The sequence below is a fragment of the Oncorhynchus keta genome, chromosome 4 (assembly GCF_023373465.1).
Source record: "Oncorhynchus keta strain PuntledgeMale-10-30-2019 chromosome 4, Oket_V2, whole genome shotgun sequence".
Classification (NCBI taxonomy): Eukaryota; Metazoa; Chordata; class Actinopteri; order Salmoniformes; family Salmonidae; genus Oncorhynchus; species Oncorhynchus keta.
This window is the reverse complement of record NC_068424.1, coordinates 61,259,831-61,331,919: the sequence shown is the minus strand read 5'-3', so window position 1 is coordinate 61,331,919 and position 72,089 is coordinate 61,259,831. Positions and strand designations below refer to the sequence as shown.

Sequence of the window (72,089 nt, the reverse complement as noted above, 5' to 3'; positions counted from 1 at the left end):
TCTCCTGCATCTATCTGCATCAGAGTAGCGTCTGTCAAGGCTGACAAAGAGCCAAGACTGATTGTACACCCAACCAGCCGGGGCTGCCAGGGCTGATGTGCGATAAGACCATCAAGGCTTGAGGCAGCCAGTCAGGCACATAAGCTCTCCACATGTCGACAATCACAATTCAGCACTTTTGACTCAGCTATAGGGGCCTAGCAGTGATTCCCAAACTGGTCTTACATAACTGTGTACAGTAACCCCTAATACGCCTTATACTCACTGGGGTGGGAATACTGAAAAAGGTTTGTTTGTTAAAGCCCCACTACATCCTTGGCAGTATCTACTAACTCTCCCTGTACTTGAATTCATGTATCATTATCGTGGTGGTGTTGTCTACCAACAAAGGGCTTTGGTGAGACCTCCCTGTTAACAGGAAAACTATATGATACCTCATAAGAGAGGTGCACTAGTCATGGTAGCTTTGACTCTTTGACAAAGCTATTTTGCGTTGTTGTCATGAATGGCACCTCTAAATCTCTTGTTTCTACCAAGGCTATGTATGGGCTCCTTGTTCTACCAAGGCTATGTATGGGCTCCTTGTTTCTACCAAGGCTATGTGTGGGTTCCTTGTTTCTACCAAGGCTATGTGTGGGCTCCTTGTTCTACCAAGGCTATGTGTGGGCTCCTTGTTTCTACCAAGGCTATGTGTGGGTTCCTTGTTTCTACCAAGGCTATGTGTGGGCTCCTTGTTCTACCAAGGCTATGTGTGGGCTCCTTGTTTCTACCAAGGCTATGTGTGGGTTCCTTGTTTCTACCAAGGCTATGTGTGGGCTCCTTGTTCTACCAAGGCTATGTGTGGGCTCCTTGTTTCTACCAAGGCTATGTGTGGGTTCCTTGTTTCTACCAAGGCTATGTGTGGGTTCCTTGTTTCTACCAAGGCTATGTGTGGGCTCCTTGTTCTACCAAGGCTATGTGTGGGTTCCTTGTTTCTACCAAGGCTATGTGTGGGCTCCTTGTTCTACCAAGGCTATGTGTGGGTTCCTTGTTTCTACCAATGCTATGTGTGGGCTCCTTGTTTCTACCAAGGCTATGTGTGGGTTCCTTGTTTCTACCAAGGCTATGTGTGGGTTCCTTGTTTCTACCAAGGCTATGTGTGGGTTCCTTGTTTCTACCAAGGCTATGTGTGGGCTCCTTGTTCTACCAAGGCTATGTGTGGGCTCCTTGTTTCTACCAAGGCTATGTGTGGGCTCCTTGTTTCTACCAAGGCTATGTGTGGGCTCCTTGTTCTACCAAGGCTATGTGTGGGCTCCTTGTTTCTACCAAGGCTATGTGTGGGTTCCTTGTTTCTAACAAGGCTATGTGTGGGCTCCTTGTTCTACCAAGGCTATGTGTGGGCTCCTTGTTTCTACCAAGGCTATGTGTGGGTTCCTTGTTTCTACCAAGGCTATGTGTGGGCTCCTTGTTCTACCAAGGCTATGTGTGGGCTCCTTGTTTCTACCAAGGCTATGTGTGGGTTCCTTGTTTCTACCAAGGCTATGTGTGGGCTCCTTGTTTCTACCAAGGCTATGTGTGGGTTCCTTGTTTCTACCAAGGCTATGTGTGGGTTCCTTGTTTCTACCAAGGCTATGTGTGGGTTCCTTGTTTCTACCAAGGCTATGTGTGGGCTCCTTGTTCTACCAAGGCTATGTGTGGGCTCCTTGTTTCTACCAAGGCTATGTGTGGGTTCCTTGTTTCTACCAAGGCTATGTGTGGGTTCCTTGTTTCTACCAAGGCTATGTGTGGGCTCCTTGTTTCTACCAAGGCTATGTGTGGGCTCCTTGTTTCTACCAAGGCTATGTGTGGGCTCCTTGTTTCTACCAAGGCTATGTGTGGGTTCCTTGTTTCTACCAAGGCTATGTGTGGGCTCCTTGTTTCTACCAAGGCTATGTGTGGGTTCCTTGTTTCTACCAAGGCTATGTGTGGGTTCCTTGTTTCTACCAAGGCTATGTGTGGGCTCCTTGTTTCTACCAAGGCTATGTGTGGGCTCCTTGTTTCTACCAAGGCTATGTGTGGGCTCCTTGTTTCTACCAAGGCTATGTGTGGGCTCCTTGTTCTACCAAGGCTATGTGTGGGCTCCTTGTTCTACCAAGGCTATGTGTGGGCTCCTTGTTCTACCAAGGCTATGTATGGGCTCCTTGTTCTACCAAGGCTATGTGTGGGCTCCTTGTTTCTACCAAGGCTATGTGTGGGCTCCTTGTTTCTACCAAGGCTATGTGTGGGCTCCTTGTTCTACCAAGGCTATGTGTGGGCTCCTTGTTCTACCAAGGCTATGTGTGGGCTCCTTGTTCTACCAAGGCTATGTGTGGGCTCCTTGTTTCTACCAAGGCTATGTGTGGGCTCCTTGTTTCTACCAAGGCTATGTGTGGGTTCCTTGTTTCTACCAAGGCTATGTGTGGGCTCCTTGTTTCTACCAAGGCTATGTGTGGGCTCCTTGTTTCTACCAAGGCTATGTGTGGGCTCCTTGTTTCTACCAAGGCTATGTGTGGGCTCCTTGTTCTACCAAGGCTACTTGGGGGGGTACTCTGTCAAACATACGGCCATCAAAGGAGAACCAGAACTAAGTAATAAGTCTATATACGATCTGAGGAAATGAGGTGAGATAAGGGAGGTAAAGGCAACAAAAAAGGCCATGGTGGCGAAGTAAAGACAATATAGCAAGTAAAACACTGGAATGATAGATTTGCAGTGGAAGAATGTGCAATGTAGAAATAGAAATAATGGGGTGCAAAGGAGAAAAATAAATAAATAAATACAGTAGGGGGAGAAGTAGTTATTTGGGCTAAATTATAGATGGGCTATGTACAGGTGCAGTAATCTGTGAGCTGCTCTGACAGCTGGTGCTTAAAGCTAGTGAGGGAGATAGGTGTTTCCAGTTTCAGAGAATGTTGTAGTTTGTTCCAGTCATTGACAGCAGAGAATTGGAAGGAGAGGCGGCCAAAGGAAGAATTTGTTTTGGGGGTGACCAGAGAGATATTCCTGCTGGAGCGCATGCTATAGGTGGGTGCTGCTATGGTGACCAGCGAGCTGAGATAAGGGGGGACTTTACCTAGCAGGGTCTTGTAGATGACCTGGAGCCAGTGGGTCTGGTGACGAGTATGAAGCGAGGGCCAACCAACGAGAGCATACAGGTTGCAGTGGTGGGTAGTATATGGGGCTTTGGTGACAAAACAGATTGCACTGTGATAGACTGCATCCAATTTGTTGAGTAGGGTATTGGAGGCTATTTTGTAAATGACATCGCCGAAGTCGAGGGTCAGTAGGATGGTCAGTTTTACGAGGGTATGTTTGGCAGCATGAGTGAAGGATGCTTTGTTGTGAAATAGGAAGCAAATTCTAGATTTAACTTTGGATTGGAAATGTTTGATGTGAGTCTGGAAGGAGAGTTTAGAGTCTAACCAGACACCTAGGTATTTGTAGTTGTCCACATATTCAGAACCTGTCACGCGGGACTAGGTGGGTGAGGAAGGAATCAGGCGCAGAGAGTTCCACTGGGAAACAGTGCTCTTTAATATGGCACAAAAATAGACAAGCCCAACAACACAGGGCACTGTGTTGTGACTACCCAAAACACAGGGTGCCAAGTCCAGAAAATTATACACCTCTACCTAAACGCATACACGTAACACAAAGACAATCCCGCACAAAACAAGGGCGGGTACACGTACTTTAAATAAGGAAGCTCATTAAGCACATACAACAGGACACAGGTGAAAATAATAACACAAAACAAACAGACAAACGAAAAAGGTATCGGTGGCGGCTAGTAGGCCGGTGACGACGACCCAGGGGAGCCAACTTCGGCGGAAGTCGTGACAGAACCGCTGGACGGGCGGGCAGGTGCAGGCAGCGATCGGTTGAAGAGCATGCACTTAGTTTCACTTGTAATTTAACTGTACACACTGCTGGGTTTAAGATTCCACCATTACTGAATGAGCCCACTAGAGGGTGCCAGATAATGTAACCTTGCAGCTTGATTGGTTCATTTCAGACCGGGGACCTTAATGCCACAATCCTTAATATGTTTTTCAGCTAAATGGCAGCCCCATCATGCGGTTTGCTATAAAGCTAAAGGATGGGGCAGGAGAATTGTTACCACTCTTCAATCATAGATGGAGAAACTGTATAGTAAAGTAACACATGGTTTGATTATACACTATTATCCCTTATTGATGTTAAATCCACTTCAATCAGTGTAGATGAAGGGTAGGAGAGAGGCTAAAGAATAATTTTTAATTGAGACATGCATTGAGACATGGATTGTGTGTGTGTGCCATGGAGGGTGAATGGGCAAGACATAAATATTTAAGTGCTTTTGAACAGGATATGGTAGTAGGTGCACCGGTTTGTCTCAAGAACTGCAACACTACAGAGTTTTCACACTCAGTTTGTGTATCAAGTGTGTGTCAAGACATCCAGCCAACTTGAAAACTGTGGGAAACATTGGCTTCAACATGGGCCAGCATCCCTGTGGAAAGCTTTCGACACTTTGTAGAGTCCATGCCCTAAAGAATTGAGGCTGCTCTGAGGGAGGTGTTCTTCATGTTTTGTACCTGTATGTTGAAGCTATCTATACATAGTTTGATTACAAAGACATTGTTTACTAATACTGGTGTGAAACATCCTTATTCTATAGCTTGGGTTATGTACTGCAGATAAGACAGTAGCATTAAGCTAATGACGCATTGTAGAGGTGATTTTCCTCAAGAATCAATACATTATTTTTAAATGACAAAAAAACATAGCTGTTAATATCAGATTATCACGGCTGTTGAAAGAACTGGACCAAGGTGCAGCGTGTTGAGCGTACATATTCCTTTATTTCATATGACACCAACAAAAGCAATCCAAAACAACCGTGAAGCTATAGTGCCAACAAACAAAGACACCTTCCCACAAAGACAGGTAGGGGAAAGGGCTACCTAAGTATGGTTCTCAGAGACAACGATAGACAGCTGTCCCTGATTGAGAACCCTACCCGGCCAAACATAGAAATACAAATAATAGAACATCGAATTCCCACCCCAAATCACACTCTGACCAAACCAAATAGAGACATAAAAAGGATCTCTAAGGTCAGGGCGTGACAAAGATTGTACCTTCAAGGATCGATGTCTGATATACAGTGGCTGAATGGGGGTTATTCTGTCAGATTTAGTTTTCTTCATATAAACCAATCATGGAGTTTGCAATCCTTTTAGCTAGCCTTTAGGCAGCATAAGCAACATTTTGTCAGTACATGCATCATACATGATGGACCTGATAAGTGCATGTACAGGTAACTGCCAAAATAAAGGAAACACTTGAGTAAATGAGGGATACAAAGTATATTGAAAGCAGATGCATCCACTCAAGTGTGGTTCCTGAGTTAATTAAGCAATAAACATCCCATCATGCTTAGGATCATGCATAAAAATGCTGGGCAGGCCATTATTTTAGCTATCATGGCTTTTCCCACATAGGATGACTAAACCCCCATCCACAGTGGTCATTTAATGGTTTGATGAGCATGAAATATATGTAAACCAAATGCCATGGCTGTCTGCCACCGGATTTCAACCCATTTGAACACTAATGGGATATTCTGGAGCGGCACCTGATACGCCGTTTGCCACCACCATCAACAAAACACCAAATGATGGAATTTCTCATGGAAGAATGGTGTCACATCCCTCCAATAGAGTTCCAGACACTTGTAGAATCTATGCCACAGTGCATTGAAGCTGTTCTGGCCCGTGGTGACCCAACGCCCTATTAAGACAATTTATGTTGGTGTTTCCTTTATTTTGGCAGTTACCTGCATGCAATGGTAGAATTCCCTCTCAAGAACTTAACACGTTAATGGTATTACTACGTTATCATATCAAAGGTCTTGCGTTGGACAATTTGCATAATTGAATTGAGAACCACCCCTTAGCTTTCAGGCTTATTAAATATGTGACTGGGTGTCTTTGCATCTGTAATGAGGTAGCCGCACACACACAGACGCACATTCAAATATACAAGGCTTCAAACATCTGAGACTGCCCATCTCCCTATCTAACTATCAGCTCTGATTCCGCCAGATAGAGGGATCCGACTTATCAAACTTGACAACACACACTCTAACCAATCAGAGAACATATAGTATTGAACTTGACCCAGGGATATCATTATCTGAAAGTAATATTACCATTACCCAGGCAAATGGAAGTCTGGAGAACCTATTTGCGTGTCCAGAAAGATTTAGCTGGAGCTGTGTGTGTGTGTGTATGAGGTCTTGTGTGTGTGTCTCCAGAACTGGTTAGCTGGATATCTCTGTTCTGTTCTGTGCATGGACTACGCATGATGATGAACTTTCCAGCCCTGTGCTCTCACCACTACCCCCAGTGCGTGAATTTTACCATGACATTCAGGGGATCTCTATTTTTTTCACGGGACGTCCTATTTTTTATGGGTCTACTTTGTTTTATTGGGCCTAATAGTAAAGTCATGTATTTTAATGGTAAACATGTATTACCTTTTAATGTGGCATGAACACAACCAGTCAAAAGTAGTCTACCTGCACACTTTCGTCCACTCCAATAATTCCAGCATCCAAACAGTGCACTGTGCACCTGACATTTGATGAAGGAAAAGAGACATCTGTTACAAAACATTTGGCGATTGTCATTAGGTTTACACTCTTGTCACCTGAATTAATTGATGTGTCTTGCTGACAAATTGGCCATTTTTGTAAATTGAAAAGTCAGGAAACCTGAAAGGGGGCTGAATACTTGATGGAAATAGGTTACAGCTGTGTCTGCCCCGAACTCAGCGGCGTGGGAAACTGTGAGGCTGACTGGACCCACAGGCGTAGTATAGAGATGAATGTGGTTGAAACAACCTGAACCAACTGTCACTGGTTTGAACCATGACAGAGAAGTGGGGGTGTTGGTTTAATTTGGAATAAGCTTCTATTTCCCTATGTACCACTGTAGCAGGACAAAATTGCATTACAAATAGGAGAATGATTATAATATAATAATAATATATGCCATTTAGCTGACGCTTTTATCCAAAGCGACTTACAGTCATGTGTGCATACATTCTACGTATGGGTGGTCCCGGGAATCAAACCCACTACCCTGGCGTTACAAGCGCCATGCTCTACCAACTGAGCCACAGAAGGACCACCCAATTGGAGGGTGTTGGTTTAATTTGGAATAAGCTTTCACGGAAGTCCTGTGAAAAAACTTTATAACAGAACGTTATTTCGAAACTCACCACAAACTATCTATAGTACCCATAGAGTGTAGCTCAGTAACACAAATACTTTAAAATTGACTAGGTTAAATGCAACTGTCATGCCCTGACCTTAGATTCTCTGTTTTTCTATATATTTTGGTTAGGTCAGGGTGTGACTAGGGTGGGTACTCTAGTTGTTGTATGTCTAGAGTTTTTGTCATCTAGGGTTTTTGTATGTCTATGTTGGCCTCATATGGTTCCCAATCAGAGACAGCTGTTTATCATTGTCTCTGATTGGGGATCATACTTAGGTAGCCATTTCATCATTGTTAGTTGTGGGTTCTTGTCTATGTTTAGTTGCCTGTCTGCACTAGTTGTATAACGGTTCGTTAGTTGATCCCCTCCAAATTCAAAAAAGGAATTGACCATGGTGTTAAGCTTAGTCACGTCAGAGCCAATGTGTTGCTTCGCTGACCACCTTGCTATCATAGTATAATATAAGCACTACTCATAGAGTATTGCTCCCAGAGCCTTAGAAGACTGGACTGCAACAGACAGAGGCCAAGCCATTAATAAACCTATTTACATGAATAACACAGCCCACGTGGTATAATCTACAGCTGCGGTCTGAGGCTCTGCCTGCGTACCAAATGTCACCCCTTTCCACTTTATAGTGCACTACTTTTGACAAGACCCCTATGGGGAAGTAGTGTGAGTGTGCGTTCGTCTGTGTGTGTGTGGACAATGTAAAATGCCCACAAGCAGTTACACTGACACTTTCTGACAGTAACAAATGCCATGGGCATAGTTATTGGACCTAGAGATTAGGCCATATGGGGGGGACCTTGAAAAGTCAATACCGTAAACATGTACCAGTTAATAGCTACACCCATTTTTCACTCCCTCCATTCACAGAAAACATAAATGGTTGTCATAACTCACTGTACAGCGACAGGTTTTCAATTTCAAAGGACGGGCGGGGTGGGTGGGTGGGGGGGTGTGTAAGACCTTAGGTGAAAGTCAATGCTGTAAGATTTTACCAGTTTATAATACCACCCATTTCTCACAAACTATTCAGCCGTTATACCACACTCAACACATTGACTTCACAAAACAACAGAAATAAAGGTCAGAACGTGACAGTACCCCCCCGAAAGGTGCGGACTCCAGCCGCAAAACCTTAACCTATAGGGGAGGGTCTGGGTGGGCGTCTGTCTGCGGTGGCGGCTCTGGCGCGGGACGTGGACCCCACTTCACCATAGTCTTAGTCCGCCTCATTGTCCGCCTCCGTGGCTTCCAACCCACGGTGACCCTTCTAAATGACCCCACTGGACAGAGTGGCAGCTCGGGACAGAGGGGCAGCTCGGGGCAGAGGGACGGAAGCTCTGGCACCTCTGGGCTGAGGGGCTCTGGCGCCTCTGGGCTGAGGGACTCTGGCACCTCTGGGCTGAGGGGCTCTGGCGCCTCTGGAGCGGGAGACTCCGGCAGCGCCGGACGGGCGGGAGACTCCGGCAGCACTGGAGATCTAGTGCCTACTACACGCACCTCTCCCTTAGGCTCCACTCCCACATTTGCCCGGCACAAGCGGAGTGCAGGCATAGGATGCACTGCACCCTCCCAGCGCCCGGAGACACAGCACGCAGAGCCGGCGCAGGATACCCTGGACCAAAACTGCGTACCGGCGACCAGACACGCTGAGCAGGCACCGTACGCCCTGGTTCGATGCCCTAACTCGCATGACACTTTCAGGGGGCTGCCCTATAGCGCACCGGGCTATGGGCACGTACTGGCGACACTGTGCGCTGAACTGCATAACACGGTGCCTGACCAGTAACGCGCTGCTTATAATAAGCACGAGGAGTGAGCTCAGATCTGCTACCTGGCTTAGCCCCACATCTCGTGTGCCCCCCCAAAATGTTTGAGGGGGCTGCCTCTCGTACCTGTCGTGCTGCCGTGCTGCCTCCTCATATCGCCGCCGCTCAGCTTTCGCTGCCTCCAGCTCTGCTTTGGGGGCGGCGATATTCCCCAGCCTGTGCCCAGGGTCCCTCTCCGTTCAGTATCTCCTCCCATGTCCAGGAGTCCTGTGATGCTGGCCGCTGTTGCTGCTGCTGCTGTCGTCGCTGTCTTTTACCACGCCGCTTGGTCCTTGGTTGGTGGGTGATTTTGTCTTTGTGTTTGTTACACCAGATAGGGCTGTTTTCGGTTCTTCACGTTTCTTGTTTTTGTATATTGTTCTATTTTCATCTTTATTAAAGATGTATCAAAATAACCACGCTGCATTTTGGTCCGCCTCTCCTTCCCAGGAAGAATCCCGTTACAATATTAGTTTGTAGCCCAAACGGTTCGGATGCTACAGACAGAAGTTGGCACATCGACGGTACCGACGTCAGACAAGTCCCGTGGGGCTCATGGGGTTGTAGGCTATACCATTCGGATGCTACAGACGTTTTCATGAGAAGACCGATTTTAGGGATTTCTCCTGGTCTGACAAACAGCCCTGTAGCTCTGCCTCTTTCCACCTCAGATGCGGAAGGCCGACATAAGCGGATGAGGTGGAATGAGACGCAGCCCATGTAACAACAACAAAAATATCTCTGTCTGTCAATCTACTCTAGGGTGTTAAAATCTTTGTCTTTCTAATGTCTAATTCTCTTTTTGTCCTTGGAAGAGTCATTTTTACTTAAAGCTGCAATCAGCGGTTGAAACGATATCAAAGCCAATCCCACCCCAGTTTCGGTAAAAAGCTGAGGGATGGGGCTGGAGAAATGTAACCACTTTCAAATTCATAGAAAGAGATATGGATGCAAGGACTAACCATCCACGATATCAACATTTGTTTTAACCATGTTTTGAGGCTATAGTGCTTGTTTAAACTTACAAACATTTGACTTTAACAAGCTTATATTTTGGTTTGTGATGGTTTATGACAGTTGAACTAAGTGCATTCTTTGGGAAACAATAGGTCCATATAATTAATTTGTAAGTAAAAAAAAAATGGATGTAGCAACTGCCCCTTTAACTACAGTAGGTAGTCCCACCGAGGTCAGAAGACCTCTTTCCCAAGGGAGGATGACCGACCACTTGAAGAGTGACAGATCTGGTTAATAAAACGGTATAGACACTCAGACACCCAAGTGTACAATACTGTCAGCATGAACTATATTTATCTCTTGAGCTCACAGCTGCTAGGCCATAGAGAGGCTGTCTTCTTCTAACACTGTCAAAGCCTGTCTCGATCATAAGGATACAAATAAATGCTATTAAATGTACTGATATAAATTGAATGCTATAATGCTAAACGCTTATATTGCTAAAATATGATTCCCATGCATTTCTGTGTCTATTGCTTCCTTAACGATCATGTCAGATATTTAGACAGCCCTGAACAAGGTCAATTGATTGCCTTTTTCCCCAACATGTGATAACAATTTTTTATTTTTTATTTCACTAGGCAAGTCAGTTAAGAATAAATTATTGTTTTCAATGGCAGCCTAGGAACAGTGGGTTAACTTACTTGTTCAGGGCAGAATGCCAGATTTTTACCTTGTCAGTGTCACGGCCTGACCATAGAAAGCCTATATTTTCTATGGTAGAGTAGGTCAGGACGTGATAGTTTGTTATTTCTATGTGGGGTTCTAGGTTTATTTTCTATGTTGGTGTTTGTGTATGCTTCCCAATTAGAGGCAGCTGGTAATCGTTGTCTCTAATTGGGGATCATACTTAAGTTACATTTTGTCCACCTGTGGGTTATGGGATATTGTTTGTATGTATGTGTTTTGAGTTAGTGCACATAGTATATCTGTAGTCACGGTTTGTTGTTAGTTTATTGTTTATTTTGTTTTTGTCGTTGCTTAGTTTCACTTTCATTAAAATATGTGGAACTCAACATACGCCTTGGTCCAATCATCATTATTACGAACAACTTGACAGTATATCCCCTCACAACGGTACCAAGCAGAGTGCTCGGGAGGAGATGGTATCCTGGTCTTTGGAGGAGATCAGGGAGAGAATATTCTGGACTTGGGAGGAAATAATGGCAGGACACAAGAGCCTGCCATGGAAGCAGGCGGAAGCAGCGAAGGAGGGACAACGACAAAGTTGGGGAGGAAGGTCACAGAAACCCCAAGAAAAACATTTTTGGGGGGCACATACAGCAGTCAGCGGGGCCGAGGAGTGAACCAGAGCCAGTCTGGGAGAAGAGGGACAATTTGGAGGAGAGAGAAATTGGAGAGTTGTTGAGTTGGTGGAGGATGCACGGTATTTGCCCTAAGGAATGTGTTGTCAGTTTGGTGCCACAGTCAGTTCCCCGTACTCGTCCTGAGAAGTGTGTTCACGTTCCGGAATAATTGATACCGGCTATACACACCAGGTCTCCAGGGCACCTTAACAGCCCAGTATGTCCTGTGCCTGCTCCTCGTACTCTCCCTCAATTGCGTGTCCCCAGTCCGGTACGTCCTGTGTCTGCTCCCAGCACTCGCCCTGAAGTGCGTGTCACCAGTCTGGCGCCACCTGTCCCGGCTCCATGCACTAGGCCTCCAGTGTTCCTCCCCAGTCCAGTACGTTCTGTGCCTGCTCCTCGCGCTCGCCCAGAGGTGTGTGTCACCAGCCCAGAGGTGTGAGCATCAGCATTTGTGGGTTCGATTACAGGCTCAAAAGGGCCAGAAACAAAGTACTTTCTTCTGAAACTCATCAGTCTATTCTTGTTCTGAGAAATGAAGGCTATTCCATGAGAGAAATTGCCAAGAAACTGAAGATCTCGTACAACGCTGTGTACTACTCCCTTCACAGAACAGTGCAAACTGGCTCTAACCAGAATAGAAAGGGGAGTGGGAGGCCCCAGTGCACAACTGAGCAAGACGACAAATACATTAGAGTATCTAGTTTGAGAAACAAACGCCTCATAGATACTCAACTAGTCTAAAGAAGGCCCGTTTTATTGCTTCTTTAATCAGAACAACAGTTTTCTGCTGTGCTAACAACATTGCAAAAGGGTTTTCTAATGATCAAGTAGCCTTTTAAAATGACAAACTTGGATTAGCTAACACAACGTGCCATTGGAACACAGGAGTGATGGTTGCTGATAATGGGCCTCTGTACGCCCATGTAGATATTCCATTAAAAATCTGCCGTTTCCAGCTACAATAGTCATTTACAACATTAACAATGTCTACACTGTATTTCTGATCAATTTGATATTATTGTAATGGACAAAAAACATGCTTTTTCTTTAAAAAACAAGTACATTTCTAAGTGACCCCAATCTTTTGAACGGTAGTGTATATCATAACAGCTTTTCAGAAGTTATCTGTAGGTCAACACCACATGCAGTCAATAGGTTTTCACCAATGGGCAATTTTTTCAAACTCAGCTAGCTACAAGACAACTGGAGAAATCTAATTTGAGCTACACAGTCAGGTCACGCCTCACTCTCTCCAGTTCCGTATGTGTAACACCTCTCAGAGTAGGAAAGTGCTGAGCACTGAGAAAATGTATTCCTACTTTTATGGGTAAGAATAAAAGTTATGCCTAAAACTTCTTAAGACCTTTAGTCCTTTCAATAAACCATTAGGAAGACCTTATTAAGAGCTGTCCTAACCTGTTTGAAGCTGCCAGGTGCAAGCAGATGGCTTTCGTGAATCTGCCTGGGCCATGCCATAGAGTGAATAATGACTTGGAAATTATCAAGTTGTATCGACCAATCGCATCGCCTGTCTGTGTAACAGAGGTGGTTGTGAGCAAAAATACAAATGAGCCTTCTCTGCAAGATAATGGACAGTATTCCTCTTCTTGTTTTTCTTCTTCTTTCGTGAACCAGGCTTGTTTGATGCTTGACCTTGCTTGAGACCTGAAGACTTGCATTAACTAACCAAACGAATGTTTAGGCTTTAGCTCAGCAGGCTAACATAGCCTTGTGGTATAAAGGAGACCAGGGTTAGAAACCCGGTGCGTCACACTGGTTGTATAAAATCTCATCAAGCAATTCCAGCCAATGGTGAAATAGGCACTGCGTTGACTCATCTGAACGGAGGGAGTTGGCAGTTGATTTAGGATTTGTCAGTCTCATTCAAGCTCATTTTGATATCACTCACCACCTTTGAACTTTCTGCTACAAATTTGGCTCCTGCTTTGCACCCCTCTCTACAGTTCACCTGTTCTCCATGATAACTTCTTTTGAGGCCATCAAAACTCCACCAACTCTGTCATATCGAGCACGAGTCTTCAATGGTTGAAGACCAAGCACTCCCACCACGTTGTGGAGCCCCAAATACAGATTGTTCTTTCTGACCAAGACATCTTCCGCACTTCAAGCACAGATGCACAGAGCTTCTTGTGCCATGTGGGCCACACACAGCGATGGGTATTGATAGAGTAGCTGTACCATTCAATTGCCTCGGGTCATCACTCAATAGAGGTCTGGTTATGCTGCAGGCGGTCTCTCTGTTTATTGGCTAACAGCCCCTATTGCTAGAGTGAGCACAGAGGGATGTGTGCTAATCATGTTAATGGTAACTAAAACCCAAAGGACAGCCTGGTAATTGGATGGATGGCAACATCAGTTTTTTAGTGTTCACATGGTCTGGACAAACCTTGAGTTATCACACACACTGGAGACCTAAGGAGCATACATGTACATGTGAGAAGTGATATTTTGATTTAGGCTACGATAGCTCATATGATTGATAGATAATTATTGCTGGTGCATTTTTACCAGCCGCCCCACAGGAAATGAAAGTGAAGTTGAATGAGAATGCCAACTTGGCATTGTGCCAAATGTGTGGCCAGGAATACCCTAAATCATTGTGCAACTCTGTGTTGTTGTATTTGTTGCACTGCTTTGCTGTATCTTGGCCAGGTCGCAGTTGTAAATGAGAACTTGTTCTCAACTGGCCTACCTGGTTAAATAAAGGTGATAGAAATAAATAAAACAATTAAAAATCCTCTCTGCTATGGAGGACAGGATGTCGATCTTCCTATTCCTGCCATGCAACTCCCTGGATTCCTCCGGTGCCCCGTTGAGTTCTTTGTCCTCATCAGAAGACACAACATAGAGGTTGATCTGGGAGTTGGAGCTCTCCAACTGATTACCTGGCATTGGTATATCAATGGGGCATGCGGTTGCATATTTCAAACCCAGTACATTGATTTGAATCCCCGACATCTTTTAGCAGAGATACCATCTGCACTATGCTGCAAAACTGGAAAAGTTGATGTTTCCCAAGACAGACACTTGTTGCCCCTTGGGGCACAATTGGAGTAAAATAAATAGCTATGGTCGATTTGTACCATATGGTCTGAATGGGCAGACAAATTCTGCTCAGGTGTACAGGTGTGCTGAGTGAGCAATGCTGCAGTGCTGTCTTTGGTGAGCATGCTGCTGTGGTGGGCAGAATGTTCTGAAATGACGAAATATGGTGAACAAAGCTGTCCAGGGTTCTGAATTGACCAATGTGGTGAGCGGAGCTGTCCAGGGTTCTTAAATGATCCAATGTGGCATTCGCTGTCCATGGTGCTGAAATGGCCAAGCTGACATTTATTGGGGCTGTCCCCGGATCTGAACAGACCGGCACTGTCATTTAACCCAATCATTTCACACATCCCTGTCATGTTCTACAGTTTTACAGTGCCATATAAAGACTTTTCTTTCACCCTTAATGGTTTAATATACACTGGGTGTACATAACATTAGAATCACCTGCTCTTTCCATGACATAGACTGACCAGGTGAATCCAGGTGAAAGCTATGATCCCTTATTGATGTCACTTGTTAAATCCACTTCAATCAGTGTAGATGAAGGGGAGGAGACTAGTTAAAGAAGGATTTTTAGGCCTTGAGACAATTGAGACATGGATTGTGTATGTGTACCGTTCAGAGGGTGAATGGGCAAGACAAAAGATTGAAGTGCCTTTGAACAGGGTATGGTAGTAGGTGCCAGGCACACCAGTTTGAGTCAAGAACTGCAACGCTGCTGGGTTTTTCACGCTCAACAGTTTCTGTGTGTTTCTAATGTTTTGTACAGTCAATGTATACCGTTGGTGTAAAGGTATGGTCTGATATTCACACAAAAACCTCTCCTATATACGCACAAGCACACATAGACACACACGTACACACACACTTGAGATCAATGTGAGTACGGGTTGGGGCTGGTTGAGAGAGAGAGATGCAAAAGTGGCCAGTAATTGGGTCTTACATCTAGTGTTTACTTTGTGCATATTTCATGTACAGTATGCCAAATGGTTCATTCGTGTAAAGGTACCTTGGGGGATATATGGTGTCATCTCATTTTTGGGAATTCTGTATTCACAACTGCATGGACATTTTGATGTGTTGTAGCACATATTGGCCAGTATACAGTATGTAGCTAGCAATGGCCTAGTAGGTTTAAATGCATTCATACTTTCATAAGCAATTCAAACCACTCTAGATGTTATTCAAGCAGATAAGATTGCTGTAAGAGTGCTGCACTGGTATTCATTCAGCTGTCTCTGTGATTTATAATCCAAATAAAGCAATAATGGAAAGCAAGCAAACATCTTTCAGTTCCAAGGTTTGGGTGATTTCCTCAAGGCAAGCACTTCCTCTCTTATGTAGTCTAGTGGTGGTGGTGGCAGTGGTAATTATAAAGACAGTTCTTGATGAGCTTTCGTTTGACGGGAATGGGCGGGCCACTACAACATCCCTTTCAATTCACATATGCAAACTAGCCCACTGTTGTACACCGGCCCGGGGAAATAGCCAACAGTAGGCTACCTGCGGAGAACGCAAGCGTGCGTCCGGCTCCATTCCTAAACCCAAACGGACGTGCTGACTTCGAAGCTTTGCCGCAAAAAAAAGGAGACAGCAGAAAGAGTGTGCAGAAAGAGTGACTACTGGCCATATGTCAACGAAGGGCAGAAAGTATCACGAGAGAGTATCGTTCTCCGAAGAGGAGGATGAACAGTGTTGGAAAGAGGAAAACGGCTGTGTGGATGTACATTACCTAAAATCCGTCCAAACAATCCGGGATTCGTCTGGATATTATGCTTATAATATGTGAGTAGGCAAACCTATTATCGGCGCCACTTAGGCTGTAGAACTCATTGGAGGCTAAATAAAGTGGGCAGGTGAATTTAGATATGCTACTGAATATTTGTGTGGGTTAAAAACTTTACTTAAAACTGTTGATATTGAATGAATCATTATTTTAAGACACCTGCCACTTAAAGGGACTGTTTTCTTTCTGCCTTTGGTCCGAATAAAAATCTTATCTTCTCATGTATTTTTTGAAAATCACGTTTATTCATATCTGTTGCACTGATATGTCATATAAAGTCATCCAATACGAAGCCTTCAACTGGAAGCCTAGTGCAATGATGTTGTTTTGGGCCATACCAAAATTGGAATTTTATTCATATAAAATGTAGCTGCATCTTTGGACATTGGCAGTGTTTGTGACAATACTTGCGCCACCTTGTGGATAATTCAGTCCGTGGTCATAGAGAGAGAGAGTGCAGACAAGAGACCATGCTACTGTTCACTCTTTTTGGTTGGATAATGCATAAACCTACAGGTAGCCTACATGTCTCCTACTTTTTGTATCATGTTGAGACTCACTCAGCATGTAAAAATGCTGAAACAGCAGACGTTCTAATTAATCTCATGTTCATATGCAGGCTACTACATAACTCGCATGATTCAGATTGTATTATGTGCCTTTCCTGTTTTCAAATCCCATTTACTTAAGAAAATCCATTTACTTAATCCATTCCACACACACAGATCACATTTGAGAAATTACAACAACTCTGAGACAGCATGATTTCTAAGGCCTCATCTATCTATTGTCAACATTGCTGATATCAATGTTTCGCTCATTTGCAGGCATCGCTCATTTGCAGGCACTAGCTCTCAACTCTATTTTGTTATGGCCATACATCAGAGATGATCATCTAGACAGGAGTATGTCAATCTAATACACACTGCTGTGTGTGTAAATCCACTCCAGTCTTCAGAGGTTCTCCATATCGTACCCATTAATTAACACGTTATCATGTGTCACACATGGTGACGTAAAGTGGGCTGATATGGGTGATTGCTCTGCTTTATACTATCTTATCCTGGTGATACTTGCTTTGGGCTAATACATCAAATGTAGCACAGGGCTTATGGTAAGTGGTGCAGTGTTTAACATCCTAACTATGGAACAACATTGTCAGACGAAGCTGAGATGTATATTTAACATTTGAAAAGTCAGTCGAAATACTTTAAAATGAACCCTTCAAACAGTAGGCAGTCCCACTTCCCTGCTGTGTTGGGTAAAGTAATAGCTCAGGTCTTGTGTGATGCCATTTTAATATTTACTTAGATATTCCTTAGGTGTATGTTGAGTTTGTGAATATGAGAAAAGTGGATATCTTGCATTTAAAATACCAATGCCATTTTATGCCTTGCCAATGTTATGCCTTGCCAACATGTGATGTTCTCCCTAGGTGTAGAGACCCTAGACTGGTCCCAGATCTGTGTGTGCTCTTTCCAACTCCATTGCTCATTGTCAAAGCAAACATGTTTGTATGATAATGAATGTGAATGATGGCACAAACAGACTGACACTCAGGCTATGGAGACTCCATAGAATTTGAATGAGTAGAATAGATATATATTTCTTCAGTCCATGGGATCGTTTTAGTGGTCCACCCATTATGGCAACTCAGTAGTGCCTTGCATGTGTAGAATAGTTGGAGAGGCACTGTATTTTCAGCAAAAGATTCCCACTGACAGAGCATAAGAAAGTCTTGTTCCACCTCGACCACCCAGGAAGTAAAGGTCATGAATTCCTCCAGGCAGTGAAATTCGTCCTCTGATTCGTCCTATTTCCCTTCCAAGAGCTAGCTTTATCGTATGTTCTTTAAGAAAGACAAAAACAAGACCTGAAGACCATGTCCTACTGCAAATGTTTTTACACATTGGATTTGGGGTTCTAATTATGGTGCAAAGCAACTGTATTGTCAAACCAAATTGTTTTGGTAGTTTGTTCCATTGCCCTTTCCTTTCAAAATGGTCCAAATTCTGACCTGTCATATTCTTTCTTTTGAAGGCATGTCAGACAAGTTACAGCATCAGTGATTTGCTAATGAATGTAATTAACAGACGTGAGCGAAATGAGTTCCTTGAGTCCTGATCATGTGACCGAATGTCACTCGAAGTCCAATTGCAGATTACCACAATATCCTCTGCACTGTTAATTGTTATTATGACACTTGTACCTGTTTTACCAACATCCTCTGGAGTGGCATGGAAATAGTGTATGGCAGGCATACAATAGTAATCAGTACAATAATAAAGCCCTGCAGTAGACTTTTGTCCTGTCCAGGGGGTGTACATGTCTTGTACATTAAGCTGCCTCACGCTACAGAATCAGGAAACAGGCTCCTGCTCTATGGACCATTCTGGCTTGGACAACAGTACTTCATAGTAATTGAAGCTTTTGTATTGTATAATTAGCAGGGGCTGAAGCTGTGACTCAATGGCTTTTTTCGTGTCCAGGCACTTTCTAAGGCAGTGTGTCCGGCTCTGCCCAGTCAGTGTCTTCACCGGCTGTGGCCAAATCCCTAACTTGACAAAAGTAACATGGCGTATGATGCTCTTCCTCTTTCCTGTCAGTGTACGGCTCGGGTTCAAATGTACTAGATCACTTGTTCTGTTTGGGCTGCTGTACCAGCAGGAGCCAAGACATTTTCATGTTGTTGGATGGTGCTTTCTTTTGCTGTCCTTGATCAGTTGAAATGGCCCGCCATCCTGTTGTCTTGGCAGTATCAGTAGCGGAATGGGTAGAATCCTGACTTTTACCTTTTGACTGTGTGACTGACCGCTCTGGCAGTTTGCTTCTGATTTGATAGTAAACAACTGTTCCCCTGGAGTGCAGCCTGTAACCGAGTGTGGGGGAAAAATGTCTGCAACCACAGTTAGGGCTAAGGTGGAGGAGGAGGATGATGTAGGTTGGTGGATGAGGATGATGTATGGTGGTGGATGAGGAGGAGGATGCATGGTGGTGGAAGAGGAGGATGATGTGTGGTGGTGGATGAAAAGGATGATGTATGGTGGTGGATGAGTAGCTTGTGAAGCTCAGCTATGGTACATAATGGTGTTTCTATTAATATAAGTGGGAATTTTGTATTTTTTGTGGTTTTATTAATCAGATAGGACAGTGAAGGGGAAAAGGAGACAGTGCGAGTTAGAAAGGGAAATGGGGAGAATGCCTTCAATTGAAATGTCTTCCGCATTTAACCCAACCCCTCTGAATCAGAGAGGTGCGGGGTGTTCCCTTAATCGACATCCACATCTTCGGTGCCCGGGGAACAGTGGGTTAACTGCCTTGCTCAGGGGCAAAACGACATATTTTTACCTTGTCAGCTCGGGGAAGGGCAAGGAGGATAAATATTGCTGAGGAGGAGTATGCATGGCTTATAAAGATCAAGGCCTGTATTCACAACGCATCTCAGTGCTGTATCTAGGATGAAGTCCTCCCTGTCCATCCATATCATCTTATTCATTAAGATCTAAATGGCAACACTGATCCTACAGTAGATCAGCACACCTACTATGGGACTCTTTGTCTGTACAGGCCCATCTATAGTATAGAATGGTTATGAGAAGGAGAAGAAGTATTTATATTATCCCCACAGTGCTGTTCCTAACAGCTTAGGTTACTCACAGTCACAGCCCACAGATGTGGTTGTTTTATATAGCCTGTTATTAACCTGCTGAATGGTGTTGCCCTGGGATGAGTGGGCGGAGAGTTTGGGAGGAAGAGGCTTTGGTTGGACAGAGTTTAGAAGTATCATCCATCATTAGACCGATGTTCCAATTCCACATTGGGATGGTCTATTGATTCAACCAGGATAAAAGGGGTTCCTGTCAGTTCATGGTTGTTTTGTGTGGCCTCTCTAATCTAGCATGTGTATCTGAGAAGATACGGTGCGTGGGTTCCAGCACATTTGATTGTAGCGTTGTCCAATCGATACTTTCTATGGAGACGGTGGCATGTTTTGAAGTAGTGAATCGGATAAGAGGTTCGGTGTCTAGCTTCTTTCCTTTCTGAGGACATTAAACATTGAGCAGTTCTCAGTAACTAGCTAAATGAGGAGTGAAGAGTATTGACTGGTGCTCAGGGGCTATTGATAATTAGACATTTTATTTAAGGCCCATTGCAGTCCAAATTCAGTTTTAATTGAACTATTACAGTAAGGTACTTAATTATTACCCAGAAAGGATTTGATATTGAAAAAAATGGCTGAATTGGGCTTTTTAAGCATTATTTTTTTCCAGTTTGGGCTTGAAATTCATTTTGGAAACTATATTTTGTGCAGCTAACCAGGCAGACCAGGAGTCTTTGTGTTGAGAAAATGGATTTAATTTAGATAGCATCTGACTGGCTTCTCGCTAGCTTGTGATGAATAGAGCTGGTCAGTACTTCCCCAAACCCACACTACAGCTTGGAGTAGGATAAAGGAGAATGCGTTTGCTTGCATTATAGCACTACCATCAGACCAAACTGGCATATACCTCTTGGTTGAGCTACTGTCTGCCTTACCCCTTGCATGCCTGCCAAATTTCGGGTCAAGGGTTGTGAACATATGTCTACTATTGCACCATCATTATTGCTAATGGACCAATAACCACCATTAGGACCCAATATGGACCCTATTCACATAGGACTTTTGGACTTACACCCTCAAGTCAATTTTTGCTGCCACTTAGCCTTTGCCTCAAATGGATGCACTGGGAATGCATTCCACACTATTATGTCCTGTGTATTACTAGATTCTTCTCCTCCTCTATTTTGTTAACCAAAAGTCTGGTGTGCTACATGAATACAGTACATTGATTTGGTAATGTCTATAAGAATGAGCCATAAGGGGAATATCTATAAGAGTTAGCCATAAGGGGAATGTCTATAAGAGTTAGCCATAAGGGGAATGTCTATAAGAGTTAGCCATAAGGGGAATGTCTATAAGAGTTAGCCATAAGGGGAATGTCTATAAGAATTAGCCATAAGGGTAATGTCTATAAGGGTTAGCCAACCGGGTAATGTTTATAAGAATTAGCCATAAGGATCATGTCTATAAGCATCAGCCATAAGGGTAATAGGGGTGCCTATATTTGTCCTGTTTCACTGCATGTACATGTGGGTAATCTGTACAAGTGTGAGGTGTGAATTGGAAATGTGTTTTTTGCATATCCCACATCCCAGGAGACACCCGTGGAGAGTGTGGTCACAGCCAGGTGATCAGACATTATTGACGGTGACACGGAGCCATTGGAGTTAAGTGCCTTGCTCACGGGCAGAAGTGACAGATTCTTCTGGGTTTCAAACTAGCAACCTTCTGGTTACTGACCCAACACTCTAACCGCTAGGCTACCTGCCGGCCAAGTACAACCCCTGGATACCCTGCTTCTCTATCGCAGGGCATTATTTGAATGAATGATCCTCCAATATTCTCCAATGTGGAAGAAATGTAATGTCAGAGTGGAAATCTAACCCTATTATTACTCTAATTAAGATGATACGTTAGCCTATTAACCCAATCAATTTCTGGCAGCCGTTGTTCTATCGAGGCAAAGGGGAAATAGTCATGTTAATTCTAGGTTATCCCTTGGGTGTCTGAAGCATTTGGCTATATATGGAGGATGCAGTGTCCCCTCAAGCCTGCCAGCAAGTCATTGGGGTAGCAAGTCCTAAGGGTCTTCAGCTGTTCATGCCTGTAAAATTAATTTCCTGCTCAAGGGCAAATCTCAAGGACCATTATGGGAGGAGAAATGTTGCTCTGAGTGACGTCCCTATGTGATGTTATTTAATTAACACTTTTTATTTTATTTTTGGAATAGAATAGTTAACCAATGAATACATTTTTGTTCACAGTACATTCTCATTGGTAGCCTATTTCATAAGCTGAGTCCATTTTTCTCTTTAATTTACCCAACTAAAAATGTTTCTCCTTTGATGACTTTTCCTTTCCTGGCATTACTCATCAAATAAATATGAACAAATGAGTGTGCGGTTTGATATGGGAAGCGAGGCATTGCATTGATTGCTTTTTCAGGCTATTGACAAAGGTCACCAATGCAAGGTTAACTGAATTCCCATCACTTGTTTCTCTCTATTGATTTACACTTTGTTTGCCCATTTATTGTACAGTATGCTGGCACTTCATTTGATGCTGGGTTGATTATAACGGATAGTCACCCAAATTACAAATAAACTTCCTTTCATGGATAATTATCAAGCCGGACAAGATATAGATCCTGCGTGTCAGCGAACCCACAGTTTGACTGTATTTACTTACCCACAGCAAAACAATGGGCGTTAAGGGACTAAACGTAGCATACTGCAAAGTAGCATGCCACGCCCCCCCCTTACCCTTAGAAAAGCCTCAATTCGTCGGGGCATGGACTCTACTAGGTGTCGAAAGCGTTCCACAGGGATGCTGGCCCATGTTGACTCCAATGCTTCCCACAGTTGTATCAATTTGGCTGAATATCCTTTGGGTGGTCGACCATTCTTGATACCCACGGGAAACTGTTGAGCGTGAAAAACCCAGCAGCTGTGCAGATCTTGACTCAAACCGGTGCGCCTGACACCTACCATACCCCGTTCAAAGGCACAAAACTATTTTGCTTTGCCCATTCACCCTCTGAATGGCACACACACAATCCATGTCTCAATTGTCTCAAGGCTTAAAAATCCTTATTTAACCTGCCTCCTCCCCTTCATCTACACTGATTGAAGTGTATTTAACAAGTGTCATCAATAAGGAATCATAGCTTTCACCTGGATTCACCTGGTCAGTCTATTGTTTGTATTTCCTTCTACTTCCTTCCTTAGAAGATTCATAACAGACCACAGCTTCCGGCGATGGTTCACAGTCCAGAGCTTCCGGCGATGGTTCACAGTCCAGAGCTTCCGGCGACGGTTCAGGCCAGAGCTTCCGGCGACGGTTCTCAGGCCAGAGTTTCCGGCGACGGTTCTCAGGCCAGAGCTTCCGGCGATGGTTCACAGTCCAGAGCTTCCGGCGATGGTTCACAGTCCAGAGCTTCCGGCGATGGTTCACAGTCCAGAGCTTCCGGCGATGGTTCACAGTCCAGAGCTTCCGACGATGGTTCACAGTCCAGAGCTTCCGGCGACTTCACAGTCCAGAGCTTCCGGCGATGGTTCACAGTCCAGAGCTTCCGACGATGGTTCACAGTCCAGAGCTTCCGGCGATGGTTCACAGTCCAAAGCTTCCGGCGACTTCACAGTCCAGAGCTTCCGGCGATGGTTCACAGTCCAGAGCTTCCGGCGACTTCACAGTCCAGAGCTTCCGGCGATGGTTCACAGTCCAGAGCTTCCGGCGATGGTCCCCAGTCCAGATCTTCCGGCCCCCATTCCAGAGCTTCCGGCGACTGTCCCCATTCCAGAGCTTCCGGCGACGGTTCACAGTCCAGAGCTTCCGGCGACAGTCCACAGTCTGGAACCTCCTGCAACGGTCCACAGTCTGGAACCTCCTGCAACGGTCCACAGTCCACATGTGCACCACGTAGTCACGTTCAGTTGTTCGTTTATTGGTATAATTTTGTTTTGCTGAAGTTTCTCTTGGAAATAAATATGTGGTCACGCACTTAAGGGAGAGTGCGAGGAGGAGACACAGGCCGTACCGGACTGGGGAGGCGCACTGGATGCCAGATGCGTGGAGCCGGCCCAGGTTCCACCGGACGGATGACACGCTCCTCCAAACGCCTGCGTTGCCGCATATTCCTAGCCAACTCCATTCTCCGGTATCCCTCCTCACACTGTTCCATCGACTCCCAGGCGGGCTATGGTACTCTCCTTGGGTCAACCAAACACCTCTCTATCACCTCCCAGATGGTCTCTGGCACTTCCCTCTGCTCAGCCGCCAGCTCCATGTGCCTTGATCCATAGCCATGTCATCCCATAAGAATCTTGGGGTTTCTGTGGCCGCGGTCCCCGGTGTCGTCTCCCTCCTTCTTGCGTCCTCTGCAACTCCTGCCAAGGAAGGGTCTACTGTCCTTCAATGATTTCTTTCCAGATCCAACTTATTTTTCCCATCGTTGCACGCTGCTTGGTCGTTGATATTCTGTCACGGTTGTCGTAAGAGTAGGACCAAGGCGCAGCGGATGTTGAGTTCCACATATTTATTTCCAAGAGGAACATCAGCAAAACAAAAATATACCAATAAAAGAACAACTAAACATGACTACGTGGTGCACAAACACAAAACAATATCCCACAAACACAGGTGGGAAAAATAGCTACTTAAATATGATCCCCAATTAGAGACAACAATTACCAGCTGCCTCTAATTGGGAATCATACACAACACCAACATTGAAAATATAAACTAGAACACAACATAGAAATTATAAACTAGAATAGTCACGCCCTGACCTACTACACCATAGAGAAACAAGGGCTCTCAATGGTCAGGGCGTGACATAAGGTGACATACTTTACCTTAATTAAGGTGACACACTAACTTTAAGGTGACATACTTTACCTTCAGGTGACACACTTCTTCAAGGAAAATAAAGTAAAAGTGTAACAGGTCTCGTCGAGACCACGCTCAAATAAAATGCCCTGCTTGAGGAGGATGCTGATGAAGATGAAATCGTTGATACAATGTTTGACATTTCCTTTCTGTGTTTAGAGGGGAAATGGTGGAAATTCGTTTCAGTACTATTCCTTCAGAAGAGGTATGGAGAGGTGGCGATAGGGAGCCTACCTTGTGTGCCAAACTGACTAGCACTACCCATCCGTCAACCAAGGACAGTGGAATGACAGTGCTCTTATCTATAGAGAAGTAGTAATAGCAGCTGTAATTGACTTGAAATTGGGTTTGATGTTTTAAATCAAAACTGGACTTGAGTTGAATTTAATTGGTTGTCTATAAAGGGAGAGGGAATGGAACCGAATTGAATTAGTGGAATTGTCTATTAATTGTCTACTAATTTAATTTGATAAATGTCAAGTTCATTCCAATTTTATGGACCAACTACTATTACTCAATTACCAATTGTTGACAAATACTTCCCAAACACCCTGGGTATTATTAATCCACTATCAGAAATAAGTATTCCAACATGTGCTTAATGACTATGGCTCTCATCTCTGGCAGGAGCACTTGCTTGGTTTGAAACCTGGCACAGAAACCCCTGATATGTTAGTGCAACCTGTAGTTGTATCACCCAGGCATCTGTTGTGTTTCATTAAAATGCTATTAACGCCAGAAGGATTTCTTCCACAGTCTGTGGGGCACTCTGTCACTGCACTTTTCACTGAGACTGTTGGGGTGGCTTGGTGCTGGGCTCTAATGAATACACTGCTGCCGCTCTCCACTCTGTTGTGAACGTAGGGAAGGCATGGGCTGGTGGGATGACATGGCTATGGATCAAGGAACAACAAACTGTGCAGACACCAAACATGATGCTCTAGATACGCCCTTATGCCAAAACGCAACATAATTCAAAATGCAAGCATGCCTTCAAATCTCTGCTCTTATAGCACTGGTCTCTTTGAATGTTGAAGGGTGGTTTTGTAAACTTTGTAAAACAGGTCTACAACTGAAGTTGAGTCCATTTAAAGTTGACTGTTTTGACTGGTAGAGTAGGTCATCTTTATTATGGGTAATGTTCTTTATAGCTGGTATTCAATACAACTTGGTGGTAAGTATGTTTGCAAAAGTCAGAGCTCTTCACAGAGGAAGTAACCATAATGTCGTTTTCTCCATCTCTGCAAGGAAAGCGGCAGCGGAACTTGAGCTCCCCGCCCACCGGCGGATGATAGCGGCGCGGGAGAAGGGTCGTCGACCACAGATGCGCGGGCCGGCCTTCATGTTCAACGACCGCACCACAAGCATGACCGCTGAGGAAGAGCGCTTTCTGGACTCGGCAGAGTACGGCAACATCCCTGTGGTCCGCAAGATGCTGGAGGACTCTACCACGCTCAATGTCAACTGCGTGGACTACATGGGCCAGAACGCATTGCAGCTGGCGGTGGGCAACGAGCACCTGGAGGTGACGGAACTGCTCCTGCGGAGGGATAACCTGGCGCGCATCGGTGACGCCCTGCTCTTGGCTATCTCGAAAGGCTACGTCAGGATAGTGGAAACCATCTTGGCCCATCCATCCTTCCAGGCTAGCGAGCGACTGACACGGAGTCCGTGCGAGCTGCAGGACGACGACTTCTACTCATACGATGAGGATGGCACGCGCTTCTCGCCCGACATCACCCCCATCATTCTGTCTGCGCACTGCCAGAAGTACGAGGTGGTGCACATGCTGCTGCTGAAGGGTGCGCGCATCGAGCGGCCGCATGACTACTTCTGCAAGTGTGTAGAATGTGCCGAGAAACAGGGCAAAGACGCGTTCAGCCACTCACGCTCACGCATCAATGCCTACCGGGGCCTGGCCAGCCCGGCTTACCTGTCACTGTCTAGCGAGGACCCAGTGCTCACCGCATTGGAGCTCAGCAACGAACTGACCAAGTTGGCCAACATCGAGAAAGAGTTCAAGGTAGGACACTACTGCACTCAGGGTTGCAAACTTTCTGAAACTTTCCCAAATGCGTAGGTTTTTCAGAAATCTATTTCTGAATTCTTAGGTTTTACAGAAATCCTAGGAATTTGGGGAAATTTCACAGAATTTTGCTGACCTTCTACTCAGAAGCTAACTGCTTGCTGACTGTTGTTGTTTCTGCATTTAGTTTCAAGGCGTAACCATGTTTGTTTTCCTTTATTTAGCTTGAAGATGTAATGTTTGATCGTTTTGAATGCTTTGGAATTCTGACATGGAATAGTACTAACTAAATTGAGGATTGTTATCAGGTAAAGTCGTGTGCAATAGCGATGTGTTGAATCTGCTTAATTAACAACTCCATTAATTTCAGCCTCATGTTTTTATTTAAAACCGATGTTGTGTAATGTAATGAATCTTCAACCTGTATGTGTGTTATGCTGATGTCGCCACCAGGATAAAAAGAGCCATAAAAAAGAGACCACGCAGCACAATTGCTTCTCCCTGGTAAATATGTTTAACTACATAAATTCATTGAGATTGATTAAAAATGTGCCTAGCTGCACACTGGCTAATTACTTGCTGTTACTTCAAGGGTAATCTGTCTTTTAGCATATCTGGCTGACTGTCAGATTGTGCATTATTTTTATTTTTTATTTAACCAGGCAAGTCAGTTAAGAACAAATTCTTATTTACATAGGTGACCTACCCCAGTCAAACCTGGACAACGCTGGGCCAATTGTGCACCGCCCTATGGGACTCTCAATCACAGCTGGCTGTGATACAGCCAGGATTCAAACCAGGGACTGTAGTGATAGCTCTTGCACTGAGATGCAGTGCCTTAGACCACTGTGCCACTTGGGACTACAGTTGCATTTTAGCCACAGCCTGCAGATAAACATTGTGACAGATGTGATTTCCAGAGCTGTTAATGGGAAAGAGAGAAACCAGTGGTGTTTCAAAACACAAACCTGCCCTCTCCTTTAAGAATACATTTTTTAATTATTTGCCTAATTTAAATTGATTGTAAAAATGAGTTCACTGAACTATATTGCCGCAAAAGCTTGTTATTAAGTTACCCACATTTACTAGAGTGCTTCATGCTGTTAAACATATGACACATTAACAACAATTTCAAGCTTGGTATGATGCAACAAGCTACACTGAATGTGTTTGTAAATGAACATTTTAGAAGAGGACGCTTGTTTGACCCTGTCTCATAAATCAAAACTTTCTCCTGTTGGGATTTTCAGGTTTGTCTGATACAACACTTAACACAGAATAAACTGAAAAGCAATTTCTGTAGAGAACACATCACATAGCTCTCAATATGGGCCCTCATACAGGACTTATTATGTTTTGTCCTTATACCTGTTTTCTTCAATCTGTTCTCTGAGTTGTCCTTTTGCCTCCCTCTGAGAGATGCAGTGAGATGATAGAAGTATATCGGAACATGTTGTAGTGAATGAAAGGCAGTAAATTGCTCACACGGTGCAATACTTCACTTGAGAGTTGGATCACAATGTTCAGTTATGAGTGACTGAAAATGTAGGGTTTGGGCTTGTCAAACACAGTATTTGACAGTATCTTTGAACAGATGGTTTATGACAATCCATCACAATTAGAAAGAATAAAGCACTAGACATGAACAAAGTGACAGACACATGCTGAGCAAAGTCTAGTTGTTCCTTGGAAATGAAATCCAGACTAAATGCTCTCTGCATAAAGGACAAACAACACATTTAAAAGCTAAAGATAAGCCGTTAGCTTAATGCGCCTTTAATTGTGTTCTTAGAGCAAGGTTTAAACAACAATGTGAATAAAAGTGGTGACTCTGGAATGATTCACTATGGAAGTATGACCATAGGTAAAAGGGACAGGCAACAGCTTGGCAGTGTGCTATAAGGACAAAGTCAGCTGTACCAAAAGCATTTCAGACTACTGTTTCATCATGAGACTGCATGCATTTCAAATGCATTGCCAATATGTATAACTGTTTATGTATCGTCTGTGTAAACATATCGTCTGTGTAAACATATCGTCTGTAAACATATCGTCTGTGTAAACATATCGTCTGTGTAAACATGTCGTCTGTGTAAACATATCGTCTGTGTAAACATATCGTCTGTGTAAACATGTCGTCTGTGTAAACATATCGTCTGTGTAAACATATCGTCTGTGTAAACATATCGTCTGTGTAAACATGTCGTCTGTGTAAACATGTCGTCTGTGTAAACATGTCATCTGTGTAAACATATCGTCTGTGTAAACATATCATTAGTGTAAACATATCATCTGTGTAAACATATCATTTGTGTCCCCTAATTTGCAAAACTGTTTCTTCTTAATATTTGAATTATACCAATGAAACATGCATGGCCTCTTCCTCCCTTGTAGACAAAGTATTTATTACATTAATGTTGGATTGCTTTTCAACAAGTAGAGTGATCTAAGCTAGGGATGGTTGACCAGAAGTTCAATTAACAGCTTAAATATGATACGAAGTAATACTGAGGCCAGTATCATCAATATCGACTGTATACTTTCTATAAAGAGGGAGAAAATTATATTAAATACTTTGACTGTACTCAGCACAGTATTATAAATCTTGTCACCTGGCAAGCACGTTCATTTTATCAAAACACAGATGTCTTTTCGCAAAGGACTAGACTAGTATTATGTAGGCCTATTTAAGGAATGCTGAAATGACCAATTTAACTGCTTCCACGAGAATAAAATTGCGGATGCATTCAGATAACAATTCCATTACCTTACCTCCTCCTATAGTGACAGTAATCCTGTGAAAATAGAGGTTAAAATACATTTCACATTGTAGCATTAACAACACATTTCTATGAACGTTTTATTTTTTGGAGATTCATTTCCGAGCTATTGTAATCCTTATTATTCATTTTATTATCCTGCACAAGTATTAAGATGTAAATGTATTTCAGATTTTCCTACTTAATAATACAATTCTATGTCATGTGGATATACAACCCTTTCTTGACTTCAGCTAATGTCGAGATCATTACACACAGATATCCCCATTGGGTCACCACTATTGGACCCATTACTTATTCAGAAATGCTAAAAGTGTTTTCAGAGAAGCATAAGTATTTTTTTTGTCACTATTACTGTATATCTTTCTATAACATAATGTTTGCTGGAAAAATATTACTAAGTTTATATTCTGTTCGTGTCACGTTACCTTTGTAATTGAGATTTACGCCAACGAGTTTGCCTTTCCCTGTCTCCAGTAGCTGACTTGACTCTAACCTGTTTTTCTCTCTGTCCAGAATGACTATCGCAAGCTGTCTATGCAGTGTAAGGACTTTGTAGTGGGAGTGCTGGACCTCTGTCGGGACACAGAGGAAGTGGAAGCCATTTTGAATGGAGATGTTACTGCTGAGAAGGAGTCGGGGCAGGGCCTTCGCTCTCTCCTGAGCAGGGTCAAACTGGCCATCAAGTACGAGGTGAAAAAGGTAAGTAGCTAACAGTTTCCTTTATCTATCCTCAGATCCTAGACCTGTAGTTGACTTCTCAATACTTCAACAGGCATTAACTCTTCCCATGTAAACTCTCTCTGACCGGTGATCTCTTATTGGTTGAATGCTGAACATATCCAGTATGTCCTGTAGAAGTGAAGCAAACAAAAACTATCCATTTGGTTGGACTCACATCACACCTTATTTTCTAGCTGCAAAACAGCACTGCAACGCTCTCTTATCTCTCGATCGTGTAAGTTATTTCTAGAATTTAGAATATACTGTACTCATTCAAAATGATTCACAGGACACGCCACTTTACATCAAAGTGCCTCCATTGCTACTTGCCTGTGTACCAGACCTGCATCCATACCTCTTCTACCCCTCTTCACTGGCCCTGCCTACAAAATTCACTTTCAACTCAACAGGGCTTCTTTTATGACACTATCTACAGTATCCATCCATTTAGCATCAACATTTTGGTACTACACTTTTTGCAACAGTCAGACATTTTCATTGATTCAATGCTGCTTGCTTTAGTTTTTTTTGCCAGAACGACTTTATGTTGTAGGGAAACCACTGTGCTGTATCTCAAAGTTCAACTAATGACTAAACATAACCTTCCTGTTCAGAGTGTCTAGAAGTAACACAGCAATATGTCAACCAAGTCAAAATCAACGTATTGAATGTATACAACTTTATTTAACCAGGTAGGCTAGTTGAGAACAAGTTCAACTGGAACGAAAGGCGGCCAAATGAGGTGTTGGCTTTAGGGATGATCAGTGGGATACACCTGCTGGAGCGCGTGCTACGGTTGGGTGTTGCCATCGTGACCAGTGAACTGAGATAAGGCGGAGCTTTACCTAGCATGGACTTGTAGATGACCTGGAGCCAGTGAGTCTGGCGACGAATATGTAGCGAGGGCCAGCCGACTAGAGCATACAGGTCGCAGTGGTGGGTGGTATAAGGTGCTTTAGTAACAAAACGGATGGCACTGTGATAAACTGCATCCAGTTGCTGAGTAGAGTATTGGAAGCTATTTTGTAGATGACATCGCCGAAGTCGAGGATTGGTAGGATAGTCAGTTTTACTAGGGTAAGTTTGGCGGCGTGAGTGAAGGAGGCTTTGTTGCGAAATAGAAAGCCAATTCTAGATTTGATTTTAGATTGGAGATGTTTGATATGAGTCTGGAAGGAGAGTTTACAGTCTAGCCAGACACCTAGGTACTTATAGATGTCCACATATTCTAGGTCGGAACCATCCAGGGTGGTGATGCTAGTCGGGCGGGCGGGTGCAGGCAGCGAACGGTTGAAAAGCATGCATTTGGTTTTACTAGCATTTAAGAGCAGTTGGAGGCCACGGAAGGAGTGTTGTATGGCATTGAAGCTCGTTTGGAGGTTAGATAGCACAGTGTCCAAGGACGGGCCGGAAGTATACAGAATGGTGTCATCTGTGTAGAGGTGGATCAGGGAATCGCCCGCAGCAAGAGCAACATCATTGATATATACAGAGAAGAGTCAGCCCGAGAATTGAACCCTGTGGCACCCCCATAGAGACTGCCAGAGGGCCGGACAGCATGCCCTCCGATTTGACACACTGAACTCTGTCTGCAAAGTAGTTGGTGAACCAGGCAAGGCAGTCATCAGAAAAACCGAGGCTACTGAGTCTGCCGATAAGAATATGGTGATTGACACGAGTCGAAAGCCTTGGCAAGGTCGATGAAGACGGCTGCACAGTACTGTCTTTTATCGATGGCGGTTATGATATCGTTTAGTACCTTGAGCGTGGCTGAGGTGCACCCGTGACCGGCTCAGAAACCAGATTGCACAGCAGAGAAGGTACGGTGGGATTCGAGATGGTCAGTGACCTGTTTGTTGACTTGGCTTTTGAAGACCTTAGGGGCAGGGGGCAGGGCAGGATGGATATAGGCCCATAGGGGCAGGGCAGGATGGATATAGGTCTGTAACAGTTTGGGTCTAGGGTGTCTCCCCCTTTGAAGAGGGGGATGACTGCGGCAGCTTTCCAATCCTTGGGGATCTCAGACTATATGAAAGAGAGGTTGAACAGGCTGGTAATAGGGGCTGCGACAATGGCGGCGGATAGTTTCAGAAATAGAGGGTCCAGATTGTCAGCGCCCAGCTGATTTGTACGGGTCCAGGTTTTGCAGCTCTTTCAGAACATCTGCTATCTGGATTTGGGTAAAGGAGAACCTGGAGAGGCTTGGGCGAGTAGCTGCGGGGGGAGCTGTTGGCCGAGGTTGGAGTAGCCAGGAGGAAGGCATGGCCAGCCGTTGAGAAATGCTTGTTGTAGTTTTCGATAATCATGGATTTATCGGTGGTGACCGTGTTACCTAGCCTCAGTGCAGTGGGCAGCTGGGAGGAGGTGCTCTTGTTCTCCATGGACTTCACAGTGTCCCAGAACTTTTTGGAGTTAGAGCTACAGGATGCAAATTTCTGCCTGAAGAAGCTGGCCTTCGCTTTCCTGACTGACTGCGTGTATTGGTTCCTGACTTCCTTGAACAGTTGCATATCGCGGGGACTATTCGATGCTATTGCAGTCCGCCACAGGATGTTTTTGTGCTGGTCGAGGGCAGTCAGGTCTGGAGTGAACCAAGGGCTATATCTGTTCTTAGTTCTGCATTTTTTGAACAGAGCATGCTTATCTAAAATGGTGAGGAAGTTACTTTTAAAGAATGACCAGGCATCCTCAACTGACGGGATGAGGTCAATATCCTTCCAGGATACTCGGGCCAGGTCGATTAGAAAGGCCTGCTCACAGAAGTGTTTTAGGGAGCGTTTGACAGTGATGAGGGGTGGTCGTTTGACTGCGGCTCCGTAGCGGATACAGGCAATGAGGCAGTGATCGCTGAGATCCTGGTTGAAGACAGCAGAGGTGTATTTGGAGGGCCAGTTGGTCAGGATGACGTCTATGAGGGTGCCCTTGTTTACAGATTTAGGGTTGTACCTGGTGGGTTCCTTGATGATTTGTGTGAAATTGAGGGCATCTAGCTTAGATTGTAGGACTGCCGGGGTGTTAAGCATATCCCAGTTTAGGTCACCTAACAGAACAAACTCTGAAGCTAGATGGGGGGCGATCAATTCACAAATGGTGTCCAGGGCACAGCTGGGAGCTGAGGGGGGTCGGTAGCAGGCGGCAACAGTGAGAGACTTATTTCTGGAGAGAGTAAATTTTTTTAATTAGTAGTTCGAACTGTTTGGCTATGGACCTGGAAAGTATGACATTACTTTGCAGGCTATCTCTGCAGTAGACTGCAACTCCTCCCCCTTTGGCAGTTCTATTTTGACGGAAAATGTTATAGGTGGGTATGGAAATCTCAGAATTTTTGGTGGCCTTCCTGAGCCAGGATTCAGACACGGCAAGGACATCAGGGTTAGCAGAGTGTGCTAAAGCAGTGAGTAAAACAAACCGATGGAGGAGGCTTCTGATGTTGACATGCATGAAACCAAGTTTTTTCGATCACAGAAGTGAACAAATGAGGGTGCCTGGGGACATGCAGGGCCTGCGTTTACCTCCACATCACCCGCGGAACAGAAGAAGAGTAGTATGAGTGTGTGGCTAAAGGCTATCAAAACTGGTCGCCTAGAGCGTTGGGGACAAAGAATAAAAGGAGCAGATTTCTGGGCATGGTAGAATATATTCAGGGCATAATGCGCAGACAGGGTATGATGGGGTGCGGGTACAGCGGAGGTAAGCCCAGACACTGGGTGATGATAAGAGAGATTGCATCTCTGGACATGCTGATTATGATTATAGTGCTGTCACATGATTATAGTTACAAGTAAATCCAGTGTATGACAGCACCACTTATCCAAAATATAAAAAATATAAAATAAAAATGAAGTCATAAAGAACCAACACAAAAATACAAGTAAAGCACCAGCCAGCCAGCCAGTCACATGTATGTTATGTGCCAGTCAGCCAGCCAGCCAGTCACATGTATGTTATGTGCCAGTCAGCCAGCCAGCCAGTCACATGTATGTTATGTGCCAGTCAGCCAGTCACATGTATGTTATGTGCCAGTCAGCCAGCCAGTCACATGTATGTTATGTGCCAGTCAGCCAGCCAGTCACATGTATGATATGTGCCAGCCAGCCAGTCACATGTATGTTATGTGCCAGTCAGCCAGCCAGTCATGTGTATGTTATGTGCCAGTCAGCCAGCCAGTCATGTGTATGATATGTGCCAGTCAGCCAGCCAGCCAGTCACATGTATTTTATGTGCCAGTCAATGAGCCAGCCAGTCACATGTATGTTATGTGCCAGTCAGCCAGCCAGCCAGTCACATGTATGATATGTGCCAGTCAGCCAGCCAGCCAGCCAGTCACATGTATCTTATGTGCCAGTCAGCCAGTCACATGCATGTTATGTGCCAGTCAACAAGCCAGCCAGTCACATGTATGTTATGTGCCAGTCAGCCAGCCAGTCACATGTATGTTATGTGCCAGTCAGCCAGCCAGTCACATGTATGTTATGTGCCAGTCAGCCAGCCAGTCACATGTATGTTATGTGCCAGTCAGCCAGCCAGCCAGTCACATGTATGTTATGTGTCAGTCAGCCAGCCAGCCAGTCACATGTATGATATGTGCCAGTCAGCCAGCCAGCCAGTCACATGTATGTTATGTGCCAGTCAACAAGCCAGCCAGTCACATGTATGTTATGTGCCAGTCAGCCAGCCAGTCACATGTATGTTATGTGCCAGTCAGCCAGCCAGTCACATGTATGTTTTGTGCCAGTTATCCAGCCAGTCACATGTATGTTATGTGCCAGCCAGCCAGCCAGCCAGTCACATGTATGTTATGTGCCAGCCAGCCAGTCACATGTATGTTATGTGCCAGCCAGCCAGTCACATGTATGTTATGTGCCAGCCAGCCAGCCAGTCACATGTATGTTATGTGCCAGCCAGCCAGTCACATGTATGTTATGTGCCAGCCAGCCAGCCAGTCACATGTATGTTATGTGCCAGTCAACGAGCCAGCCAGTCACATGTATGTTATGTGCCAGTCAACGAGCCAGCCAGTCACATGTATGTTATGTGCCAGTCAGCCAGCCAGTCACATGTATGTTATGTGCCAGTCAACGAGCCAGACAGTCACATGTATGTTATGTGCCAGTCAACGAGCCAGCCAGTCACATGTATGTTATGTGCCAGTCAACCAGAGCCAGCCAGTCACATGTATGTTATGTGCCAGTCAGCCAGCCAGTCAGTCACATGTATGTTATGTGCCAGTCAGCCAGGCAGTCAGTCACATGTATGTTATGTGCCAGTCAGCCAGGCAGTCACATGTATGTTATATGCCAGTCAGCCAGCCAGTCACATGTATATTATGTGCCAGTCAACCAGCCAGTCAGTCACATGTATGAACCAGTCAGCCATCCAGCCAGTCACATGTATGTTATGTGCCAGTTAGCCAACCAGCAAGCCAGTCACTTGTATGTTATGTGCTAGTCAGCCAGCCAATCACATGGATGTTATGTGCCAGTCAGACAGCCAGCCAGCCAGCCAATCACATGTGTGTTATGTCCCAGTCAGACAGCCAACCAGTCAATCACGTGTGTTATGTGCCAGTCAGCCAGCCAGCCAATCACATGTGTGTTATGTGCCAGTCAGCCAGCCAGCCAATCACATGTGTGTTATGTGCCAGTCAGCCAGCCAGCCAGTCAATCACATGTGTGTTATGTGCCAGTCAGACAGCCAGCCAGTCAATCACATGTGTGTTATGTGCCAGTCAGACAGCCAGCCAGTCAATCACATGTGTGTTATGTGCCAGTCAGTCAGCCAGCCAGTAACATGTATGTTATATGCCAGCAAGCCAGTCACATGTATGGTATATGCCAGTCAGCCAGTCACATGTATGGTATGTGCCAGTTAGCCAGCCAGCTAGTCACATGTATGTTATATGCCAGCCAGACAGCCAGTCACATGTATGTTATATGCCAGCCAGCCAATCATGTGTAGGATATGTGCCAGCCAACTGAGCCAGTCACATATATGTTATATGCCAGCCAGCCAGTCAGTCAGATTTTTAGTGCAGCAAAATTACCCTGAATTGGAGGCAGCCAGGCACATGTATGCTGCCAGCCAGCCAGCAAACTTCTTAGTACAGTATTATTAATCATAGGACTGGGTGAGCTTTGCCTACTCTGTGGGATTTCCTGCGCTCAAGGTCGTCCGGTGATGTGATGTTAATCAAGCTAACAGTTAAATGGCATGGATAAAAGTGCTGCACTCCCTGCATAAAGGGGCCATCATACACTGCAATTTTAAAAGATTAGATTTTGACAATAACTAATACCTCACTAAGGCCTTCTTCTTGCCATAATGTGTGAGGTTCATTGATATAAATGCATGATGGAATTGAAACCGACATTAACGTGATTGATTAATTAGCAGCCGTGGCCACAATGGTAAAGGGTGTTGTCTCCTCTTCCATGGTAAAGGATGTTGTCTCCTCCTCCACCATGGTAAAGGATGTTGTCTTCTCCTCCACCATGGTAAAGGACGTTGTCTCCTCCTCCACCATGGTAAAGGACGTTGTCTCCTCCTCCACCATGGTAAAGGACGTTGTCTCCTCCTCCACCATGGTAAAGGACGTTGTCTCCTCCTCCACCATGGTAAAGGACGTTGTCTCCTCCTCCACCATGGTAAAGGACGTTGTCTCCTCCTCCACCATGGTAAAGGACGTTGTCTCCTTCTCCACCATGGTAAAGGACATTGTCTCCTCCTCCACCATGGTAAAGGACGTTGTCTCCTCCTCCACCATGGTAAAGGACGTTGTCTCCTCCTCCACCATGGTAAAGGACGTTGTCTCCTCCTCCACCTTGTTAAAGGGCATTGTCTACTCCTCCACCATGGTAAAGGACGTTGTCTCCTTCTCCACCATGGTAAGGACGTTATCTCCTCCACCACCATGATTGTTCAGATGTCATGGTATGAAACTCAGATGCGGCCTCAATCTGATTTGGCTCTATACTGTTGTTTTATGAAGAAGAAAAGGATAATAACATATTAATATGATTGAGGGATTTTTTATATTATTGTTTTGTATCCTTTATTAAACCAGGGAAGTCCCATTGAGATTGACATTTCCTTTTCAAGTAAGCCTAGGGCCATATGGTTTAAGTGTCTCAGAGTAAGAGTGCTGATCTAGGATCAGGCCCCCCTGTCCATGTGTCACGTCTACTCCTGCTCCTCCCCTCCGGCATTGACGTTGCCACAGTACTAACCACCGGTCCTGGGATTCATCAGTACGCACACCTGGCATCCATCATTACGCGCACCTACAGATCATTATGATTCACACCTGGATTCCATTACCTTCATCATTATCTCCCCCTTATCTGTCCCTCCCTTACGTTCATTCCTCAGTCGGTATCATTCCTGTGTTCATGCTATATCGCCACTGTTACGCTGTCTCGTTTCATGTTTGTTGATTTATTAAACGTTGCACCTGCTTCTTGACTCACAGCGTCATTGTTACACCATGTAATCTTATTCAAAACTGACCGTGAATCAGCACTCCTTTTCTGAAATGCTTGGTACATAAGGGCCCTGGCCAAGAAAGCACCATTTATTAAAGACTTGCTCCAGAACTTTGGCAACTACTAAGTATTTATAAACCTCACACTTTGAGCAGGATGTGTCAATGTGTAGTTCATACATGCATAATATATGAGCAGAATTAATGTCTTCCCTAAATTAGCCACAAAATCCCTAGTTTAAAAGTGAGTCTTTTTCTGGAAGCTGTGCTAAGCCATTTTCCCTACATTTTCCCCCACGTGAGCCAGCCCCGTAGCAATTTGAGTTCTAGCCAATGAGCTTCAGCCCCTTGCCATTTGAGTGACAGCTAGCAAGATGCACACACAGCCGAGCGAGTGAGCGCAATCACGTGGTGCACATATCTGCACATACTCTACATGACCAAAAGTATGTAGACACGTGCTCGTCGAACATCTCATTCCAAAATCATGGGCATTACTATGGAGGTGGTCCCCCCTTTGCTGCTAGAACAGCCTCCACTCTTCTGGGAAGGCTTTCCACTAGATGTTGGAACATTGCTCTGGGGACTTGCATCTATTTAGCCACCAGAATTAGCGAGGTCGAGCACTGATGTTGGGTGATTAGGCCTGGCTCGCAGTCGGCGTTCCAATTCATCCCAATTCATCCCAAAGGTGTTTGATGGGGTCGAGGTCAGGGCTCCCTGCAGGCCAGTCAAGTTCTTCCACACTGATCTCAACAAACCATTTCTGTATGGACCTCGCTTTGTGCAAGGGTCATTGTCATGCTGAAACAGGAAAGGGCCTTTCCCAACTGTTGCCACAAAGTTGGAAGCACAGAATCGTCTAAAATGTAATTCTATACTGGAGCGTTAATATTTCTCTTTACTGGAACTAAGGAGCCTATCCCGAACCATGAATAACAGCCCCAGACCATTAACTTTACGGGTTAACTTAGCTTTAACATGAACTTTATAGGCACTATGCATTGGGGCAGGTAGGGTTCTCCCGGGATCCGCCAAACCCAGATTTGTCCATTGGACTGCTAGTTGGTGAAGCATGATTCATCACTCTAGAGAATGTGTTTCCACTGCTCTAGAGTCCAATGGTGGTGAGCTTTAGTCCTAGACATTGCTCGGCAATGGAAACCCATGTCATGAAGCTCCCGACGCACACTTTCTGTGTTGACGTTGCTTCCAGTGGCAGTTTGGAACTTCGTAGTGAGTGTTTCAACTGAGGACTGAGGATTTTTACGGGGCACACACATCAGCACTCAACGGGTCCCTTTCTGTGAGTTTGTGTGGCCTACAACTTCACGACTGAGCCGTTGCTGCTCCTAGACGTTTCCACTTCACAATAACAGCACTTACAGTTGACCGGGGCAGCTCTAGCAGTCCATAAATTTGATGAACTGACTTGTTAGAATGGTGGCAACCTATGACGGTGCCACATTGAAAGTTATTGAGCTCTTCAGTAAAGCCATTCTACTGCCAATGTTTGTCTGTGGAGATTGGATGGCTGTGTGCTCGATTTTATACACATGACAGCAACGGGTGTGGCTGAAATAGCCGAATCCACTAATTTGAAGGGGTGTCTACATACTTTTGTGTACATAGTGGATGTGACATAGTATGCTACTTTAAGAACTACTGTCTAAAAAGCATGCAGAAGTACCAGATAATCTCTTTAAGCAACCAGGTGGAATTCTTAACACCACAACAGAATGACAAGGAGGCATTTGAGGTAGTGCCAAATCCCATAAGCAGTGTAGTGCGTTTACAGTGTTTCTCAGCCTCAGGCTCCCACTTGAGAAATACATCTGCAAGCAACATCCTCTCTCCCTATTGTCAATGGATCCAGCCTGAGGGAGCACTTTGCTATTTCGCAAGGCCCCAAATTACATTTTCCTAATCTGCAGCAGAGATGCAAACTGGAGCTGGCGCTCTTCACACTCTAACACATGGACACATGGAGGGGAATCCTGATTGTGTGTGCCACGTTTCCCCTCAGGAACATTGAGTCATCTGGATCCAGCTCCCCAGAATGTGACTTAGCTGTGCCATGAACACAGATAGAATGCCCTGATTGACTGAACACATAAAGATCTATTTTATCCAGCAAAATGTTGTTGCAGACTACAGATGATGTAATACAAATCTCTGTGACAGATGCCTTGGCACCACCACTGTGATTTTGGGCTTAATCAAATGAAATTATATTTGTATTTGTCACATATTTGTCACACCAAATACAACAGTTCTACAACAATCTTTTGTGTCAGTGTAGTGTGTGTGTAAAGTGAGTGTATATACAGTCTTATGAGTTTGCATAGTCAGTGTAACATAGTGTCAATGCAGATAGTCCGGGTAACCATTCAGTTAACTATTTAGCTGTCTTATGGCATGGAGGTAGAAGCTATCTCTGAGCCAGTTGGTCCGAGAGCCAATGCCATACCGTTTGCTGGACAGTAGCAAAGTGAACAGTCTATTGCTTGGGTGGTTGAAGTCTTTGGCAATTTTTGGGCCTTCCTCTGATGCCTGATATAGAGGTCCTGGATGGCAGGGAGCTCGGCCCTAGTGATGTTCTGGGCCGTCCGCACCACCCTCTGTAGTGCTTTGCGGTTGAGGGCAGTGCAATTGCCATAGCAAGCAGTGATGCAGCCAGTCGAGATGCTCTCGAAGGTGCTGCTGTAGAACATTTTGAGGGTCCGAGGGGCCATGACAAATTTTTCAGCCTCTTGAGAGGGAAGGGACGCTGCTTTCTTCACGACTGTGCGTGTGTGTGTGGACCATGTTAAGTCCTTAGAGATGTAGACGCAAATGAACTTGAAGCTCTCGACCCGCTCCACAACAACCCTGTCGATGTGGATGGGGGCTTGCTCTCCTCTCTTTCTCCTATAGTCCACAATCACCTCCTTACTGATGTTAAGGTGAAGCTGTTTTTTGACAAGTCAGTCTGTTTATTTGCCAAATGACCATTTGCTCCATATGTTAAAAGCCCATAAGTGTAAATTCACTGTTTTGCAACTTAAATCAAAATCAAATCAAATCAAATGTATTTATATAGCCCTTCGTACATCAGCTGATATCTCAAAGTGCTGTACAGAAACCCAGCCTAAAACCCCAAACAGCAAACAATGCAGGTGTAGAAGCACGGCCTCAAATGAACTTGAAGCTTAAAGACGATGCACAGAGCTTACCCATGAGGGTGCACAACAATTGAAGTCAATAAATCATTGTTTTAGTCAAAGTAGGATCAGTGGTGTATAGTATTTACAGTGCCTTCGGGAAGTATTAAGAACGTTGACTTTTTCCACATTTTGTTACAGCCTTATTCTAAAATGGATTACATTTTTAAAAATTCTGAGCAGTCTACACACAATACCCCATAATGACAAAGCAAAACACGTTTTTAGAGATTTTTGCAGATTTATTTATTAAAACAGAAATTGACATAAGTATTTAGACAATATTGCTATGAGACTCAAAATTGAGCTCAGGTGTATCCTGTTTCTATTGATCATACTTGATGTTTCTACAACTTAATTGGTGTCCACCTGTAGTAAATTCAATTGATTGGACAAGCACAAACCTGTCTATATAAGGTCCCACAATTGACAGTGCATGTCAGAGCAAAAACCAAGCCATGATGTTGAAGGAATTGTCCATAGAGCTCCGAGACAGGATTGTGACGAGGCACAGATCTGGGGAAGGTTACCAAAACATTTCTGCAGCATTGAAGGTCCCCAAGAACAGTGGCCACCTTCATCATTCTTAAATGGAAGAAGTTTGGAAACACCAAGACTCTTCCTAGAACTGGCCGCCTGGACAATCGGGGGAGAAGGGTCATGACCAGGGAGGTGGGTGTATCTGTACTATACTTTACTATTTATACTGTATTTTTGACAACTCTTACTTTTACTCCACTACATTCCTATAGAAAATAATGTTATTTTTACTCCATTCATTTCCCCTGACACCCAAAAGGACTCCACGGGGCCAGGGCCGGCTGATATCCCAGGACGCACTAGAAGGGAGTCTGCCAAGTGGAGTGACAAAGTGAGTTCTGGGCGTACCCAGCCCAGGGAAGGAACCAGGCCCACTCCCCCTGCCGCTCCTGGCAGTGACTCCTAAGGAACCTCCCCTTCCTCTGGTTGGTCCTCTCCACCTGCCCGTTGGACTGAAGCCGGTTCCCGGATGTGTGGCTGGCCACGGCCCCCATCTTCTCCAAGAAAGCTCTTCATAACCGCGACGTGAATTGGGGGCCACGGTCGTAGACTATGTCCTCTGGAAGGCCATAGTGCCTGAAGACCTGCTGGAAGTTTGCCTCAGCAACCTGGAGGGTGGGTAGGAAGACCAGAGAGAGGGATGAAATGGTAGGATTTAGAGAATCTGTCCACAGCAACCATAATAGTGGTGAAACCATCAGACGGAGGGAGATCAGTCAAAGAATCTATGGACAGATTGGACCAAAGCCGCTGAGGCATGGGAAGGAGTTTCCCTGCTGTAGCGTGTCCCGGGGATATTTGGTTTGGGCACATACGAGGCAGGAGTTGACAAAGCGGGCGACGTCCTGCGCAAAGGTGGACCATCAGTACTTTGCAGAGATGGATTTAACGGTGCAGGTGTTACCTGGGTGTCCAGCGGTGAGGGATGTGTGCGCCCAGGTCAACAGTCAGTCTCTTACCCCTGTGGGGACGTAGATGTGCTCAAGAGGGCAGGTAGCATGCAAGGGTTCCCTCTCCAGAGCCTGGCGGATGTCCACATATACGTCCCAAAACACGGGGCCAATGATACAGGGGGACGGAATGATAGGTTGGAGGGCACTTACAAGACTCTCAACTGACATGGAACCTAGGAAGGGTTTGGCAGAAAACTATGATGATGGAACACTCATGCCTACCTTGGGAGATGGGTGATCACGGGGCCGCCTCTCCGCTCCAGTGGACCCTGTGTTGGAAGGCACCAGACACAGCTGAAGTTGGTGCCCCTTCTGGCCGCCATCTGGACACAGCCCCAGCTGTCTCCGGTGACGCTACTCTGCCACAGAGAGGTGTGTGGCCCCTACCTCCATGGGTTCAGGATCTGCCTCAGAACGAACAAAGGAGGAGGGCGAGGAGAGTGAGGTGCCGGCGCTCCTGAAGAAGGTTGTCCAGATGGATGGCCATGGCGATGAGCATGTCTAAGGAAAGGTTGTTTTCCCGGCACGTCGATTGCATTAGGACCTCCTCGCGCAGTCATCTACTGAATAGGGTGCAGAAGACCGACGTCGAGCGCCGGAGAGAGGGAGTGGGAGTAGGCGTGACAGGAATGTGAAATGATTTATACTTTTACTTTTGATACTTAAGTATATTTTAGCAATTACATTTACTTTTGATACTTAAGTACATTTAAAACCTTTTTTTATTTTTTTTATTTACTCAAGTAGAATTTTACTGGTGACTTTCACTTTTACTTCAGTCATTTTCAATTAAGTTATCTTTACTTTGACTGAAGTATGACAATTGGGTACTTTTTCCACCACTGAGTATGATCTATTTGAGCTTGAAGTGGGGACTTTTTTCTGTGGCAATGCCGTAGGTTTCCCATATGATATGACGGCTAATACTTTTCAGTCTACGTTTCTTTCCAGGGCTGGGTTTTATTTGAATGTTACCACCCACCAGCATGGCACTGTTTATGAATCAGAAACACTTGCAAAGTCCTTCCTCTTTGCAAGTCTCAACTGAACCAAACAGCTTTTCGCCGTAGCCAACACTTGGCCGCCTGAGCCGTGGAGCAAATTAAAATAGGGGGTACAAACGTATGTTTTTTTTTTTCACCTCTACTTTTTTTTTACAGAAATTTAACATGGATCATTTATACATTTCAACCTACTTTTTTAGCTAGTCTGTATTAAAATATATATATATAAATATATACATTTCATAAATGGCACTTTGCATCCATGCTCCCCCATCGCCCCAACATGAATTCTTCACTACATGCTTCATTGCTTTGATTGGTGCAGCCAGCGTCTATCCTATATTATAAACTGGTTAGTTTGAGCCCTGAATGCTGATTGGCTGACAGCCGTGGTATATCCGACCATGTACCACGGGTTTGAACTGCTGATTTTTACTGCTCTAATTACGTTGATAACCTGTTTATAAAATATCAATAAGGCACCTCAGGGTTTGTGGTATATGGCCAATATACAACCAATATACCAAGGCTAAGGGCTGTGTCCAGGCACTCCGTGTTGCATTGTGCGTAAGAACACTTCTTACCTGTGGTATATTGGCCATATACCACCCCCCCTCGTGCCTTATTGCTTAAATGAACAGGCACCTGCAAAATAACATTCAAGGAACTTGTTTATCTATTTTTGTTCTGTTGTAACATTTTGTATTGGTGTTTTGTGTCTGATGCACTCAGGGTGTTGTTACATGTCATTTGCGAAATGCATCATGAGCAAAGTAATTGTAGCCTATCATTTCACTTCCCCTGTGAGAACCATGAGCACGGCTGACTTGGCTTTGCTGTACCACAGCTGAAAGCCTGCCAGTTTCACCGTGTCCATTATAATGTAGAAAAACAGTCTCTTATGGAAGATGCCAAAACTTTGGAGATAACAATAGATGGTGAATTCAAAGATACTGGTTTCCATCTGTGGTGAAGTTTTCCCTATTATGCTAATGAAAACTCCAGTAGAACCAGTTTAGCCAGCTGGCTAATCCTTTGAATACAGAGTAGTTTGGAAAAAGACTGCAACAACAGATAACGTTAGCTAGTCAGATAAGGTTAATAAGATGGCTAGCTAAGGTTAGCATGCTACCTAGCTACACTGACAGCTGTCAATTGCCTATTTGTTGATGTTTCTCGATCACTCGAGGTGGAAGTCATTACAACATTATTTCCCTTCCCCAATTTGTGAATATGTATATTCTTCGGAGGTGGAACCTAAACAAAAATTATATCGAAATAGGGGCGGCATTGCCCTCTGGTGGGCGCATTTAAAATCAAACGATGTGTATAAACCCTGGACTGCTTATGCTATGTATTGGCCAGTGAAAGGCTTTGAAGCCACCGGTCAGCCATATTGGTACTCCTCAGAAGGAGCAGTCCTCCATAGGAATTAATGGAATTCTACAATCTTTCAATATTATCTTTCAAGGACAAAATGGTATGTATTACAGTAACATTATTACTCTCTAAAAGTATATATTTTAAGGAATATAAGGAAAACAAATGTAGACATTAATAAATGAATTTCTATATCGTCCAAAATATTATTTTTTACACTGGAGTAGGAGTACCAAGATGGCTGCGCGGTGGCTTCAAACAAATAGATATCTAGGGTTAATGCATATAATTGGTTAAAGTGGAAAGACCAGTGCCAATTTTTGTTAATTGCAACTTTTCCAACTTTTCCAGTCAATATATCATCTGGCTCTGTGTGCACTTGCTATGTTAATGATGCTGAGTGTTTGGTGTCATCACTGTGACTTGCGGTTTTATGGTTTTTGTTGTCAGGCTTGGGTAGGTTACTTTCTAAATGTAATCCATTACAGTTACTAGTTACCTGTCCAAAATTGTAATCCATAACGTAATTTTTGGATTACCCAAACGCTTTCTACTACATATAATAATATGGTTAATAATGTAATCTGATTACAATATTTTTGCTGGTAACGTAACGGATTACATTAACTGTTTAAAAAAAAATCCCTTATATGTAACTGATTACATGTAATCCGTTACTCCCCAACCCTGTTATATTGTCATTATAGTTTATTTGTACGTGTGTTTATGTTGCTGCCTGTTGCCCAGGGCGCCCTTGAAAAACAGATTTGCATGTCAGTGTGACTCACAAGGTTAAATGAATCATAAAAAAATAAAAGGATTAACTGGAAAATAAGTTGTACAGCAAGTTGAATCTTTAGTTGGTACTTCAGACAACTGAAACAAAAAACATGCCATTACAGTTAGCTTGTAAAATGGGATTTGAAAGGTTAGATAATTTTATGCATTAAGTAAATCATAAGGAAGTTGCATAGCAAGTTGAATCATTAGTTGGCACCGTATAAAATTGTATAAAATAACATTCCATCAGGATAAATAGCTTTAAAAAGCTTTTGAAAAACTGTAAGGCAAAGTGACATCTTTCAGGATGACTCAAACCACCATTAGAGCTTTTGAACACCTATTGTAGCTTGCTACCCCTGACAGACATTGAGTTTCTACCTATTGATTTTTGCCCAGGTTTTCTCACATGAAGTGTTTTAAAATGTCCTTATCCTGTTACTGGCAGGTTAATGTTCACCTCAACTCTTCTGCATCTCGTTCTTGTCCCATGATTTTTGTACACTGACAAATTCCAATGCTTCACGGCTCTCCCTCTCCAAAGAATCGATAATAATAGACTCACTGCTCCTTATTCATAGCTGTTCTGGCTTTGCCTCGATTCCTCATTCAACAGCATAATTAACTGGCCATATTTTCCAATTCAGTCATTGCTAGCCTTGCAGCAAAAAGGGGGAGCCGATGTAGCACAACCATGACATTAAAAACCCAAAGGCACAGATGGGCTCCATTTAGAACACATTGCACACTTTGAGGATGGAGCTTGTTTCTTGCTACAGGTGGCAATGCACCTCTCTCTGACCCAGAATTAATTTTGTCTGTATCTCAAAGTTTTTCTCGAAGTACCTGGGAGCAACCGTTTGAGGGTGAATCCCATATAAATCCCAAGAAATGGCCACCACTCCCGTCCATGATTTCTTTCTTCCATTGGAATTGCATGTCTGTTTGTACCCATATTAGAATGAACATGGGAACCCAAACTTTTTACATCCCCTTGATACTGGTTAATGTTCTTATCTTGTAGTATTAGGTCTTTACAAAGCAAATAACAAAACGTTTGCTATTATAAAATGGTTATGGATTGACTGGGCTGGCAGACGGTGTCAAGAAAACCCACAAAGAGAACTGTTCAGTTCATTAATGGCTCAGTAGCTTTTGATTGAAAACGTCCATTACTCAGACAGGGAACACCACCTACCCAAATCTTCCCAGAGCAGCCACCGCTGACGAGGGCGTAATGTATTTCCCCAGATTTGATCAAGCCTGTTAATGTGATTAAATGAGACCCCCCCACACACACACGCACACACATAGACACACACTATAGGCCCACTTAAAATGCAAATGACCAAGCAATGACTGGTGTCCACCTGGTGCCTACAGAATAGATTCAGAACTGGGTTTTCATCCTCATTGTCCAGACTAAACGGAGTGGCAGTGTAGAGGATGAACCAGGTCTGCCACTCAGCCTCTTTGTTTCCCTAGACTGCTTTCCCATTTTATTAGCTCTATTATAAAGACAGTATATAGCTCATCCCTGCTTCCCCAGGCTGCTTCCCGATTGCGTTAACTTAAACATTACATCTCATTTCCTGTTTTCTCTCTCCTCCCCCACAGTTCGTGGCACACCCCAACTGCCAGCAGCAGCTGCTGACGATCTGGTATGAGAACCTGTCGGGCCTGAGGGAGCAGACTATCGCTGTAAAGTGCCTGGTGGTGGTGGCTGTGGCCCTGGGTCTGCCCCTGCTGGCTGTGGGTTACTGGTTCGCCCCTTGCAGTCGGGTAAGAGTACCACGTCCACTGACATACCGCTGACTCTCGCTTACCATTTGTTGTCGTAGTCAGAGCAATGTTGATGGAGTATGTTTGTTTACAAAACTGCACAAACGCTCGTATGCACATGCACGCTGAGATGTTGAACTGCTGTACCCTCTTTAACCACTCTGGTTATTATTTGACCCTGCTGGTCATCTATGAACGTTTGGACGTCTTGAAGAACGATCTGGCCTTGTAGTTGGAATCCAAAATTGGCAGATTTGTTATTGTTTTTATTTTGAGAAAATGCGCCTCCAGCATCGTGGAGAAAAAACTCGACATGCTCTGCTGTTCTATCTTGCGTGAAATTATGTACAATGATGTCAGAGGTGTTCGTTGTTTAACGTCTTTGTTGTAATATCGCAAACGGACCTGGCAGTTTCCCTGCTATAATCTCCACAGAACACAGCCAGGAGAGGACTGGCCACCCCTCAGAGCCTGGTTCCACTCTAGGTTTCTTCCTTGGTTCATTCCTTTCTAGGGAGTTTTTCACTGCCACTGTGCCTCTGCACAGTGCTCTTTGGGGTTATAGGCTGGGAATCTGTATTGCACTTTGTGACAACTGCTGATATAAAAAGGCTTTAGAAAATAAATGTGATAGCTTTATTTTGATTGATTGATGATTGTTTTGCAATGTGAAATTTAATGTCTGCCAAGAGAGTATAGATAAAAATCTGGCATGCAAGGCCACCCACCGCCATCATTCCTGCCACTAAGAACCTCTCAGGTAGATCAACTGGTGCATAACCAGGCTGTAGAGTTCAAGTGAAATAAATAGAGGCAGTGTTGGGACAAATAAAATGTGTTCCCTTCATTTATCTCAACTCAAACCAGAGTATATGAAGAGTATTGTTTCTAGCCCATATAATTACATATATATGGTTCCATTAGGAGTGTTGAAAAGTAAAACAGACATTTATAGCCAGCTGTGATTAAAGTAAATAAGTATAGGAGTGTGAGGGTAAATAGTCTAGTGGTGTGAGGGTAAATAAAAAGTCTAGGAATGTGTTGGTAAATAAATAGTCTAGGAGTATGAAGGTAAATAAATGGTCTAGGAGTGTGAAGGTAAATAAATAGTCTAGGAGTGTGAAGGTAAATAAATAGTCTAGGAGTGTGAGGGTAAATAAATAGTCTAGGGGTGTGAGGGTAAATAAATAATCTAGGGGTGTGAGGGTAAATAAATAATCTAGGGGTGTGAGGGTAAATAAATAGTCTAGGAGTGTGAGGGTAAATAAATAGTCTAGGAGTGTGAGGGTAAATAAATAGTCTAGGAGTGAGGGTAAATAAATAGTCTAGGAGTGAGGGTAAATAAATAGTCTAGGAGTGTGAGGGTAAATAAATAGTCTAGGAGTGTGAGGGTAAATAAATAGTCTAGGAGTGTGAGGGTAAATAAATAGTCTCGGGTGTGAGGGTAAATAAATAGTCTAGGAGTGTGAAGGTAAATAAATAGTCTAGGAGTGTGAGGGTAAATAAATAGTCTCGGGGTGTGAGGGTAAATAAATAGTCTCGGGGTGTGAGGGTAAATAAATAGTTTAGGAGTGTGAAGGTAAATAAATAGTCTAGGAGTGTGAAGGTAAATAAATAGTCTAGGAGTGTGAAGGTAAATAAATAGTCTAGGAGTGTGAAGGTAAATAAATAGTCTAGGAGTGTGAGGGTAAATAAATAGTCTCGGGGTGTGAGGGTAAATAAATAGTCTCAGGGTATGAGGTCTAAATAGTCTCGGGGTGTGAGGGTAAATAAATAGTCTTTAGGGGTGTGTGGGTAAATAAATAGTCTAACAATGTGTGTTTTAAATAAATAGTCTCGGGGTGTGAGGGTAAATAAATAGTCTCGGGGTGTGAGGTTAAATAAATAGTCTCGGGGTGTGAGGGTAAATAAATAGTCTCGGGGTGTGAGGGTAAATAAATTGTCTAGGAGTGTGAGGGTAAATAAATAGTCTTGAAGTGTGAGGGTAAATAAATAGGGTGTAGTGTGCTTGTTTGTTTATATTCACTTACCCTGCCCTACCCAGGTGGTTTATGGATAGGTCTTAAGTTTCAGTAGTATAACGAGAGTCTCTCACAACACTCCAATTAAATGTAAGTGTTACATTTTCTATCTTTAGGGACGTTGTTTACCCTCTCATAAAGCCAAGACTAACAATGTGTGTTTTGGTCATTTATATTCAAGCTACCCTGCCCTATAGGTGGTTTTTGGATAGGTCTTAAAATTCAGTAGTATAGCCCATTTCACAACACTTTCAATTAAATGTAAGTGTTACATTTTCTATCTTTAGGGACGTTGTTTACCCTCTCATAAAGCCAAGACTAACAATGTGTGTTTTAATCATTGAGGGCTATAAGATGAATGGAGAAAAGCAGAGCAACAGCTGGGCATGTTAATGGCGCGATGCCAATTTGGGTTGTTGGCATCATTACTATTGCTATGTTTATTTAGAGGTGGCACCTTAAGAACACTTCAATTTGTTTTTCAGGAATGCTTTGGCATAGGATAGGATTAGGACTAGTAGTAGCTTTTCAGTTGTATAGATCATGAACGAAACCAAAGAAAGTCAAAGTCAATTAATTCGACCACCTAAACTGAATTGATTTGTGTTTGTTGTGAAGTTACTCCAGACTTTCAAGCAGGTTGAGGTGGCTGTAGCATAGTTTTCTCCATACTTCACAACCAACTAATTTCATCTGACAGGTATATTACTATGCAGGTTCATGGAGTTAGCCAAATAGCTTTAATAAACAAACAGAAATAACTGTTGATTGTCTGGTTCATTAAGAAAGCTAAACGTACATATATGTGTTTTTTGTTGTTGATAAAATTAGGCCAAGCCCATTTCAAACTTATCTTTCAAAAAAAAAAAAAGGTGTAGGCAAATTAGCTGGCTAACTATCCTGATTTGTAGTATAGGTTGAGGTGGTTGCAGCATAGTTACTCCAGAGACTCCTTATTGACTGAACTCTCCCTGTGCATCCCACCGATCTCACCTGAAGGTTTTACTTGCTATGATGTGGTTATTTAACCTACCTAAGTTGAATGCACTGATTGTAAGTCATTATGGATGAGAGCATCTGCTAAATGACTGAGGTGAAAATGTGATCCTTCTTATTTTCTGCAGCTGGGCAATGTCTTTAGATTCAGCCCACTTTATGGACTTTGTTAGCCCATGCACTGCCTCCTTCATCATCTTCCTGTGGACTGCTGTTGTTCAACGTCATCGGACTGTCCTGGTTAATTCACCATGCCAAAGTGACCGTCACTGACCACCCCATGTCAGATGGACTATCCTGGGTCAAGACCACCGAATTCAGCTGGACTGAGATTCTCATCATGGTCTGGGTCACAGGTGAGAGAGGATTTATTTGTTTAATTAATTAACATGTTATGGTACTGTGGAGGATTGACGGCACCAGAAGGGCTTGGAAAGGTGTGGACATGCGTCAGAGGCAAGGACGTACATCAGAGTTATGTTTCATGTCCTGCTTAGATTCAAGTGTCACTGAGTGGACTGTCCTGGTTAGATTCAAGTGTCACTGAATGGACTATCCTGGTTAGATTCAAGTGTCACTGAGGTGACTGTCCTGGTTAGATTCAAGTGTCACTGAGGGACTGTCCTGGTTAGATTCAAGTGTCACTGAGGACTGTCCTGGTTAGATTCAAGTGTCACTGAGTGGACTGTCCTGGTTAGGTTCAAGTGTCACTGAGTGGACTATCCTGGTTAGATTCAAATTAAATTAAACCTATATTGTTTTGTGTATTGTGCTCTATTTAGAACAGTCATCTCTTTTCAATGTGCTCTGAAGAACCTAGCATTTAAAACACAGCAGCTTTATGGCACAATAGTCAGGAGACTATTTTGTGCTTTTCACATTTTGAACACTGATGTACAGTATATTGTAGAGTTACAGACAGTCATTTGTTTTTTTAAATGGAAAGTGAAAGGTTTAAGTTCAATTTCCATAGCTTCCCTGGTCAGTTTTACTTAATGTTTAGCAGCCATACTGACCTAAACTTGAACGAGCAGTTGACAGTGCGTACTTGCGAGAGAGAGAATAGGGTAACTCTCTGGAGAGGGGGAAATCAGATGAGATTTTAGTGAGGAGCAGTCTTCAGTCCCGCTGCGGCTCCCGCAAGATCGAAATACCAATTACGGTGACACATCTGCAAATGGACCCTCTCCTTCCCCTCCTCTACACAGCAGTCTCCATTCTGTTCTCAGGATAGGGGAGGTTTCCAGGGTTGAGTTCATTTGGCATCAAATGAACCCAGCCCTGGAATCAAATGGAACAAAATAAACGGAAACGGAGAGGAACATTTTCTGCTACAAAATGTTTTAAAATTGGTTTCCGTTGCGTGCCCTAATAAACACGACCGTCATATCGAGCCTGGTCAAGTTTGACGCCATTGCAGATGCATCCCATTTGGTCAGATAGGGCAGAAACCAGGAACCGATTATAATGAGTCACTACCGGCCTTTTGACATGACCCAAGAGGTCCTCTGACCTTCATTCACCAATCATCTAAATGCAGGATCAATGGTCTCTCAGGAGGGAACATTTCATCATTTCTCTCTCCCTCTTTGACAGATTGAGTTAACGAATCGATGTAGAGGCTATAACCATGTTCCATCTTCTGAATTAATTTTTAAAAGCTATGTTAGAGGTTTTAATCTGTAGTGATTCAATAAATGGCTTCAAAAGTACAGCTAGATTCAGACAGTTAATTTAATAAACAAACTAACCAATTTTCGGACCCTGAAGGTGGTTTCATTAGGTAGACATTAGATAGGTTACTGAATCAACACACTTCAGTTTCACTATTGCCAGCCGATTCAATGACACTATGGTCATGTTCATTAGGGCACGACATAGCAAAATGTTTTGCAACAGAAAACAAAAATGTGTGTTTCTTATTGGACAAGTCCCTCTTTACCTTTAGTTTCGTAACTAACAAACACAACCCATGTCCTCTTGTTGCTGTTTCCTCTGCAGGGATGTTTCACTCAGTTTCAGAACATTTTAATCTGTTTGGTGCCTAATGAACACAATCCACATCTTTGTTGCTTTCCACAGGGATGATGTGGTCTGAGTGTAAGGAACTGTGGACTGAGGGGCCAAGGGAATACAGCCAGCAGCTGTGGAACGTTCTGGACTTCGGCATGCTCTCAATCTTCATTGCCGCTTTCACTGCCCGGTTCTTCGCCTTCCTCCAGGCCACCAGAGCCCAGCAGTACGTCAACGAAAAGATCCACGCTACCGATCTCTCCCTAGTGACCCTACCCCCAGAGGTCAAATACTTCACCTACGGTGAGCGAAGAACTTCTGTATTAATTTTGTTACTCATGTCAGGATTTAGAATGAATACACCCATGATACAGTTAAGACAAGTAGGCATTTTTCACACATCTATAAATACCACCACACACTCATAATACCTAACCACATGCCCTGTAAGACATGTAAACGGTAATGTTATAATGTTAGGGGTTATCGATGATTATACTTAAGGCAACACTGTAGGCACACTAATCTCAATAATCATTTGAGAATTAACACAGGACTATCACCATTCGTACTAAGCTGTAATTGTCTAATGGTGCATGGTGACACACGTACAGTACATAATTACTTTAAGTGCAACATTATCCACCTGGTAAACTGTGCAAAAGGTCAACAAAAGGCTGGCACTTAAAATCACATAAAAGCCTGTTTTTAATTTGACATTGAGAGCAATAGCGGCCTATGCAAATAGTAGTAGCATTATCATGACTCAAGATGAGACCCATATACAGACACGTGAGGCAAGTCTGAAAGATTTATTGAATAGACAGGAGCAGGAAAAAGGCAGGTTGAGGACAGACAGGGGTTCGTAATCCTGTTAATAGTCTGGAGATGTAGATGAGACACAGGTTTTTATCTTGGACTCATGAAATGTAGGATGATACGGGGGGTGCAGGGCAACAGAAGACGAATAACAGAGGGGCCAAGGATTTTAGAGATTGGGAAAGGGCCGATGAAACGGGGGGAAAGTTTGCAGGACTCAATCCGGAGGGGCAGATCCCGTGTAGACAACAATATCCTCTGCCCGAGATGATAGCGGGTAGCCGGGGTACGGGGAACCGGGAACCGGGCTCTCTCCCAGGCAAGCTGATAGCGGCGGAAGAACATCTGGGCCGAGGGTATGTTGACCTCTTACTCTTGCTCAGGAAAGAGCTGGGGCTGATTACCCATGGAGCACTTAAAGGGCAAGAGATCACCTTCCAGAATCAGGATGAGAACCGAAGACCACGATCAGAGACTATGTCGACCGGAAGTCCATGAATTCGGAAGATGTACTGTACTATGAGTTGGGCCGTCTCCTTGGCTGAGGGTAACTTGGGAAAGGGGGATGAAATGGGTGGCTTTAGAAAACCTATTTAACACCGTAAGGATAGGAGACCAGTGAAAAAGTCCAGGGATATATGGGACCAGGGGCGATGAGGAACAGGGAGTGGTTGAAGGAGGCCGGCCGGAGCATGCCACAGTCTTATTCTGAGCACACAACATGCATACGACGACGAATGCGGAGACATCAGAAACCATAGTGGGCCACCAAAAAACATTGTTGGAGGAAGGCCAGGGTCCGTCTGGAGCCGGGATAGCAGGTTAGAGCAGAGAAAGAAACCCATTCCAGCTCCGGGACCGGGCAGAATCCGGAACTAACAACTGGTTAGCCGCCCCACCCAGAAGAGTGTCGCTGCTAGACAGGAGGTAGGGAGGATTGTCTCTGGGTCAGACAGTGTAGCTGCGGAGCTATGCAAGCAAGAGAGGTCGTCAGGCTTCACATTCTTGGACCCATGGCGGTAGGAGATGGTGAAATTGAAACGAGTGAACAACAGAGCCCAATGAGACTGCCTTGAGGTGAGACGCTTGGCGGTGTGGAGAAATTCCTGATTCGTATGGTCGGTCTGAACTAGGAATGGATGTTCTTCCCCTTCTAGTCAGTGTCTCCGTTACCATTAGTTCCTCTCTGTGGGATTAAGATGAAGGAAAGCGCAGGGATTCAGCTTTTGGTCTTGGGCAGAACGCTGGGACAGGACGGCCCCACTCCAACGTCCAAGTGGGGCCGTCGACCTCCACCACAAACTGATGGGATGGGTCTGGATAGATTAAGATGGGGACTGTAGTGAACCGATGCTTGAAATCCAAAAACACCTGGTCAGCAAATGCGGACCACGTGAACGAAACCCAGGGTGAGGGGAGTGCAGAGAGGGGGGAAGCCAGGGTGCTGTAGCCCTGGATGAAGCGGCAGTAGAAATGAGCAAATCTCAGGAAATGTTGCAGATGCATTCTGGATGTAGGTTGGGGTCACTCCACCACCGCTCTTGCCTTGTCTGGATCCATCTGAATGTTCCCGGCAGTGATGACATATCCCAGAAAGGAGATAGTGGAGTGATGAAATTCATACTTCTCAGCCTTGACAAACAACTGGTTCTCCAGGAGGCACTAGAGGACTTGTCAGACATGGAGAACATGCTCCTGAACCGAAGGGGAAAGGACAAGAATATCGTCAAGATAGACAAACACGAACTGGTTCAAAATGTCACGGAACGCATCATTGACCAGAGCCTGGAACACTGCGGGACCGTTGGTCAGTCCGAATGGCATAACCAGATACTCGTAGTGGCCACTAGCTGTGGTAAGGCTTTCTTCCATTTGTCTCCTTCCCATATCCCAAAAAATAAGAACCCTGCAATGCAGGGGAGGCAGAGGGACGAATGATCCTGCCCCCAGAGAGTCCTCAATGTACCCTTCCATGTTCTTGGACCAGACAGCGAATAACGCCACCCCGAGGCAGTGTAGTGCCAGAGAGGAGGTCAATGGCGCAGTCATAGGGTCGATGCAGAGGAAGAGATGTGGCTCTGGCCTTGTTGATAACCTCCCGAATGTACTAATACTCCGCGGGAATGGCGGAGAGTTCCGAGGCTTTACCCAAGCCCACAGGAGGACGTCCAGGGGTGGGCTGCATCGCCTTGAGGCAATGCGCGTGGCATAATGGGCTCCAACCCAGGATTGAACCTGTAGCCCAGTTGATCAGGGGGTTGTGCCTCTGGAGCCATGACAATCCCAATACCATGGGTGCATGAGGAGATTCAATGAGCAGAAACTGCATGGATTCACTGTGATTCCCTGACACAGGTTGATAGGAATCGTACTGTGAGTGACACTGCCAATAGAGTGTCCGTCCAATGCTCTGGCGTCCATGGGAACGGAGAGAAGTTATGCGGAGATACCCAGCTCCGACACCAGGGTAGTGTCCATAAAGCTTTCGTCGGCCCCAGAGTCCAGGAGCACCCGGAGAGATTTAGACCGGTCACCCCACAGCAGGATAGCATGGAGAGAAGTATGAGAATGGGAGACTCCCTGTATGGCCCACCGGCATACTCATACCTACTGATGAGCCTGGGCTTTTTACTGGACAGGTGGATATATATTGTCCTTATGGTCAAGGCTATGAGACTGTCGAGGTCCAAGGGCAGCTCCCGGGCTGCGAGCTCATCCTTAATTCCCTCTGATAATCCATGAAGGAACGTGTTGAATAGGGATTCCGGGTTCCAGGCACTCTCGGCGGCTAAAGTGCAAAAGTCTACCGCGTAGTCTGCCACACTACGGGAGTCTTGGCACAGTTGAAGGAGCTTCCAAGCCGCCTCTCTACCTGACAACACCTTCCTTACTTCCGCCACAAAATCCTCCAGACGCTATCTCTGCGTTATAAGAGACGCTATCTTTGAACGGTCCGACGGAAACAAAGAGGGCTGCAGCTCGAAAATGAGGGAGCACTGGGAGAGAAACGCCCAGCAGGTTTTGGGATCCCCAGTGTAGCGCTCTGAAGGAGGTAAGTGGGGTTCTCGGGAAGCCAAGGTAGGCAGAGGAGAAGCACCCCGGAAAGCGGGGTTACTTAGAGTCTGGGAGGTATTCGTTGTGGCTTGCTGCCTAATAGATAGTCCGTTGAATTGTTCCAACAATGCACTGATGGCATGATCATGGTTTTCCACCAAGGTGTGGAATCCTTCCATAAGGTTATGTAGTAACTCCTTGTGTCTTCCAATGGTGGCTCCTTGCGAGGAAACAGTGTTACAGAGCTGGTCTGAATCTGGTGGGTCAGTCATGGCCAGTTTGTACTAACATGACTCAAGATGAGAACCAGATGCAGATACGTAAGGCAGATGGTTCAAGTCTCAGGGGCAGGCAAAGGCACGTCGAGGACAGGCAGGGGTTCGTAATCCTGGTAGCAGTTGGCAGAAGTAGACGGCAGGCAGGCTCAGGGTCAGGACAGGCAAAACAGGTCATAACTGGAGAAAGACACTGGCACAACTTGACGGGACAAGATGAACTGGCAACAGACAAACAGAAAACGCAGGTATAAATACACAGGGGATCAAGGGGAGAAAATGGCAGACACCTGGTGGGGGTGTAGACAAGCACAAGACAGGTGAAACAGATCAGGGTGTGACAAGCACTTTATTTTATAGTCCTGTTTCATTTAGTTTGACCTGATATTTACTGAGAAATTAGGAGGTTTATTGGTGCTTGTGTTGATGCATCCCAAAGAAACAAAATACACATTTTAGGGGAATTATTATGTAATTACCATTTGCTGTGTTATTTCAAAGCCTGAAACGACCTCGTGAGTCTGTAAAGCAAAGTCTAACCCAACCATTGTGTAGAACAATCCTATTGCGCCATGCATTAAACACATTGTGCATGTTGCTATGAGTGATAAGAAAACAACTGACTGTTACCCCTTCCTCCACGTAGCGAGGGACAAATGGCTGCCGTCAGACCCCCAGCTGATCTCAGAAGGACTATACGCCATCGCTGTGGTGCTGAGCTTCACACGCATCGCTTACATCCTGCCGGCTAACGAGAGCTTCGGACCGCTCCAGATCTCCCTGGGCCGCACTGTCAAAGACATCTTCAAGTTCATGGTTCTGTTCATCATGGTCTTCCTGGCATTCATGATTGGCATGTTTATCCTCTATTCTTACTACTTGGGTGCCAAGGTCAACCCGGCATTCACCACGTGAGTGATTATAGCAGACACTGTGACCACTTTATGAGGACACTTACTTGAACAGACGTATGGGGAGACACTTATGGGGACAGTCTCGGTCAACTTGTGTAAATAGAACATTAATTGATGAGGTGTGGAGTCAGTGACAGGAACTGCTTCGTACACAGTCAGTAGGGAGGCGTTGTATACATTCAACCTTACTGTTTTGTCCCCAAAGGCCCTGGAATGAATACACTCCTAAAATAGGAGACTAGAGAATAAGATTGATACACATTTATCAAGTAAGAACCTATCTACTGCCATGAACCTTCATAAAACATTTAAACATCGACAAGTGCGCTCTCCATTCATGTAGAGAGCTCTTTTCTTCCTCTATTGAGTCCAATCAAGAAGCGCTAGCTCATTCAGTCTATCGACTCAGTCAGTGTAGTGCAGTATGAAGTAGAAAATGGCCCAACTTGGTCTCCCTTTCTAAGAGTGCCTCAAACCGGAATTGTGGCAGCTCAGAAAAAATAACTCATTTCACACTGGACTGGATTCCCTCCAAGGTTACTCTTTCCAAAGTGAGAAAATGAAATAATTTCCATTGTTATGGTTTATTGTTTTCCTCAATTGTCTCGGTGTCCATATTGTATTTTATTAGCCAAGCTGGCATGGCATAAATGTATCACACACTTACAAATGGAACACACACACACTCATGTAACATTGCCAAGAGTCCCAATGGTAATTTCTGCCCTTACCAAGGACATCTGTGGAATTCATATAACACAAAATATCAAATACAGGGACATCACCTGAAAATAAAAATAATAATTTGAATGCAACAATTCCCATGAAACTATCCTTCAATCTTGTTGTTAATTTTCCACAAAGTCACTTTGACAACCAGAGGACTATATACCAGGATAGTATTAATCAAGACATGCTAAGATATTTGGTTAATTCCCCATACATCATATAGCTTACATGTCTGTCCTTAGAGGTTAGGCTACACAGGAAGTGACTTCTTAATCGCATCACTTTTTTTAAAGTAGCACTTTGTTATCGCCTGTCACTTTGGGCCTAAGCCAGATGTAGTTTGTGGTCTCACTAGGGCACAGCCACAAACTAGAAACCCCTAGAACTAATCCGCCTGTCTTGTGACAATCCCCTTCCTTCCTTGTCACCACAGGGTGGAGGAGAGCTTCAAGACTCTGTTCTGGTCTATATTTGGGCTGTCAGAGGTGTCCTCCGTGGTGCTCAAATACAACCACAAGTTCATTGAGAACATCGGCTACGTGCTCTACGGAATCTACAACGTGACCATGGTGGTGGTGTTGCTCAACATGCTGATCGCCATGATCAACAGCTCCTATCAAGAGATCGAGGTGAGTTACTCGTGTAGGGTGAAGTTACCCCAGCCTAGACGCTGATCTTGGGTCAGTTTAGCATTTCCCCCAATAATGGTTAGGATTGGGGGACGGGAAGCACATCCTAGATCAATACCTAGTGGAAAACTTCACCCTGGGGATGAATCAGTGGCATCTGTAAACCCCGCCATTTCATTAGGTTATAATTATAGCGATAGTGTATTTTGGGGTAATCTGTTGGTTGTTGCTGTGGTTTTTATATAATGCTGTATGTAGCACAGTATGCCCTAAGCAACTATGCTCTGTTGTCTCTAATTGTGAAACATCAGGGGCTCTGCTATGAATAGCTCTGAAATCAATCATTTCAAGATTATCCTTGTTATGTGCTATGGGAATATTTGTTGCTATTTCCTACTTGCCTCATATGACCGCAGTACAGCCGTGCTAAAGCCACAATGAATCACACCCCCTCATGTATTATTGCTTGAATCAATTATTTGGAGATGACCCATGTTATGTATTGTGGGAATTTCCTTTGATAATCCGCAACACAAGATACAAGAAGTGACATGAGGCCTCTGCTGTAATGTCCTATCAGAGACAACAACAGCTTGTGACTTTTCGATGGCAGTATTAGGCTAATAGTGTTGTCTCTCATAGATTAGGCCAACAGCAAATGAAGTATTTTTATTTGTATTTATTATGGATCCCCAGCCAGCAGCTAGTCTTTCTGGCGTCCGGCAAAATTAAGGCAGTTATACAATTTTAAAAACATTACAATAAATTCATAACATCCCATGAGCGAGACAGAAGTGAACAGGTTATCATTAGGTCAAACAGGTGTGGGATAATGGTGTTTGTAACAGTTACTGAGCTAGTCTCACTAAGTCAATCTCTCGACTTCCAGGGGGTGTTTACTCAGAGAATGAAATAACTCTACTTATCTCTCAGGATGACGCGGACGTGGAGTGGAAGTTTGCGCGCTCCAAACTGTGGCTGTCCTACTTTGACAATGGCAAGACGCTGCCTCCTCCCTTCAGCATCGTTCCAACTCCCAAGTCCTTTTACCACCTCGTCAGGTGGATAGTTGGCATGCTGCATTGCCGACGACGAAGCCTGAAGAAGGACGTAGAGCTGGGAATGGACAGTTCGAAGTCCAGGGTATGGATAGATAGGTGTATTTATGGATGGATGGATTCATTCATTCATCAAATCATCTATTGATTCATTTGTCCATTCATTCATTCATTCATTCATCTCTCTCTCTCTCTCTCTGCATTGTTTTGATTATAAAAATACACAAGTTCGCTCTAGCTGGAGACAACATTTTATGCGGAGATCTCTGTTTGTGGGTTATTATTTGTGCATGATATTCTTCCATGATTTCTCAGTATTGACTCTGGGTGGTCATAATTTGCACTCACCTCTTAATGACCCTGGAGAGGATCAATGGCTTTTGCATTACGTCTGTGGCTCGCCATATTTAAATTACAAATAAATATGAACGCTATCCACCTAAAGAGAAGGCTCTTGTATGCATTGGAGTCTGGAGTACTCGTCTAGTAAGAGAACATGGAATATTATTCAAGCCCTACTTAAAAGATAATAATAATAATTTATATGTATGGCGTGTTGAAATCCCCTTTAAGACAGGTTTGATGCCTGTATCTAATGTAATCCTTGGAGGATATCATCTGTTCAATCAGCAGGCCCCCCATGGCACACAATAATAGTATCAAGATGATTCATATGTGTCTGGGTTCTCTCTCTCTCTCTCTCTCTCTCTCTCTCTCTCTCACTCTCTCACTCTCTCACTCTCAATTCAATGGGCTCTATTGGCCTGGAAACATATTTACATTGCCAAAGCAAGTGAAATAGATCATAAATGAAAGTGAAATAAACAAAAAATGAACAGTAAACCTTACACTCACAAAGGTAGAAAAGGAATAGAGACATTTCAAATGTCGTATTATGGCTATATTGTATACTGTGTTGTAAGGGTGTGCAAATAATTCAAGTACAAAAGGGAAAATAAATAAACATAAATATGGGTTCTATTTACAATGTTCTTCACTGGTTGCCCTTATCTTGTGACAACAGGTCACACATGTTGCTGCTGTGATGTCACACTGTGGTATTTCACTCATAGATATGGGAGTTTATCAAAATTGGATTTGTTTTCAAATTCTTTGTGGTTATAATCTGAGGGAAATATGTGTCTCTAATATGGTCATACATTTGGCAGGAGGTTAGGAAGTGCATCTCAGTTTCCACCTCATTTTGTGGGCAGTGTCTGTACATTGTCAAAGCTTTCCTTAATTTTGGGTCAGTCACAGTGGTCAGGTATTCTGCCAAATCGCATTCCAGTTTGCTGTTTTTCCAATGTGTCAAGTAATTCACTTTTGGTTTTCTCATGATTTGGTTGGGTCTAATTGTGTTGCTGTCCTGGGGCTCTGTTTGTGTTTTTGAACAGAGCCCCAGGAGCAGCTTGCTAGGGGACTATTCTCCTGTTTTATCTCTCTGTAGGTGATGGCTTTGTTATGGAAGGCTGTTATGGAATCGCTTCCTTTTCCTGGTTGTAGAATTTAACGTCTCTTTTCTGGAGGTTATTTTTTGGGCAGAATTCTGCATGCAGAGTCTCAATTTGGTGTTTATCGCTTTTTGTGAATTCTTGGTTGGTGAGCAGACCCCAGACCTCACAACCATAAAGGGCAATGGGTTCTATAACTGATTCAAGTATTTTCAGCCAGATCCTAATTGGTATGTCAAAGTTTATGTTCCTTTTGATGGTGTAGAAGGCCCTTCTTTCCTTGTATCTCAGATCGTTCCCAGCTTTGTTGAAGTTACCTGTGGCGCTGATGTTTAGGCCGAGATACGTATAATTTTTTTAATGTGCTCTAGGGCAACAGTGTCTATATGGAATTTGTATTTGTGGTCCTGGCAACTGGACCTTTTTTGGAACACCATTATTTTTGTTTTACTGAGATTTACTGTCAGGGCCCAGGTCTGACAGAATCTGTGCAGAAGATCTAGGTTCTGCTGTAGGCCCTTCTTGGGACATTTCTCCAAAAAATACTGAGCGGCATTTCAGGTTATGTCGATATAGGATTGGTTTTACTGTGGATATAGATACTTTTGTACCTGTTTTCTCCAGTATCTTCACAAGGTCCTTTGCTGTTGTTCTGGGATTGATTTGCACTTTTCTCACCAAAGTACGTTCATCTCTAGGAGACTGAAGGCGTCTGTCTCCTTCCTGAGCGGTATGACGGCGGCGTGGTCCCATGGTGTTTATACAGATGAACGTGGTACCTTCAGGCATTTGTAAATTGCTCCCAAGAATTAACCAGACTTGTGGAGGTCTACAATTTTTTTCTGAGGTCTTGGCTGATTTATTTTGATTTTCCCATAATGTCAAGCAAAGAGGCACTGAAATTGAAGGTAGGGCTTGAAATACATCCACATCTACTCCACCAATTGACTCAAATTATGTCAATTAGCCTATCAGAAGCTTCTGAAGCCAAAACATAATGTTCTGGAATTTTCCAAGCTGTTTAAATTTAAGGAACAGTCAACTTAGTGTATGTACTCTTCTGACCCACTGGTATTATGATACAGTGAATTATAAGTGAAAAAATCTGTCTGTAAACAGTTGTTGGAAAAATGTACTTGTGTCAAGCACAAAGTAGATGTCCTAACCGACTTGCCAAAACTACAGTTTGTTAACAAGACATTTGTGGAGTGGTTGAAAAATGAGTTTTAATGACTCCAACCTAAGTGTATGTAAACTTCCCACTTCAACTGTATATACACTACCGTTCAAAGGTTTGGGGTCACTTAGAAATGTCCTTGTTTTTAAAAGAAAAGCATTTTTTTTTGTCCACTAAAATAACATACAATTGATAACGAAATACAGTGTAGACAATGTTAATGTTGTAAATGGCTTTTGTAGCTGGAAACGGCAGATTTTTTATGGAATTTCTACATAGGCGTACAGAGGCCCATTATCAGCAACCATCACTCCTGTGTTCCAATGGCACCTTGTGTTAGCTAATCCAAGTTTATAATTTTAAAAGTCCTCACAAGTCCTCAACTGGCAGCTTCAATCAATAGCACCCGCAAAACACCAGTCTCAACGTCAACAGTGAAGAGGCAACTCCGGGATGCTGGCCTTTTAGGCAGAGTTGCAAAGAAAAAGCCAAATCTCAGACTGGCCAATAAAAAGATTAAGATGGGCAAAAGAACACAGACACGGGACAGATTAAATCTACTTAGAAGTCCAGCATCCCAGAGTCGCCTCTTCACTGTTGACGTTGAGACTGGTGTTTTGCGGGTACTGCTGCAATAAAAATGTTATCTCTAAAATGGCAATCACCTCACTCTCTCCCATTTAATCAGTGGATACAGTTTGTCACGCCCTGACCATAGAGAGCTGTTTATTCTCCATGTCGGTTGGGACGTGATAGTGACTAGGGTGGATCATCTAGGTGATTTATGTTGGCCTGGTATGGTTCCCAATCAGAGACAGCTGTTTATCGTTGTCTCTGATTGGGGATCATTTTTAGGTAGCCATTTTCTCCATTGTGATTTGTGGGATCTTGACTATGTTTGTGTGTAGTTGCTTTCTGCACTGCATGTAGCAGCACTTTTCATTTATTCGCTTTATTGTTTTTGAAGTTTCTCTTCTAAATAAAAGGATGGAAACATACCACGCTGCATCTTGGTCCACTCATTCTAACGATCGTGACGGTTACTATTACAAGTTGTAACAGTAGATTTATCAACAGCGAGAATGAATGGTGCTAGTCAAGGAACAATTGAGGCCTGGACAAATATATTGGACCTAACTATCTGGCTGCCTGCACCTAGGTATCTGGCCTGCCGGACTTAGCTAGCTGGGTGGCTGGCTAGAAAGCTAGTGAGGTTGCAGACAGGTGGATGGGGTTTGAGCGGGGAATGGGTCATCTTTATATGCATTTATTTTGTTTTTGTACCTGTAACCCCCCCCCATTGACAAAACTAGATATAAAGTTGATCAAACAATAAAAGACTCACGTTAATCATTGGTCATTATTTTCATAATGGTTGATTGAGTATCCAGATAAAATATCCAAATATGTGTGTGTGTTTGTGCATGTCTGTGTTTTGCAGCTCAATCTCTTCACCCAGTCCAACCTGCGCATAGCAGAGTCCCACAGTTTTAACAGCATCCTGAACCAACCCACTCGCTATCAGGTAAGGTGACCTCTCCGCCAGTCTAAAATATCATGTTTAGCCAAAATGTCACATTAACATAATAGCATATAGGCCTACATTTTTGACATTTTCCTTTCTTTGTTGCAGCAAATCATGAAAAGACTCATAAAACGCTACGTGTTGAAAGCACAAGTAGACAAAGAAAACGACGAGGTCAATGAAGGTAATCTTGCATCTTAACTTTTACTCTGAAGTACCTCATCTGAAATTGTCTCTGAGAATCTGTTGCAGTGTTGTTACACAATGCCAATAATAAACTATTCTCAAGGGTAGGAAGAGGTCTGCAAACTGGTCAAATTCCACAGGTTTCTCATTGGCGTTTGAAGCTAAATAAACCATGCTAACTGCATTGTGCACTTAAAAAGATTATGGAGAGTAGATCAGTTCAACATTGTCATGCAGTGAATATTGCATTTGAGAACACAAACGGAATTCTTCAATTACAAACCACTTGAACAGAAATGACATTATTTCTCTACATGTTACTTTGCAGGTGAGCTGAAAGAAATCAAGCAGGACATCTCCAGTCTACGGTACGAACTCCTGGAAGACAAGTCTCGGGCTACAGAGGAGCTGTCCTTTCTTATCCAGAAACTGAGTGAGAAACTGAAGCTAGGCCCTACAACACGCTTCTACGAGTGAACCCACCGCCAGCCCACAGTACAACCAAGCAGCCAACATCCAAGCATTTCTCCACATACTCCACAGCACCCCCTGGCTAGGTTGTTTTGTAAAAGTCTTCTCTTTGCAAATCAAATCAAAGTGTATTTGTCACATGCGCCAAATACAACCTTACAGTGAAATGCTTACTTACAAGCCCTTAACCAACAGGTTTGCATGAAGTTAGTATTAACAGACAAGAACAGCACAAGTGAAGGCAACAGCAAAAAGGATTGTTGCCTCACTATTTTGGTGTACGGATAAGTTGCCCTAAGACTGATCTTGTGTCAGTTAAGCATTTTCCCACTAATGGTTAAGATTAGGATTGCGAGAGGGGAAGCTGATCCTAGATCTGTACCCAAATGAAACTTTACCCCAGAGCCACTATTTTACATTAAGACAAAAATGGTGTTACTGTTATAGATATTTATATATCATTACTTATTAACATATTTTAAAGTAAATGGTTGTTTAGTACTGGTTTTATCTGTTTCTTTCTCTCGTTATAGATTTATAACCAAGCAGTAGGATTATTTGACAATATTTCCTCATAAATTCTCTCATAAGATAATCAGTCATTGATTAATGTCATTATTATGTTTGTTCCTGAAATCCACCGAGTTGCAAAGCACCTTTTATTTTCTACGTAAACACTGTTCTTGTTGCTCTAGTGCTATGGCTATTTTGGGGTTCTTACATTGTGTGTTTTAAAGTTGTGTCCAGCCGTGGTCCTGGAGAGTGTACATCAGAATACCGTAAACAGTACAAGGGGATATCCAATGATCTACAGTACATTTGGAACGTATTCAGAGCCCTTGACTTTTTACAAATTTTCTTACGTTACAGCCTAGTTCTAAAATTGCTGAAATCGTTTCAGACGATTGCTGAAATCGTTTCAGACAAAACCCGTCATCAATCTACAAACAATACCACATAATGACAAAGTAATAACAGGTTTTTTGATTTTTTTTGCAAAAAAACTAAAATACAGGTATATATATTTTTACATACAGTACCAGTTAAAGGTATGGACAAACCTGCTCATTCAAGAGTTTTTCTTCATTTTGACTATGTTCTACATTGTAGAATAATAGCGAAGACATCAAAACTATGAAATAACACATATGGAATCATGTTGTAACCAAAATATTTTATATTTGAGATTCTTCAAAGTAGCCACTTGTTGACTGCTTTTCCTTCACTCTGCAGTCCAACTCATCCCAAACCATCTCAAATGGGTTGAGGTCTGGTGAATGTGGAGGCCAGGTCATCTGATGCAGCACTCCATCACTCTCCTTCTTGGTCAAATAGCCCTTACACGGCTTGGAGGTGTTTGGTGTTGAAAACAAATGATAGTCCCACTAAGCGCAAACCAGCTGTTGAGATGTGTCTGTTACTTGAACTCTGTGAAGCATTTATTTAGGCTGCAATCGGAGGTGCAGTTAACTCTAATTCATTTGTCCTCTGCAGCAGAGGTAACTCTGGGTCTTCTTTTCCTGGCGGTCCTCTTGAGAGCCAGTTTCATCATAGAGCTTGATGGTTTTTGCGACGACTGCACTTGAAGAAACTTTCAAAGTTCTTTAAATTTTCCACAATGACTGACCTTCATGTCTTAAAGTAATGATGGACTGCCATTTCTCTTTGCTTATTTGAGCAGTTCTTGCTATAATATGGACTTGGTCTTTTACCAAATAGGGGTGGTATACAGAAGATAGCCCTATCTTGTCACAACACAACTGATTAGCTCAAATGCATTAAGAAAAAAATTCCACAAATTAACTTTTTACAAGGTACATCTGTTAATTGAAATGCATTCCAGGTGACTACATCATGAAGCTGTTTGAGAGAATGCCAAGAGTGTGCAAAGCTGTCATCAAGGCAAAGGATGGCTACTTTGAAGAATAAAATATTTGTTTAACAATTTTTTGTGTTGTGTTATTTTATAGTTTTGATGTCTTCACCATTATTCTACAATGTAGAAAAGGTAACAATAAAGAAAAATGCTGGAATAAGTAGGTGTGTCCAAACTTTTGACTGGTACTGTAAGTATTCACACCCTTTGCTATGAGACTCGACATTGAGCTCAGGTGCGTCCTGTTTCCATTGAACATTCATGGTATGTTTCTACAACTTGATTGGAGTCCACCTGTGGTAAATTCAATTGATTGGTCATGATCTGGAAAGGCACACACCTGTCTATATAAGGTCCCACAGTTGACAGTGCATGTCAGAGCAAAAAGGTTGAAGGTCGAAGGAATAGTCTGTAAAGAAGTTTGGAACCACTAAGGCTCTTCCTAGAGCTGGCTCCCGGGCCAAACTGAGCAATCGGGGGAGAAGGGCCGTGGTGAGGGACGTGACCGAGAACCCGATGGGTTCCTCTGTGGAGATGGGATAACCTTCCAGAAGGACAACCATTTCTGCAGCACTCCACCAATCAGGCATTAAAAGTAAAGTGGCCAGACGGAAGCCACTCCTCAGTAAAAGGCACATGACAGCCTGCTTGGTGTTTGACAAAAGGCACCTAAAGACTCTCAGACCATGTGAAACAAGATTCTCTGGCCTGATGAAACCAAGATTGAGCACTTTGGCCTGACTGCCAAGTGTCACGTCTGGAGGAAACCTGGCACCATCCCTACGGTGAAGCATGGTGGTGGCAGCATCATGCTGTGGGGATGTTTTTCAGTGGCAGGGACTGGCAGACTAGTCAGGATCGAAGGAAAGATGGAGCAAAGTACAGAGATATCCTTGATGAAAACCTGCTCCAGAGTGCTCAGGATCTCAGACTGGGGCGAAGGTTCACCATCCAACAGGAAATGACCCTATGCACACAGCCAAAACAACACAGGAGTGGCTTCAGGAGTGGCTTCCAGCCAGAGCCCGGACTTGAACCCGATCGAACATCTCTAGAGAGACCTGAAAATGGCTGTTTAGCGACGCTCCCCATCCAACCTGACAGAGCTTGAGAGGATCTCCAGAGGATAATGGGAGAAACTCCCCAAATACAGGTGTGCCAAGCTTGTAGTGTCATACCAAACAAGGCATGCGGCTGTAATCGCTGCCAATGGTGCTTCAACATAGTACCGAGTAAAGGGTCTGAATACTTATGTAAATGTTATATTTCAGTTTTTTCGCGAAAGTTCCTAAAAACATGTTTTTGCTTTGTCATTATTGTGTAGATTGATGAGGGGGAAAAACTTTCATCCATTTTAGAATAAGGCTATAACGTAACAAAATGAGGAAAAAGTCAAGAGGTCTCAAAACGTTCCAAATACACAGTATATAAACTCTGGATTGCTGATGATAAGAGACTTTGAAGCCACCATTCAGCCATATTGGTACTCCCCAGTAGAAGCAGTCCTCCAGAGGAATGAATGGAATGCTCCAGTATTTCAAATAAGTGTTTCAAGGACAAAATTACATGCATTTAAGTCTTCTTTTGTTGTAGTGGGGACAGTAACATTTAAAACTTTAAATTATTTTTATTTGTATATTTATTTTTAGCTCACATATTATAATTTGAAAGCATGCATTAAGAATAAACGTGGCAAAAACAAATGTAGACATTAATAAATGCATTTCTATACCTTCCAAAATATTTGTTACAATGGTGGGGGAGTGCCAAGATGGAGTCATTGGACATAACATAAAGCCTGCAACACTTTCATAAGCTGTACATTAAGATTCAGAAATTCTTATGGTAACAACCACAGTGTTGTCATTGCGTACTATCCCTACTAGGTACTGTTTTAGGCGTGTAATTAGAGCATACCCTTTCAAAAAAGTACAACTATGTACCTGAACTCAATGTAAGCATTTGTAATAGATCGTTAAGAACAAAGTAATTCTAACATGATCAAAGATCATGTAACAGCGATCTGACATTATCAAAGATCATGTAACAGCCATGTAATGTTATCAAAGGGTTTTACAGTAGTTGTCATTCCATCCTAGATGGGACTTGGTTAAGCATTCCTCTCAGGTCAAATGTGATGAATTCTATATAACACATTCTTATATTCTATGATATAACACATACTTTTATGTGGGTCTCATCATTTCTTTTAAATGACACATACTGCATTTATGCCAAATGCACCATACAAGGCTATGTCCAATACATTGCCAACTCATTGATAGAGGTGCTTGTGTGGGTAAACCTATTTTCTCTGTGTAGCCCTGATGTGAAACTGTGGATAGAAAGTGGAAAATTGCCTCTTCGGGACCAGATTTGGTTTACACTTAAGCATTTATTGGTATAATAAACAGCTTTAGATTTCCTTAATGATCTATGCAGTATATACGATTCCTTTCGTCTGATATCTATATTGTAATTATACTAGGGAACAGAAACATGCATTTGATTTATATATTGTATTTCATAGGATGTTCTTAGACACTGTAAATAAAGTTTATTCTAGCTCAATAACTAACATTTCAGTCATGGTGGAATTTTCTCTTTTTAATGATCTATTTTTGAGTAGAACAGAAATAGTTGAAAGCGAATGTTTGTATGCATATGAAAATCGATAGCTGCTGTGTAATAAAAAAGGCTTGAGATAAGCAATGGAAAACCTCATACAATATATCTCATAACACAATATTTAATATTATCAGAGACCTCTCCACTCATTTTGGATAGACACACCAACTATTTCTTGGGGACAAGCTTACATCATAATTTTTTTGTTACAATAGGATATTCTTCACATTTAAGCTATGTATTTTCATATACCCATATATATGATTTTATTTTGATGGCTATAATTACATAATTGTACATTGAGATGATCTAGAAACTATACGGTGATGCATATTTTTAACCTGTTTTCTATATAAAATGCCTTTGGAAAAATGCAGAGTTGGATTGATTTTGTTGTATAACAATCATGTTTTGAGTAAATGTAAGACCAAGGTATTAAGTAGCAAACCCCAGATTTGGGACCAGACAAGTACTCCATAGAGAGTCTGGTGAACATTAGCACCAAATAAAATGACAACCTTAGGGAGTGAAAATACTCTCTCCTCCTCTTTGGGCACATAATGCACATTATTATGAGAAAATAAACATTGTGTAATATAAATCCAACATAATACATGTTGTATTAAGATCATGTTTTGTCATGAGTAAATGTAATACTAAGATATTAGGCAGCAAAGCCATTATATAGAGTATATACCTGGTAGTAGAGCATCACCATGAGGAGAAAAGTAAAGACACTTACTGTACATACGGTATGTTCCTGGCAACCAGTCGGATCCAGTAGCAGCTGGTTTTTCTCAGCTAGAGGGCAGTAGTGCGCTATAGAAGATTAGGATTTCTGACACTTACGCTGCATTTGTCAGCAAGTGAGAAGTAGGAAATTACCACATAAGACTGGGAAAAATCCAGTTGAACGGCCTTCCAATTGATAATTACTAATGGGAAACTCGTCCTCGTCCTGAGCGCCCACTTCTCCCACATGCTGAAATGATCCCGATTACAGCATTTTCAGCAGATAAATGCAACTATAAAACATTATTTATAAAAAGCTATGTATTAATATTGTTTTTGAACACTATCATTTCTTTACAAGCATGATAGCTGTAGTTTTAGTTAATGTAGCCAATCTGCGTTTCTTAACAACTTCAAAGCATGTCAATGCATAATAGTAATGATTTAACTGGTAAATTCCCACCTCCCACTTGGTTATGAACGCAGCATTAGGTCACAATTGCAGATAAAGCAAACAACACTGATGCTTCCCTCTGACTGTTTGCTGTATTTTCAGGATGTTTGTATATTTACGTTTTTACATTTTAGTCATTAGCAGACACTCTTATCCAGAGCGACTTACAGTTAGTGCATTAATCTTAAAATGGCTAGGTAGGACAGCCACAAATCACAATCATACTGTAGTAAGTACATTTTTACTCAATAAAGTAGCTATCAGTAAAGTCAGAGCTAGGAAGGGGTGAAGTGCAAGTGTTTGTTCACCAAAATCTTTAAACAAAATAAATTGGTCGGGGTGAGGAGGGAGTGTGAGGGGGAAGTTTTGGGATTATTTAAGATACTCTGTGAAGAGGTAGGGTTTCAGATGTTTTCGGAAGATTTGCAGGGACTTGCAGGGACTCTGCTGTCCTAGCTTCAGGGGGAATCTAGTTCCACCATTGGGGTGCCAGGACAGAGAAGTACTTGGACTGGGCTGACTGGGAGTTGCCCTCCCAATGGGTTGGAAAGACCAAGAGAACAGAGGTGGCAGAACGGAGTGCTCGGGGTGGTGTGTATTGTTTGAGCAGGACAGTTTCTCTTGATGCTCTGTAGGTAAGCACCATGGTCTTGTAGTGGATGCGAGGTTCGACTGGAGGCCAATGGAGTGTGCGGAGGAGCAGAGCGACATGGGAGAACTTGGGAAGGTTGAAAACCAGGCGGGCTGAAGCGTTCTGGTTAAGTTGCAGGGGTTTGGTGGGGAGCCCAGCCAACAGCGAGTTTCAGTAGTCCAGACTGGATTAGAAACTGCGCCGTAGCATTGTATTCTACAGATGTTGTAGAGCATGAATTTGCAGGAGCGAGTCACTGCTTTGATGTTTGCAGAGAATGACAGGGCATTGTCAAGGTTCACGCCAAGGTTGCACTCTGGGAGAGGGACACCGTGGAGTTGTCAACTGTGATGGAGAGGTCTCTGAACAGGGTGGCCTTCCCCCGGGAGGAAGAGCAGCTCCGTCTTGTCGAGAATGAGCTTGAGGTGGTGGGCCCACATTCAAGCTGAGATATCTGCCAGGCACGCAGAGATGCATGTCGCCACCTGGGAGACAATGTGAGGATATGACAGAGCCAAGTGATTTGGTGTATAGAGAGAAGAGGAGAGGGCCTAGAACCGAGCCCTGGGGGACACCAGTAGTGGGAGTATGTGGTGCAGACATGTGGTGTAGATTTAAAAACTCTGTAGTTGTAGTTTCAAGTCAATATCCAAAGACAATGTTTGCAAGGGCAGAAGAGGAAGAAGAAGTGAAACAGTTTCAGGAGTTTAATTTGGTTAACACGTCCAGTACAGCATACATACTCTGCAAAATAATAACTCTAAAACACACCTGTCCTGAAATTAAACATTTTGAATGAAACATCAGTGCAGTTTTTGCAACCCCCCCTTGGGTTGTACCGTGGCGGAGATCTTTGTGGGCTATACTCGGCCTTGTCTCAGGATGGTAAGTTGGTGGTTGAAGATATCCCTCTAGTGGTGTGGGGGCTGTGCTTTGGCAAAGTGGGTGGGGTTATATCCTTCCTGTTTGGCCCTGTCCGGGGGTGTCCTCGGATGGGGCCACAGTGTCTCCTGACCCCTCCTGTCTCAGCCTCCAGTATTTATGCT

At 43.7% G+C, this 72,089-nt stretch overlaps 1 protein-coding gene across 1 annotated transcript; it reads left to right on the top strand.

Moving 5' to 3' along the window:
• The first annotated feature begins 15,922 nt into the window (after window positions 1–15,922).
• Window positions 15,923–66,669, top strand: LOC118380059 (short transient receptor potential channel 3). The gene is made up of 14 exons (XM_052511864.1): window positions 15,923–16,261; window positions 25,999–26,773; window positions 27,230–27,280; window positions 30,073–30,258; window positions 47,237–47,414; window positions 47,461–47,487; window positions 50,592–50,774; window positions 52,501–52,734; window positions 57,226–57,490; window positions 58,656–58,851; window positions 59,785–59,994; window positions 63,982–64,065; window positions 64,174–64,249; window positions 64,580–66,669. Exons 1-14 carry the CDS (start codon window positions 16,107–16,109, stop codon window positions 64,726–64,728), a joined length of 2,769 nt encoding a protein of 922 aa, XP_052367824.1. The 5' UTR covers window positions 15,923–16,106; the 3' UTR covers window positions 64,729–66,669.
• The last annotated feature ends 5,420 nt before the right edge of the window (window positions 66,670–72,089 follow it).

Coding starts and splice junctions, on each gene's coding strand:
- LOC118380059 (XM_052511864.1), top strand. CDS start 16,107: ATGTCAACGAAGGGCAGAAAGTATCACGAGAGAGTATCGTTCTCCGAA. Junction 50,775..52,500: donor CATCATGGTCTGGGTCACAG/GTGAGAGAGGAT, acceptor TGCTTTCCACAG/GGATGATGTGGTCTGAGTGT. Junction 64,066..64,173: donor ACCAACCCACTCGCTATCAG/GTAAGGTGACCT, acceptor TCTTTGTTGCAG/CAAATCATGAAAAGACTCAT.